At 37.7% G+C, this 69,525-nt stretch overlaps 8 protein-coding genes across 17 annotated transcripts in view; 3 read left to right on the forward strand and 5 right to left on the reverse strand.

The window, feature by feature from the left end:
• Window positions 1-63: 63 nt before the first annotated feature.
• On the reverse strand, window positions 64-4,376 carry LOC103703176 (tubby-like F-box protein 8). Of its 3 annotated transcripts, none has more exons than XM_008785941.4 (6): window positions 4,111-4,376; window positions 2,959-3,039; window positions 2,401-2,855; window positions 2,099-2,186; window positions 1,138-1,267; window positions 64-1,054 (listed from the first exon to the last, which is right to left on the reverse strand). In XM_008785941.4, the coding sequence occupies exons 3-6, from the start codon at window positions 2,746-2,748 to the stop codon at window positions 325-327; spliced, it is 1,296 nt and encodes a 431-aa protein (XP_008784163.2). In that variant the 5' UTR covers window positions 2,749-2,855; window positions 2,959-3,039; window positions 4,111-4,376; the 3' UTR covers window positions 64-324. The 3 variants fall into 3 exon arrangements, with proteins under 3 accessions (XP_008784163.2, XP_008784162.2, XP_038986639.1); XM_008785940.4 differs by having other exon boundaries at window positions 1,138-1,270; XM_039130711.1 differs by having other exon boundaries at window positions 1,138-1,270; window positions 2,401-2,689; window positions 4,111-4,375.
• Window positions 4,377-16,090: 11,714 nt separating this feature from the next.
• Window positions 16,091-19,707, forward strand: LOC103703175 (WAT1-related protein At5g64700-like). Its single transcript, XM_008785939.4, has 7 exons — window positions 16,091-16,328; window positions 16,437-16,499; window positions 16,580-16,696; window positions 18,438-18,690; window positions 18,774-18,932; window positions 19,140-19,291; window positions 19,385-19,707. The coding sequence occupies exons 1-7, from the start codon at window positions 16,156-16,158 to the stop codon at window positions 19,530-19,532; spliced, it is 1,065 nt and encodes a 354-aa protein (XP_008784161.1). The 5' UTR covers window positions 16,091-16,155; the 3' UTR covers window positions 19,533-19,707.
• A 193-nt stretch (window positions 19,708-19,900) lies between these two features.
• LOC103703246 (DNA ligase 1-like) lies at window positions 19,901-25,857 on the reverse strand. The gene is made up of 3 exons (XM_017841820.3): window positions 25,194-25,857; window positions 21,224-22,390; window positions 19,901-20,570 (listed from the first exon to the last, which is right to left on the reverse strand). The coding sequence occupies exons 1-3, from the start codon at window positions 25,416-25,418 to the stop codon at window positions 20,520-20,522; spliced, it is 1,443 nt and encodes a 480-aa protein (XP_017697309.3). The 5' UTR covers window positions 25,419-25,857; the 3' UTR covers window positions 19,901-20,519.
• A 6,421-nt stretch (window positions 25,858-32,278) lies between these two features.
• LOC103703174 lies at window positions 32,279-39,526 on the forward strand. The gene is made up of 7 exons (XM_008785938.3): window positions 32,279-32,565; window positions 33,591-33,620; window positions 35,528-35,626; window positions 35,948-36,095; window positions 37,633-37,939; window positions 38,053-38,107; window positions 39,242-39,526. The coding sequence occupies exons 1-7, from the start codon at window positions 32,440-32,442 to the stop codon at window positions 39,314-39,316; spliced, it is 840 nt and encodes a 279-aa protein (XP_008784160.2). The 5' UTR covers window positions 32,279-32,439; the 3' UTR covers window positions 39,317-39,526.
• Window positions 39,527-40,545: 1,019 nt separating this feature from the next.
• Window positions 40,546-44,081, reverse strand: LOC103703173. 3 transcript variants are annotated; one of them, XM_008785936.4, is made up of 2 exons: window positions 42,715-44,081; window positions 40,546-42,177 (listed from the first exon to the last, which is right to left on the reverse strand). In XM_008785936.4, the coding sequence occupies exon 2, from the start codon at window positions 42,043-42,045 to the stop codon at window positions 40,792-40,794; it is 1,254 nt and encodes a 417-aa protein (XP_008784158.2). In that variant the 5' UTR covers window positions 42,046-42,177; window positions 42,715-44,081; the 3' UTR covers window positions 40,546-40,791. The 3 variants fall into 3 exon arrangements, with proteins under 3 accessions (XP_008784158.2, XP_008784156.2, XP_008784157.2); XM_008785934.4 differs by having other exon boundaries at window positions 40,546-42,264; XM_008785935.4 differs by having other exon boundaries at window positions 40,546-42,267.
• A 40-nt stretch (window positions 44,082-44,121) lies between these two features.
• On the forward strand, window positions 44,122-47,913 carry LOC103703172 (sm-like protein LSM3B). The gene is made up of 3 exons (XM_008785933.3): window positions 44,122-44,390; window positions 46,358-46,453; window positions 47,573-47,913. The coding sequence occupies exons 1-3, from the start codon at window positions 44,274-44,276 to the stop codon at window positions 47,651-47,653; spliced, it is 294 nt and encodes a 97-aa protein (XP_008784155.1). The 5' UTR covers window positions 44,122-44,273; the 3' UTR covers window positions 47,654-47,913.
• A 596-nt stretch (window positions 47,914-48,509) lies between these two features.
• On the reverse strand, window positions 48,510-52,042 carry LOC103703169 (fibrillin protein 5 homolog). Of its 3 annotated transcripts, none has more exons than XM_008785930.4 (7): window positions 51,580-52,042; window positions 51,306-51,424; window positions 50,144-50,266; window positions 49,386-49,484; window positions 49,245-49,289; window positions 49,079-49,152; window positions 48,510-48,906 (listed from the first exon to the last, which is right to left on the reverse strand). In XM_008785930.4, exons 1-7 carry the CDS (start codon window positions 52,013-52,015, stop codon window positions 48,852-48,854), a joined length of 951 nt encoding a protein of 316 aa, XP_008784152.2. In that variant the 5' UTR covers window positions 52,016-52,042; the 3' UTR covers window positions 48,510-48,851. The 3 variants fall into 3 exon arrangements, 2 of the variants coding, with proteins under 2 accessions (XP_008784152.2, XP_008784151.2); XM_008785929.3 differs by having other exon boundaries at window positions 48,510-48,936; window positions 51,580-52,041; XR_005513596.1 differs by having other exon boundaries at window positions 48,510-48,936; window positions 49,095-49,289.
• Window positions 52,043-55,306: 3,264 nt separating this feature from the next.
• The window catches only part of LOC103703170 (exocyst complex component SEC5A-like), a 24,155-nt gene continuing 9,936 nt past the window's right edge, over window positions 55,307-69,525 (reverse strand). The window contains exons 11-21 of one of the 4 annotated variants that reach the window (XM_039130712.1): window positions 68,726-68,881; window positions 67,204-67,330; window positions 66,906-67,116; window positions 65,146-65,261; window positions 64,808-65,048; window positions 60,898-61,006; window positions 58,791-58,868; window positions 58,611-58,667; window positions 57,449-57,598; window positions 57,090-57,305; window positions 55,307-55,776 (exon numbers count right to left, since the gene is read on the reverse strand). In XM_039130712.1, coding sequence (XP_038986640.1) covers window positions 55,561-55,776; window positions 57,090-57,305; window positions 57,449-57,598; window positions 58,611-58,667; window positions 58,791-58,868; window positions 60,898-61,006; window positions 64,808-65,048; window positions 65,146-65,261; window positions 66,906-67,116; window positions 67,204-67,330; window positions 68,726-68,881 — 1,677 coding nt within the window. In that variant the 3' untranslated portion in view covers window positions 55,307-55,560. The remainder of the gene's footprint in view (window positions 55,777-57,089; window positions 57,306-57,448; window positions 57,599-58,610; window positions 58,668-58,790; window positions 58,869-60,897; window positions 61,007-64,807; window positions 65,049-65,145; window positions 65,262-66,905; window positions 67,117-67,203; window positions 67,331-68,725; window positions 68,882-69,525) is intronic. The other 3 variants (XM_008785931.4, XM_039130713.1, XM_008785932.4) reach the window with 3 other exon arrangements.

Genomic DNA, 69,525 nt, shown 5'->3' on the forward strand with positions numbered 1-69,525 from the left:
TTACCAACCGGTCATCACTACCATAGATCATGTGATCTAGCAACAGTCGCAAAGGTACCACCGTTAAAAACTCCAAACAACTGTATTGGTTTAAAGGGAGAAAAGATAGCGATGCAATGAGGAAATAATAAGAACCGCATCCAATGGAATATTTTCATACAGAACCTCGGAAAAGAGAGAGGTGAAGGGGGGAAATAAATGCTGCAACACAGAAGAAGGTTACAGTTGATGCATCAACCAGCTGCTATCGATAGCAAGCAAACAGACACCAAGAATTTCTTCTAACCGTCATATTAGTTTTCCAGCATTCTTCTGACTGCTGCTCTATTCACAAGCCAGCTTGGTGTCGAAGCTACTCAAGCAGATGGCAAAAGCCTGGAAGGCTGACAGCGGATACCGAAAATCCATGGTGAACATGTCCTTCGCAACCTTCCCAAACTGCAGTAAGATCTTATCATGCTCGGGTGGTGCAGGCTGCGACGGTGTTGGAGCTCCAGCGGCGGGCTGCGTCGCAGCGATAAGCTGGAAGTTCTTGACTGATGCAACAGTCACCCGGCCTCGGAAGTTGAGGCACCAGCATTGCAACTGCTCGTGCCATCTCGGGGCCTTGTTCCGAAGGATCAGAGGCCTCTCTTTAGCCTCATCTTCCTCATCACCAATACCCCTGGGTCCTCCGGCGATGTCACAGAAGCGAGAGCTGCTGAAATCCATGGACCGGTCCATGATGGATGACTTAGAGAAGGACATGCTGCCGAAGGAGTCATCCAAAGAGCGGGGGAGCAGATGGTCAGGCTGACCAGGGACGGTCCCTCCGGCATCGAGGGCTGATGCAGGAATAGAATGCATGATACAGTGCATCCGCCTTGGGCCCCGGGTGCCCAGGACATTCAGCTCGTAGGTCACTTGCGCAATGACGTAGCTTCCAGACGGAACTTTAGGAGACACTTTCTTGGAGTAAAATCTCTTGCTTGTTTTCCCAGGTTGGGAGAGGGCTGCTCCGTTGTGTGCGGGTTGCGTGTCGTAGATTAGGAACTTAGTACCAAGAAAATTAGACCTGAGAAGAAAGTCAATCAGGTTTGTAGCTTTTTAAATTAACCCAAAATGAAAAGAGTTTTGAGTCTTCACAGTTGTAATCACCTTAGTTTTCCAATATAAGTGTTGCTTGATCTAGATATATTGTCAGCATCCATAGATATTATGTATTCTGTACAGGTTGTGCGGCGAGTTCTTTTTGCTGATAGGAGGAACTTCCCATTTTCAACAAGTACTGCTACAACAAGGGATCAAAGTGGATACAAATTAAAGGACATATCATAATCATCTCAAAAGCCCAATAAAACAAACCCTACCAACTCGATGACATACACCGGAAACACCTAATGGTGAATCAGGTGCGCCCGATGTCCACAAAAAGAAAGAACCAAAATGGAAAAAAAATACAAAAGCAGGAAAGAGAGAAGAGAAAGAAAGGAAAAATATTGAAAATGCCAGGATAGGTAAGATACTGTACAAATGAGTATTGTTTAATGTGAGAGTACAATAGAAATGTAACTGCAACTGATTTATAAACCACTGAAGCTGGAAAGATGATGGCCCATACAAAAACTATTCAACTTAGAATTGGAGAAACTCCAACACAGGCTGAATCACTACAAAATACGTAGCAGAAAACAACTTCAATGTTGGTGAATATTCTCCAGCGATGGAAGCAACTTATATTAAGAAAAATTCTCAGTTGTACAGGGAAAACAGTCAAGCTCGTTAAACATGTAGGAAAATACTAAATTCTCCATCATAAGGATGGAAGAGGATTTCCTCGCCAACTAGAATTGCAATTCAAAAAGTTCCTCGAAAGAACAGATATTGAAAAAAGCAGCAGAACGATGACAAATATTCAACACATAGCAGAGAGGAGTAAAATCATAATTCTATCGAAAGTTTAGTGTTTCGAGAAAGTTAAGCCCACAGAGTATACAACACTCATTAGGATATACACACATAAACCCAATTTGGCATTTATAAAAACAGTAATTAGACTGAACAAAATCATTAAAAACAACAGCAGCTGTATGGATTGATACAACGGAAACAAGCTCACCAGGGCTAAGGCACAGATAGAGATGATAAGTTAGAGTTGATTTATCCCTCTTGATAAAGCATTGAATAGTGCCATCTCGAGGTCCAGGCTGTAAAAGGCAACACAACTATAAGAAACATTTACATCAAATATCACCAGCAAAACTAATTGCTTGTCATATCTGATACTAGCGACAAAATCTCTCTGACCACTCAAAATCAATAAATAAACAAAATGCAACGAAGAACGTATCATAATGGTAAGAAACAGAATAACAAGGCCATGATTAACAAAATGGAAACAAAGGGAATTAAGGACACAACCTGCTTTAGGGATAGTGGAAAAGTAAGCTTTCCACAAAATTCTGGACTTCTGACAATCTCTTTACACATTTCCCTCCATGACCTGCAAACAGCTGCACAGGCAACTACGTTTTTGCGGGAAGGCCAAGTATTCTCACTCTCCTCCAACCTTTTGATCACATCACGAAGTAGTTCAGGAGGAAGACTAGCCCAGCAGCTGTTCTGGATTACTACAGGTTGGTCATGCACTTCGTGCACAGCACCCTGAGATTTCCCCCTGTGATGACCTGAGAGCCTCACCTCAAAGCCCCTGCGAGATAAGCTGCCAAGGCCATCTCTCAAATCCCGAACAATGCTACTGAACGACATCTATGCCAGCTCAAACTCAAAAGACAATCCTCCAACAGGCATATAATTGGCAGCCCACTATCATGCAAACATCAGATGCCAGAGATTTCGAGTTTGGGATGACAAAACTGCACACAGTAATAATCTCATACCGCAGCTCTCACGCATTTCTTAAGGCACTAAACTGAATCATGTTCTGAAAGAAGAAATAATGGGAAGCAAAACCAGTACCTATCCTCCTAATCTTATTGTCTTGTCACATGTTGAGGAACTTGACAGGACCTCAGATGCACCAATAAGCGATGCAAATCCCTGCAAAACAATATTTATTACTAATAAAAAGCAAGCGTAATGCCAATACATAAAGCAATTAACTCCACAACTCATCCCATGATGAACTTAAAAAGTCCAGAGATGTATAGTTCCTTTATACGTGCCCACGAAGGCAGTCACCAAAGAAAATAACTTTAGCATAACTTTTTCTAGACCCATTTAAATCATATGCTGACACCATTAATTCAGAAGAATTCATTAGATTTGATTAAATGACTCCATAACCATGGGCCTGACGTCAATGCAAAGTATTTTTTGTGTGTCCTTTTTAGGATACACCGCAGGCTTCAATTGCTTATAAATAGAGAACCAGTTTCCAGGTCCAGATTATGAATAATAAGTGCAAAACTAACTTCAGAAACTCAGTAGGCAAAAAGGGAAATCCCTCGCCATGGCAACTAAGTAACTCCTCTAATGGGATTCAGGGAAATGAAGTAGATCTTCGTGACAGAATAGGACACCCACTAAAAGATACGTCCCAGACGTCTCAGAAGCCGAAGACAGATCGAGAATATAGAAAGGAGCTCGTTCGAGAAGAGCAGTCCATAAAAAAGCACTAAAAATGAAATTTTTCTCTAGCGCTTCCACCAAAAGGAAGAAAGAAAAGGACGAGACAAACAAACAAATAAGAGAACTTTCATCCTAAATAACGAAAACAGTGCTTAATAAACAAAAAAAAGTCTTCTTTTGTACTCGAACGATACACGGGACAGCATTCCTTCATAATCTCACGACAACTTGGAAGAAACCTAGATCTTTACGAAGATTCATACAGAGAACCTCCCAAAAACACAAAATGCCTCCAAAGAACTCGAAATTCAAAACCTACCCGCAGAAATATCCAAACTTAAGTAATTTCCGCAAACCCCCATCCTTGATTCTAAAAGAATAACAAAAGAAACACCTAAAATCACAGATCTACCACGATTCCGTGCAAAAAAACCGCCCAAATTCCTCGAGATCCCATGCAAGCCAACAAACAACTCAACCCCCATCAACAAATCACCAAAAAATGCGAGAAAAAAAAAAAATCAAGAATCCGGCGTTGACCTCTCAAATTGAAGCGGAAAAAGCCAATGAGGGCCTCGGAGACACGAGCTTAAAACCCCAGACCACGAAGAGAGCGCAAGAAAGGCATCAAATCCCCAGCATCAATCTCGCCCGCGCTAAGATCTCGGCCCGATCCTTTCCTTCCATGCCGCCGGAGCCACCGCTTTTGTGCCCCTCTCTCCCCCTGACCTCCACCTTTTGCTTTCAAGAAGCCAGCCGGATCTCAAATCCTCATGAAATGCACTTCAGAACGAGTGGAAAGTGGGCGGAAGAAGGAGAGAACTAAAATAAATAGACGACTGTAGCTTTTATTTTATTATTATTTTATCTACCCGCGGTCCGTCCACGCTCGCCGGGCCCCTTTAACTTTCCGTTCCGTTACGTAACGGCTCCTACTAACGCCGTCTCCTTGCTTCGTTCCCGTGTACCTTCGGAACCTTCTAAGCTTGCATATGGTGCTCGTCAAGCTTTAGAAAAGCCCTCTGCACAGCAATCTCTCTATTTCTGAAATTACGTAAAAATAGCTATATTTTCATTATTACAGCCAATTCCTCGCTCAGATGTCATATGATGCATAAAAAAATGGCTCATTTGGTTCATGAAAAAAAAAATTAATTTAAAAACCTGATGTATGGATATATGATGTTTAAAAAAATAATTTTTTATATATTTAATTAATTTACAAAAAATAATATATTTTAAAATAATTTATATTTGATTGAATATCTACTTTGCTGAAAAAATATGTAAAGCTCTGTTATATACTTAGTAAATAAAAAAAATTATTTCATTCTATCCAAAAATTTAAAAGTATTGAAAAAAATTTAATTTCCAACCATAAAAATTAGATTTTCTCACATCTTTTATAGTTTTTTCTTTCATATAAAATATCGAATACTTTCTCATCTCTTTTCTTAAAACTTTAATTAAATATAAATTATTTTTTATTTTTTTATTGATCATATTTTTTCTCCTCCCTTTTTCGTAAACTAAATAAATTGTATATATTATTTTAGAGATATGTTTGAACTAATGTTAAGGTGATAGGCATGTACAGGTAGGTAAAAAAAAATTAACTGGTTGGGTGGCGATTTATATAGCCAATCATTTCTGAGACATCCAATGGAATTTGTGCTCCTCATTTGGGAAAATTTTATCTTATTTATTATCAAAAAACAAAAAAAATACTATTTAATTGAAGTTGGTTGAGGAGTAGCTTGGAATTTGTCCCGTTAGGTTTGAGAACATCTTTTTGAGAATCTTGAGGCATAACTTGACCAACCATCACGAGGTCCCTTGAGGGGGGTGCAGGTTATTAAACAAAAGAATGAATTGTGTCGGAAAATTATGATGACGGCCGCACGCTCCATCATGAAAGCTTAAGGTTGACAAAATGACTAATTACGCCCATATTAATTTGCTATTGTCAGATGTGTCCTACCAGAAATTTTAACACAAGCTACTTTGATTTTTTTTTCCTTCTAAAACAAGTATTTTATAAATTACAAGCACACAGATACATCCAATAAAATCCAAAAATAAATCTTTGAATATTCTAGACAACTTCATTTTCCGAATTCATGAGGTACTCGAAATGGCAGGCCACATAAGTAGCTACCTAATTTACGATCTTATTGGTTTCTCTGAACACATGCTTAGTCTGAAAAGCCACTCCGTTATTCACCATCGTCTAAATATTCTGAAGCAGAACCATCTTGGATCCAACTGATTATGATAGTCGAGTCGCCTATATTGATTTTTTTTTTTTTTGACCAAGAATTGAGTTTGATAAGTCAGAGTGTCCAAATACGACCAAGAGTTTGCTCAATTTGCTTTGCATTAACGCTTTCAAGTGTCCAACCGGCCCTAATATTTCATTGTGAGCGTAAAAAGACAAAATGTGGTTTTCTTGGGATTCAAATGGGAGATTTGGACAAGGTAGGTTGCATGAGCTACTTTCCCATTGTCATGAAGCATTGGATAAATTGGATGGTTGTGGCTCGTTGGATTTGTGATTGAGACCTGGCCTAATTCATGGGTCCCTTCCTTTAGTAGGTTTGAATGGACTCAAAATTGTCTAAAGATTTTTGGACTTGTTGCGTATGCAACATTCTTCAAAGTACTCTAAGGGACTGTGCACTTGGAGACATAAAAACTAATCTTGTTTTGATCTAGGGTCCAATTTGTGAGAACTTGGACCCAACTACTATTCTTCCTTTTTCCTTTTTCTTTTTCTTTGTGTCCCCCCTTCAGTCCCCTTTTTTTTCCAATGGTCCAACCTTCAGAATAATTACTGAGAAAATAATAGAATTGATCAATTAAAGAGGAATCTAAATAGGTTGGCATATTTTGTGCACCATAGATGTTGGAATATTTTGTAATGGACCCCATCTACTTGAAAAGTAACATCAACATGATGGGTAAATTCCTAGTGCGTGACACAAAAAGAGATGGTAAGGAACCATGTTTTAGGACCGATTGGATTTGATGATGGGAATTGGATACCGAATTCCAACACCCGCAAAGTTAGAAGGTGAGAGAAGATTGGTTTTTAATGCTGTAAAGTCTTTTGGGGATCTGTCTGCACTTTCTTAGCATGCTCACTTGGCTGAATCATGCTGCTTTGGATTTTTATTTTTTTTTTCAAAATCTTGATCGCTTGTTGCTTGCTTATTTTCCTCTGAATTATTAGTGCCACTCTTTAGCAATATAAATGCTGCTAATTTGGCTGAAGAATGTAAAAATTACATGACTGCACAAATAAGTAGAGGCACCACAAACATGCAATCTCATTACAAGTTGACGAGTAATTTTTTTCTACAAAACTTCTCATCGATTTTAGGTCGTAAATTTTGTTGTGCCATGCGAAGCCAAAGTTAAATCCAGGTTTCACATATTTGATTAATCGAAACACCTATTATAAAACTTATAACTTCTTGGCAGATATAATTGGATGTTGAAGGCCGCTATAATTCGAAATGATGCTACCAAATAGGCTTTGTTGTTGTTGGAAACTAGTTTGACCCAGACGTCGTGTTGGCGCTGGTCGTTGGAGTTTTCGGCTTGTCTGCTATCTAGATCAGAGAGATCAGATAAGATCGCTATATGCTTCTACGGCGATGCTTTGGTAAAGTTGGATAGTGGAGGAACCGTTTTGGGTGATGCTCCGATGCCGGCTCCGACCTGAAACAATAAAAACAAAGAAGTCCTGAAAGAGATTCTCCAATGCCTAAATCAAACATGACTATCGAAAAATAGAAGAAAACCGAAAGAAACGAAGAGCATATCTCATCCATAAATCTTTTCTGCATTTTTCGATAATAGAATTTGCTCGAATATCGAATTTGCTAGAAAACAGATAACAATATGGTTGAATTATTGCCATCTACCAAGGGAATTCGAGATGCATAAGTCTTCCTGCATGCCTTTTGGATAGGTCATATGGTAACTACTTTTATCTCGGGTTTTACACTCCAGCTTTCTCAGAGCTATAACAATACCTTCTTAGAAACTTAAGATTTTCTCTCTTCTTTTGCTTTATTGGTTATTGTTCAGCAAATTGATGGAGCTCTGCGGTCGACAAAATCGTGACCGGAGCTGGAGAACTTTTGCAGGGGCCATGTATATCTTATTTTCACACAAGAAGCACAGAGTCTACTTCCCATGTCCAGGATTCAATAATTAATGTACAAAATGTAAATAAAAACAAGCAACGATGGCCTTAAGTGCTCCTAGTTGCAGCACTCTTTGCATTGCCCGGGGACATGGAAACCATCGTCCCCAATGACAAAAATGAATGCATGCCCATTGCGGAGAAATCATATCCTCACTGCATGCATGCACCAATATGGCAGTGCACCGTATCGATCACATCATCTCATTTCTATGAGCCATTCATTAAGCCGAATGAGATCCATGAAAATGAGTTGATCAAATTAGTATAATATATAACCATATGATGCACACAGTGTAGAATATATGTACAAAACAAAGGGTTTCAATTTATGATATTAGCATTACACTGCTAAAGTTATGGCACATTCTATATTACCAACTTATCCAATTTACATCTTCAAATTTAAGCTAACTATTATTCTAAAGTGTGGCATGTGTGTTTTACATATGATTTGAAAATTTTGAAATGCCTAGAAAATTGAAGCCGCATATGTTCACATAAGTCAAGTATCTCTTAGCCTACTCACGCTCTCTCTATGGCCAGAATAATAGCATAAATCCTGGGAGTTGGCTCTTTTTATTGAATTTTCATTTATTATTCGGAAGCTTTGAGTCCAGTCTCCCATGCCGACCTTTAGCCTTCGTTTGGGAGTTTTGGGGAGAAAATAAAAGAAAGAAAAACTTTAATGAGGAGGGAAAAGAAAAGAATGGAATTGAATAGACTTTCCTCTCCTCTTGTTTGGAAGTTTTAGGAGAAAAGAGAAAATACTTTCCTTTCTCTTGGTTGGGAGTTTGAAGAGAAAAGAAAAGAAAGCATACTTTTTTTAACACTTTTACTAAAATATCCTTATTATAAAAGGGGCATGCTTATGAGTAGAGGGTAAAATAGGTATTATAAAAAATTTATTAAGTTCCTATTCCTTTCTCTCCAAATCCTCCCACTTATGGGAGGAAAAAAATGAGAGAATTGGAGACCAAAATTTTTCCTCCTATTCCCTTCTTTTCTTTTCCTTTTCCTTCACTAAAAAACTTCCAAACATCAAAATTTTTAACTTTCTCTTCCCTTCCATTTCTTTCACCTCAATTTCAAGTTTTCAAACGGAGCCTTAAAGGTCCTTTTTATATCTTGTACCCAAAATGGTTCTTTTTGTATCCAAAAATCAAAACAATCCTTGTGTTTTGTGGCTTTGCCATTACGTGGGTGTTGACCTAATGATCGTCTTGCACGCACCTTGTGGGGCCAATTGGCAATCTTACCCACTTTTGGATGCATAACCCACGGTTTACGGTTGGAGAGTCGGAGGAAAGCATAGGCCCGAGTTATTGATGGTCACATAAAACCCTAGAAAGAAAAGGATTGTTGAAGACTCGAAGTCTTGACCTAACAATGTAAAACACCAGGAAAGGATGGATTGAACTTTGACCCAAGTTTCCCTGCCAACACGCGGGTCACTAAGACATCTGTAATGATATCGAGGTTTGGTTTCGACGTAAAAACCAAATTGGTTTGTATCTGAACCGAGCAGAATCATCCAAAACTATGTAGTTTCAGATTGTACCGTAGCTAAAAATAAGGAAAAAAATGTTAAAAGCTATCTTGGTACGAGGTATGTATGTACCATATCCGACCGATAATATACCGATACGGTTCTCGGTATCGATTTTGTGATCCTTGCTTTGACCCTAATTTCTGGCATGGAAAAATCGAAGGCCCGTCCTCTCAACAAGCTTCGATATACCTCTAGCATTCTCTGACCGGATACACATACATGGCTTTGCTAGAAGGCTTAACTCTACCTCAACTGACAATACTCAAAACACAATAATAGATACATTTCAGTTGGAAAATGCAATTGGATGCTTGAGATACCATAAGTTAATCGGTTACTGCTTATTGGATACACCCAGGTGCAAAAAGAGGTGAGCATAGCTGTTTTTACCAAAAAAAAAAAAAAAAAGAGGTGAGAGGAGGGAGAGTCCTCTGCAAACCCAGTTGTGTGAAAATTTCCTACAATCAGAATATGCAATAGATTTTTATTGGTCTGCAACTCTAATTTAGGCTTTTTTTTTTTTTTATCAAATTCTTGGTAGATTGCTTTAGTGTGGAACTGTACATGCACAGCCTAGCGTAGGCCTGTGAAGTGTCAATAAGCTGGACCTTGGCGCAGGTTCTTGGCTCAGTTAGAATCCGTGATGGATGGAAATTCCTGCTATATATATATATATATATATATATATATATATATATATATATGCAGCAGAATAGGGTGCAATACACACCAGTCCTTGAGATTCGTGTTTGGGCAACATGTTGCAGAATAGGATGATTGATTATTTTATTTTTTTCTGCGATGCCAACCATTGGATCACACCTTGCACAAACTTTAAAGCACGGGAATCATTCTTTTGTGCGAAAGGTACAACTGAATCTCTCCTCTCATGTCACCGTGGAGGTTGTATACTTGTATCTATGGTCTAATGGTCTATGGCCGGTTCAGGGTTAAGTGGCCAGGTTTGGGCTCAAATCTCCTTCCAGTCCGGCCCAGGGTTGAAACATAAACCCCATACGTTATTGGGTCAGAGGGCTCATAATGGACCCATTCTCGGCCTAGCAAATCCCACTAATACAGCTGCCCGATCCAGGTAATAGCCAAGGATAGGTTCGGGTTGTATCTTCACGCAAAAGAAGTATTCATCTTCATTCACACGGTTTTACTATTGGATTGCGCAATTGCCACTTTGAGATTTTAGCAGATAGATGATGAGAGAGTTCTGAGTGCTTTGAGATCTGTATGAGATACGATCCAATATTTGACCTTACGAAAAGAGACCAATGATTCTTTGGCATGGAAGATTAAACCTGAACCCTCACAGGACAACTTGTTGCTTAATATCACAAATCCCATGATGAGGCAATATTGCTGCCCAAAATATACATGTGTTGAGATGAATAGTTATGGAGGAAACTTGGAGTGGTGATATGCCAATTAGTGTATCTTGGCAAACAGCTTGGAAAAATGAGGGTCATTGGCCCCTTGAAGCTGCTAATGTGATTAATTTCGCACTAAGTTTGATTTTGTTAGAAATGCTTGGGGATGTTTTCTTTTTACTCATAGTACTTGCATTGCATGACTGCATGGCTTTCTATTATTTATTATCTCATTTGTCTTGATGGTGTCAAGTCGACACCTTAAAATATGATACTTTTTTTTTTGAAAAAGAAAGATAATGCTAGCATTTTTGTAACTTTATAGGTTTGATGAGTATAAAATTAGGGCCTAGTTTTGAGTTTTGGCTTTCCATAATGCGAGTTTATAAAAATCAATTTACATTTTTTTAAGAACTAAGGAACTAGAAATTTTCTACCCCAAATAGGTTTCAGGTCTATTAGTTAGATCAAGATCCAACCCAATATGTAGATATACATATCAAATTCAAAATGTGATACCTCCACATTTTCCTTTTTCCTGCAGGATCATAACGCTGGAGTCTTGTTAAAAATTAGTAGATGTAAACTTAGACCGAACTCAATTTGCGGTTTGAGTCTTGATGGTTTGGGTTGGATGTCATTGGGACCGATAGAATTAGATTTAGTATAGTTTTTAAGGTACGATTTTGGATTCAGGTCTTGCCAACAACTTGTGCGCCTGGATTCATACGATCTTTGGTTGGGAATCTTTGTGCATGTCAAACTGATGGGACAGATACCAGACGATCTGAAATTGAGTTAAAGCTGACAATTATCTTAGCTATTTGGAGCGGGTAAAGGCAGAAGAGGACCTGGCAAAGATAAGCGGCGGGCGATGCTGCTTTTGCCCCATCAGAATCTTTAGCTCTTCCGGCTACTTTTGATGCTTGTGGCTATAGACCTCGTTGCCAGACATGTTTCTTTTTCTCTTTTGAAACAAGCCAGCGAGAGATGAAGCACTTGCTTCTGAACAATATACGGCGGATGACATAATAGTTTGAGAGGCAAACCAAGCTGCTGACTGGATCACCTCGTTTGCTGTTCACCATTTTAGAGAGTTTTTCTAGACTTAGCAATCTTCTTTTTTTTTCATTGTGTAGTCTTTTTGCTTCTGATGTAGCTGAATGTGCTTATGTTAGAGCAGTTTGAGCAGGCGATTCACAAAAAAAAAAAAAAAAAAAAAAGCCAACTCTCCCGCCTATATCCACCTTGAACCATTACTGATACACAAAAAAGTTTAGATTTAATTTAGATGATTAAGCTAAAAATTCTATAACATTTATGAGGTAGATCAACATAATCAGCAAAATCGTAAGTTTATAGATTCGACTAGGCCTATATTCATAAATATCCAAAAATAATTTTTAAGTAGGTCTAGCCCATTCTATAATCCTACAATTTTATTGATTGTATTAGTCCAGCTTATAAATCTCATAAAATTTTTAGCCCAATCACCCAAACAAGTTCATACTTGTGTTGTTTCACCATTTGAATCATGCGCATTATGCTCAAAGTAATTCTATTATGGGATAATGCATGTAACATTCTAGCTTTCCGCAATTCCATATCATTCACTAAAGTTGTAGCTGTAGCTGTACTTTCTTTTTTATTTGTTTTGGATAAGTTGTAGTTATGAGAGGAAAATAAACTCCAACAAGGAATTTCCCCAGCAGGGAAACACCCTGTTTGCTTATAATTAATAGGAAAGAAATCGATAATGATTAGCAAAATAGTCTTCTAAACTCTTTCTGGTCGCATTCATGCCATATTGGCTTTTGAATTGTAGAACTTTGTAAATTACGGGTGGATGGCTTCTAGAATGGCGTATGTTTTATGTGCCTTTTAGAGTAGAAGTTATATCCTACACGATTTTCATTTTGGTGCACTGTTATAGAAACAAATGATTGTGGTTGGCTGCGTGTATGCCATAGAGAATATAATTTTTTCTTCGAGAGGGACCAAACCACCGACCCTATTTTTCTCTCTCTTTGTTGAGTAATTGGTTCACACTGCAGCTGGACCCGGGACATGGTGGTCCAAATGTGAATGGTCCATGCATGAAGCTAGCTTTCTCAGATTGGTGATTAGATGACCATGGGGTCCTTAAACTTGTTAATAAGACGTGGCTAATGGATCACTTACATATTTCCTTCTCTCTTAAACCCAGGGAGGAGATCAATCATTTAGATTTTGTTTCTTAGATGGTTCATTTGGTCTAGTTTTGATGAAACAAAATGACACTTCCCTCCACGTTCATGCGAATCCATGCTTGCATATGCATCCATGATGGTAGGTCCACAATTTTCGGGGTAAAGTAGTGGTTCAAAAGTCGCATGACCAAGATACCATTGAGGCAGGGCAAAGTTTTTCTGAAGGAAAGAGGATGTTTGAATAATAATTTAGACTGCTGTATAAATGTTATCCAATCAAAAGTTGCATGCTAAAGTTACACATTGCGGCTGACAGAAATTTTTGAGGGTACCACAAAGTTAATGAAAAGAAATAAGAAGAGCTACCTATGTTTAGATAATAATTTATACAACAGTGGAAACAATAATGTTTCATCAAAAGTTGCAGGTTCGAGATACACATTAAGGCAGGCAGAAATTTTTCAAGGAAGGCAACAGTATAAATACTGATGTTTAATCACAAGTTGCATGCTCAAGATCCATGTTGAGGCAAGGATTTTTTTTTTTTTTTTTTCGAGGGAAAGAGGCGGGGCAAAAGTGATAGTTCTCTTCCAGCATACTAATTAATCTCAATATATACATTTGTTCGTCAAGAAACATCCATAATTAATCTCAATATATATATACATTGAGACAGCTGACATGGTTAAAATATAGGTGTTGGCTCACAATATAGGAAAAATATTGAAAAACTATTCACATATAGACAAACAATAAAGCCAGTTCTTGTATCTCCCTTCACTATCCATGCAAGCTATATGACCCAAATGATACCAAAGCACCATATTTTAGTTTGAGTTCTAAATGGATTCCAACTCTCTGAACCAAGATAGAGACATGCTGGCCAAAAAGAACAACTTTGAGCAGTAAAGCCTTCACACAGAAAACAGATGCAACTTCTGTTAGTGAAGCTTTTGGAACGTCGGAAAGGTGGCCAAACTACTCATTGCCAACGTTAGAGATCGTCATGCCACTGGCCAGTCCAGCGAAAGACTGATTCCCCAAGTGGACCAAGTTATTTAATGCGCCCGCTTTACATCGTCTGACGTCTTAAACAGTAGCTTGGTAGGTGCAGCCATTAAGGAGACCTACATTTCCTCTCTCCGTTGTGACATCTCTAAGATTCTGAACACAGTGGATCATAAAAATGTGGATGAAATATCGAATGCAGTCTAAGGAGCTAGATATATTACTGGTGGAGATGGGACAGGATATTTTTTTTTGGTTTGTTTTATTCTTTTTACTTTGGTGGATAAGTATAACATGCTATATATCCCAGGAGGGGGCTCAAATGGGATCCCAGCTTCCATGTTTGATGCATGCAAGTAAAAGGGCCGCGACCACAAGATGGAGCTACATGGAACTTTTTGATTGACGAATAAAAAACTCCCACGTACCTATATGATTGAACTCCTCAAGAAACTCCAGTTCCACTTTTTGAAAAGAAACATCAGATGTGCAAGACAAGTAGCATGTGATGTTTCTGATCATGATAAGAGAGGTTCACACTGCAAATCTCTAGTGCACAGTTGGAATTGGATTAATTTAAGCCAACTTTCTAAAACCAAAGCTGAAACCAGATCAATTTATTAAAAAAATGGTTTAACCCATTCTGAAAATTAGATTCAATTTATTAGATTGATATTCAATAGATTGGATTGCATGAAATAAGTCTAAATATAAAAATTTTATTTTATATAGCACTGATGTTCGATAGACTGGACTAGATGGACTGAACTAAATATGGGTCGGATCGGGTTGGGTTGGTCTGAATATATATTTATAGATTTTGGGTCGGGTTGGTTTGAATAAATTTTTTGAAAATTCAAACCAAAAATTAAGCCATTTTATTTTGGTTTATAGAACTCATAGGAGCTTTCCTGTTACCATAGGACTGCTCACGGAAGAAAGCAAGCACCACCTGAGTGAGAAAACAGTCTTGACCAGAATAGTACACTAAAAAATAGTCAGGGGATGATAAAAATAGTGAAGCACCTCAAAAGCAAGATTTCAAAGGACAACAAAAATAAGTCAATGAGCACTCCCTTCTTTGTCACTTCCTCCTCCAAATCGTCTCCATTTCATAGGCTATACTCTGAATGCTGCCTGCTTCCTGTCTTTCTCCATGGAGCTGTTTGTAGCCAAGACACAGCCAGTTTGTTTATCTGAAGAGCCACAGATATCTTGAGCATAGTTTCTTGTCACTAATTAACGACCTAGAAGACAATATAGTTGGCACATTTAGAACTACTTGATGGACTAGCTCCATTCAAAAAAAAAAAAAAAAGCAATGATGGACTAATCGTTACACACTCTTCGCTAGCTCAACTAGCTAGAGATGGAGTCCTCTCGATGAGAATGACAAACATACGGTTCCAAGTGTCAATTGCAAGTGCACCCCTGGAAAGAAACTACCATTTCAATGTGATCATTATTGATGAAGCCATAAAGATATAAGGCAAACAAAAATACGCTAGAGACATGATATATTCTTCTCTATTTTTAAAGTTATGGATGATAAAAAAGTACCTAAAATATCTGAAGTGGCACAAGCATTACATTTTTAGTGAAAGCATCATCCATAGGTATTATGAGGATCCGTGTGGGAGATTTTGAATATTTATACATAACTAAGGAACAAAAAAAGTACTTTCCAACTAGTTTTTTTGGACGAGATCTTAGATCATTACAAATGGTATCAGGGACCCAGCTCATAGCCCATGCACATTAGGGAAAATTGTAACACGGGCTCATAGAAGCTAACCATAGGCCGATCGTGGTACTTTTGATTAGATTTGAATTGATTTGAATTCTTAGCCTAACAAGAACATCAGAGATTAAACAAAAAGAGTATGCGAGGATTGAATACTCATACAAGACTAAAGCATAAAAAATACTTTTTGGTGATCTTTTTTGAATAAAATCTTGGGTTGTTATGGATACTTAAGAACCTCATTGGATCAACAAAAGCAAGCCCCAGTTCAATTATTCTCCATACGTATTATTCTCCACTGGACACCTTTGTAAAGCAAATATCCTCCTTTTTAGGTGGCGTAGTACACCTTGTATGGGGACACGCAGATAGCTACTTCTTAGTGCCCTTGCGATAGCACACCATTGCACTCCATTTAAATAAGGGTACCCACACCAATCTCAAGTGCATCTCGCTCCGCCTCCTGATCAGCAGAACTATTGAGGCTATACTTGAGTGTTATGGATGGGAAGAAGCCTTATATGGTTGTGATCTTCATACAATTAATATATACGGGGATGTATGTGATCTCCAAGGCTGCATTGGACGATGGTTTGAGCTCGTACGTGTTCGTCTTCTACCGACAGGTGGCTGCCTCCATGCTGCTGGTGCCGCTTGCTATTATTTTTGGAAGGTACAGATCAATCTCAATAAGCTTCTTTCCTTCTGCTTCCTGCGATGGCTTCTGAAAGATAAGCACCACCTTTCCTTTGTTGCTGATGCCTCGCTAAATAATATTCAGGAAAAGTGCTCCACCAGTATCATTTCTTGTGTTGCTCAAGATCTTCATGCATGCGTTGATGGGGTATGTTTTGGTTCTAAGTTGGTGCTTCTTTCTGTAGATTTTTTAGTATGAGAATATTTAAGTCCTTGGGAGTTTTTCAGGATTACATTGAGTTTGAACATATATAACATCGGGCTGATATACACCTCGGCAACGCTGGCTTCTGCAACGACAAACTCGGTCCCAGTGATCACATTCTTCTTGGCCCTTCTACTCCGGTAGGACTCCATGTCCATGAAGCTCAGTTTTGATGATATCTGATTATAGAAGAAAAAGTATATGATCATATTATTTTCATACATATATAATATTTGGTTAAAAAGTTAAAACAAAGATATTTTCTTGCATTTCAAAAGAGGTTGCTGCTTGAAAACATCAACAGAAGCGGAAGACATGATTAACCTTAATTTCCTTCATCTAGCATTGAACATTTTTGGGGATAAGATGATGGATGCGCAGGTGGCCAAAACTGTCAAATCTTTTTTCTATACATGCACTCTGAGTTGGACCCAATCAGAAGTTGTAACTATGCTTGGCACTATCAGTGGGTCACTGCCTCAGGTAAATGGGAATAGTCACTTGTTGGTAATGATGTCTCGGAACGGGACACTTTGTATTTTATGATTACAACCCGGAACATGGCACAATCTAATAGTTTAATAGGTCGGAGGACACATTGTGAGGACCCATGCCGGTATGCGTTTAGTCTCATATCGACTATTCGCTAGATAAATCTTGAGTAGTTATATAAGATCAATGAATCCAAATAATACCTTCCAGCCAGTCTTTTTGGATGAAATTCTAGATTGTCACAAATGATATCAGAGCGAACCTAGCTCAAAACCTATGTAGACTAGGAGGCACTGTAGTATAGATTTATTGTAGCTAACTATGAGCCGATCGTGATACTTGTGATTAGATTTGAATAGATTTAAGTCCTTAACCTAACGAGGATGTCCGGCTTAAACGAGAGGAGTACTTATATGGAATCAAAAAACACAAATATTACCTTCCAGCTAATCCTTTTTTGGTGACGTCCAGACTTGTTACACATATTAATTGCAAAAAGAAGATTACTTTTTTGCCCAAAAAAGAAAAGATTCCTTGGCTTCCATAAACTTCTTTTGAGTCGGGTATGCTACACAGTTAATTTATCAACAACTGAGTGAGTTAACAGCTGTAGATCAAGTAAATGTGAGAAATGAAGGACATACTAGTTTTAATACAAGACACCTACTACTGGTGGCTCAACTGGTTGGTCAATTGGAAGAGATCCAGGTTTTGTACTAAAAAAGAGGAAACAAATGAAGAATAATATTTCTAACTGAGTATCCATTACAACATGATTCATAATTTCCAATAAACTTTGCCCGACGGTTCGGCTTAAACCATATGAAAAATTGGCCTGCGAACTAGCTAGTTATTTTTCGATTGCAGAAGTTTTTGGTTTTGTCCATGCTGATGCTGGTCTCTTTCCCTACCAGTTCACCCTGTGTTGGTCTCTAACACTCCATACCAACACACCTATGAGAGCTCTGATACGCATAAGCCATGGAAGGCATAAGTATGTTCTCTCGTAGTATCCACCTGTGGCCATTCGAATTCATTGCGCTCATCACTGGTCATCATCTCTAACATCAGATATTCAGATGTGTGCATGAAAAACAAAATTTATATCTTTGTGTGCGAGCATATCTAATGTCTGCTTGCGTGCGCGCGCGCGATATTCAACCATTTGAATAACAATCTCATAGCATTTGACTGTTTGCTTCTACATTTTTGTGAAATGAAATAGTGTAAAAAAATTTCTTCTAATTCCTCTCTACAAAGTTCAGATTTGCTGGTTTAACATGGCCATATGTGTTCTTTAACCGGAAACAAAAGAACCGAAAGGTGTTTCGAGAGAGAGATGCCACTAATTTTTGCTGATCATGATTCTCTAATTACAACACATCGCAGAATGGAAAGAGTCGACATGAAGAGCCTCGTAGGAGTAGCTAAGGCCTTGGGTGTGGCACTTTGCTTGGCTGGAGTCATGACCATGGCCTTCTACACAGGTCCTCATTTAAATCCCTTGATCCACTATCGTCCCTTTGGCCACAAAACAAGCCCCACCAGTGATGCCCCTGCCCATTCGAAGCAGAACTGGATTAAAGGAACCTTCATCATGATCACTTCTAACGTAACTTGGTCTCTTTGGCTTGTTCTCCAGGTACATAAGTAACAAGGTTGCTCTCAATCCTCTCATACTTCACATTAATCACCTTTTCTAATCCAGCTGCTTCTTTTGGACAGAGAATTTTATTAAAAGAGTACCCTTCGAAGCTTCTTCTTACAACTCTCCAATGCTCGTTTAGCTCAGTTCAGTCTTTCATTGTTGCCATGGTATTTGAGAGACACACCTCGAGATGGAAGCTAAGATTAGATACAGGGCTGCTCGCTGTCTTATATTGTGTGAGTATATCAATATCTTTCCAACTAAAGTATGTGAATTTACATGTTGTGATTCATTAGCCATGCATCTTTTTTGCCTTTTTTTCTATGTAAATACAATATTTTACGATATCAAACCATTATCTTGATAAATTCGCTAGTCAAATGAGATCTTCTAACTGATAAGAATAACTATTTCTTCTTATTAATATGAACGCCGGATTGCAGGGATTTGTTGTCACTGGTGTTTCCTTCTACTTGCAAACTTGGTGCATCGAAAAGAAGGGCCCCGTTTTCCTAGCCATGTCCACCCCACTGGCCCTTATTTTCACCATAATTTGTTCATCATTGTTCTTAGGCGAGCTGATTCATTTGGGAAGGTAACTTTGTCTTTATCCAATTGGGTTCTCTTTGAGTGACTTGCATGAGATACATATGGCCTTACATTATGATGACTAGTATTTTGGCTGTAGTGTTCTAGGTGGACTTTTGATGGTAGCAGGCCTCTACAGTGTTTTCTGGGGAAAGAGCAAGGAGGATGTGGTGTGTGAGCCGGTGAATGAAGATGGAAAAGATAGCGTTGAAGAGAGAGGAGCCACATCACCATTTCACTCAGTTTGAACTAACTTTGTATTCCAATACAAGGAATCCTAAATCCATATGCCTGCATTGTATCATGTTTTGTGATTTTATATTATGTAAGCTCCTTTTATGTTCATAGACTTGAAGAAACTTGTGGAGCTATTTCGATGATATGGTAATTTAGAAAAATAGCTATTGATATTTTTTAAGCCCCATATCATCTACCTCATCCATAGAATCAATCACGTTAACTAAAGCTTGTCAAAAAAAAAAAAAGCTAGTAACATCATGAATTAGCATCATGAAGTGCTTTTACCCAGTGATTATGGTGGAATAATTAATACAACGCTCCCAAAACCACATGATAGACTTCAAAGGTATTGAAAGCAAATGTTTTCAGTTCAAACAATACCAGGATAACACTAAAATCTAAAACCAATATGTCAAGTACCTGACGTGCAAATGTCATATGGTCCGTTACTCTTCATACTGCTATGAAATCTAAGATGGAGTAATGGGAAAGTTCAAATTTTTTTGTGCGAGATTTCTGTTTATTGTATTATATGACTGTTACCTTCCAAGCATGAAAACTCTACCTTCCTTTTAGTTCATGGAAATTGCATTGCATGACTGCCACCTTCCTTTAAGAGGGCTTATATTTAACTCTCTAGGTGAGCTTTATAACTCTTCGCTTGTCCTCTCTTTTTCTTTTTCCTTTTTTCTACAGTTGTCCTCATCCAAACATTAATCCTTCACCTTTTTTCCATGGAGACATTAATCCTGCTTTCTACTGGCCTAACACAAACAATTCTTATAAATGAATAAAATGCCCCTGAATTAGATTCGCAGATATCATTGGTAAAAGATAATTTGAAAAGGAAACAAAATTTCTGTCCCTCATAGAATACCAAGGGAAATGGAAGCAAGTGCACCTTTGTAACAAGGGTTTTAGGTTAGGTTTGATGCTGAATGGACCATATCCAGCAACTGCAGATCCCTCGTCGCCGTCCACATTCAGGCTATCTTTCAGCTGTCTTCGATGCCCTCCTTCACCACCTGTCGTGCACCGGTCGAGTCCTGGAGGGCAAGAGAGTTCATCACCCTGGCCATGAAATGGTGAAACTTCTTACCTAGTTGTTTCAACAATACATTGTGGCATTTTAGGTGGAATTCTGATGATTGGAGGCATTTATAGTGTTTTATGGGGAAAGAGCATGGAAACTATGGACTAAAAACCAAATATCGAAGAGGCAACACCTGCAGAAATATGATCCTATGACTTAAGAATGCATGGTCAGAATAAGTCTAAAACAATTCATTAGCACATTTTGAGCAATCATGTAATAACTAGCATGAATAGCATCCGAGTGAATTTCTTTAGAACAAGACGACAGAATAGCATCCAAGAATATTCAAAAATAGATATATCAAGCTACACTGAATCACTAATATTCATCAGAAAGGTGGAAGTGAAAGTGCAAAACAAAATATTCAAAGCAATCAAGATATGGATCAGTCAAACCAAATAACAAATCATCAATTAAATAAATAAAATACAGAAGAAACTGCACAGCCTCAAATAACATTACACAAGCATTCATACCCATAACCTAAACAGAAGAGTGGTTCTTTCTTCCGTTTGATCTATGATCCTCCAAAGTAAAAAGACTCCCTTCTGAAAGATCTCAAGCAAATTCTCGTACAGAGGAAACTGGAAATTATATATCTACCTTCCCCTCTATGACAGATGCCCCTTCCTGTCTGATAGCAGCTGTTGGATTCCCTACTTCTCCCTCAGCAGCCTGGCCTTCTACTTTCGATTGTGAATCTACTTCTTCTCCCTTAACCATCTGGATGACTTCCGCCTCTTGTTTTGAATCCATCGCTTCTCCCTTAGCAGTTTGAACTTCTAATTTTGGTTTTAAATCAACTCCCTCTTCCTCGGTAGTCTGAACTGTTTTCAATTTCGAATCCACTGCCTCTGCTTTTCTAGTCTGGTGTTCTTCTGCTTTTGATTTTGAATCCACTGCCTCTGCCTTTTCAGTCTGGAGTTCTTCTGCTTTTGATTTTGAATCCACTGCCTCTGCCTTTTCAATCTGGAGTTCCTCTGCTTTCGACTTTGAATCCGCTGCCTCTACCTTTTCAGTCTGAAGTTCTTCTGCTTTTGATTTTGAATCTACCATCTCTTCTTTTCCAGCCTGGAGTTCTGCCTTCAATTTTGAATCTACCGCCTCTTTATGGACTTCTGCTTTCGATTTTGAATCAACTGCTTCTGGGTTTGCAGCTTGGATTTCTTCTTCTTTCAATTCTGTATCCACTGCTGCTTCTTTTGCAGTCTTGATTTCTTCTGCTTTCAGTTTTGAATACAATCCTTCTCCCTCATCGTTCTGGACTTCTGCTTTCAATTTTGAATCCATTGCACCTCCCTTAACAGCCTGGACTTCTTCAACATTCAATTTTGAATCCGCTGGCTTGTCATTTCCTTCGAAAGCTGCTATACGAGAAGTAAAAGAAGCTTTTTCTGTAAATTTATTTGGACTTGAGATGTCAGCAACCAGAGTATTGAGTTTAGATTCTTCAGTAGATTGAACAGAGGCTTGTTCTAGGGTGGTACTCGGGTTTGAAACATCAGCAACCACAGTCCTGGGTTTAGATTCTTCCGTAGATTGAACTTCGGTCGTGGGCTGAACTGCTGAAGAATCAGATGTTTTTTCAGTAGCGGGATTAGGATTTGAGATGTCAGTACCTATACTTTCTTTCTTAGAATCTTCCATACACTGTACTTCTGCCTTGGACTGAACTGCTTCTTCCTTTGCTTCCACCAGTTTCGGTGGTGGTGTAACAGCCTCTGTCATGAAAGTCTTCCCAGTGTCAGAGGGTCCACTGCTCTCTTCATTCTGCATCGACAGCAAAGTTTAATCACCATGACTTCCAATTCACTCTGAATTCCTTGAAATATTTAAGTTTAATCATCATCAGACCTACATATATTGTCATAGTCTACATTTTTTTTAAAGAAAAATTGTCTACATTTTTACTCCTTCATATCTGCAACTTGTTGGTCTAAACCTCAATTAATATCTAAGATTAGTGTCTTATTATAAAATTTCGGATTTCATTTTCCCGGCCCAAAGTATAGCACTGGGATGAAATCATTCCATTAAAGCTAAACTACCATGATTGCGCAAGCCAATGTTGAACAGCGAAAGGCATCATGAAAAAAAGAACCTAAGGTTTTGTGTAAGTGCTAGAATTGTATATAAATATTATAAGTTTAATCACCTAAAGCCATGATCACAGGAATTATAATACAACAAAGGTACCTCCATGAGGAACAGAACTTTAAATAACAAGACATATACAAAAGAAGGTGGGGCTGCCCCACAAAGGAGAATGGGCTTTAGCCAGCTGTTGTAACAGCAAAAATGCAACAAAGAAGAGCAGGACCCTGAAAATGCATCAATTCCTAAGAGCATGCACAAGAAAGGCAAAGAGAAGTCATACGAGGAAAAGAAAAAGGCATCATTATGTCCCACAAAGCTAAAGCTGGATACTTCTTTTATAAATCACATAATCAGTACCAAGAAGGGCTCAAATATTTTACTACAACTGGCCATCTGTATGATGCACCATGGTATCATTATGTGTTCAAGTAAATATGTATAGTCTACTATCCTGCCAAACTCTGCATTACCACTAAATGGTGTTTCAGGAAGAAAAGATCTAATAAGAGTGTGTTTGAATGCACTACAAAAATATGATACTTCATAATTTTACTTGTGCATTGAAATTGCAAGTCATGATTTTATAATGCTAGATATTTAATTGTACAATGAAATTTATAATTATCTTAAAATAGTGATATTCTACTTTGAGTATAATATTTCAACATCATGTTTTACTCTCCTCAAGTATTTTACATTTTTTTCATTTTCAACATTATTTTTAACAGCCAAACATATTTTTTTAAAATTATTAACCCATAAAATTCAATAAATTTCAAATATTGGAAAAGGATAGTATAGTGATTTTGAAATTCAACTCATGGCTTTTCATTTCTCAAAAAAAATCATGACTTTTCTTTCCTCCAATTGTGGGAGGCATATGCTTTACCAAAAAGGAAAAAAAAAAAATTGGCAGGCATGATATGATACATGGTGATTGTTATGCAAGCTAGTAAATTTTCAATGTCACGTTGTTTAATCATTTTCTGTTGGCTTGTAGCCAAAGAGTCTTTATTTTTTTCACAGTTTTCAGTTTTTGATGCCCAGAGCAGCATATAATTTTCTCTATTTTTTAATATTGAGTAGCAACTAGGATTCCATGGGTGCCTTCTTAAAGAACACCCAAATTATCTAAGTTACAAAGTGCAAGAGTTTCTACATGCACTTTTTTTACTTGCATAAGTGGCAAAGCATAACTGGAAGAGGTTCCAAAAATCTCAAATAACTTCCAATCACATGCTGCCACATCGGATCGCAGTGGAGAATGTTAAAAAGCAAAAACTGTCATGTTATAAAAGAAATCTAACATGGCACACATCTCAAAGTATACAGCACACACCATGATGCCATCCAATAGTCCAAAGCGTGGTGTACTATTCAAGTATCAGATTAAATCCAGATGCTGAATTCGGTTATGTGCTTATAAATCTTGTCAGATCTGGGCATTCGGTCAACCGCCAAGGTAACTTATTCATATATATTTACGTCACTAAATAGTCATTTGATGTATGTTGTGATGTTTCATATTTTATTCGTTATTTATTTAAAAAAATAAATCTTGTTCTCTTTGATAAAAATGAAAATGAATATGCTTTAATTTATTCTTTATGATATTTTCAGAACTTTATTGTTAGAAATATTAAAAATGTTAATAGCTTCTATCTATTTCTATATTTATATATAAATTTTCTTACGAGCTCTTAAAAATAGATAATTCATAATTATTTGTTATGCACGCTGCAATTAAAGAGTAATAGTAATATTTGATGCAAAAATTTATTAATATTTTTATATTATATATTTTTACTTTAATTTTTTTTTATTTTAACACTTATAATACAAACCCAATTACACCAGTGACCTGGGTCTTTGATTAGTTTGGTCACCATGTAGATTTAATGACTGTCTTAGAACCTTGGTTACCTATATGTTATGTCATGTACAATCTGAATAGTGGATTCTATTCTAGTCTTTAAAATTATATAATTAATTTCAGTTTTTATTATTGAATTCGGCTAAAAATCTGATTTATATCTAAATAATATCCAACTTTTATCCGTGTTTGGATGGAAAATATGGAAATAACTAATATTCAACTTGCATGGATGCATTCAAAACAAATACGGATATGCTTAATATCTAATTCATATCCGTATCCATTTATAACAAATATAAATCCTAATTTTAGTATATCTTCATGTCCGTATTCATATATGCTAAAAAAAAAAATGATACAAACGGATATACCAGTATCCAGTCCATATCCGATTCGTTTTCGGCCGTATCCATTAAATACTCTAAATACATGTCCGAAAAAAGAAAAAGTTAACTTGCCTAAAACAGAAATCTTGCAGTAGTTTAAAATCTAAAAATTCAAGGAAAAAAAGCTTGGTCATTGACGACCATCAGATACAAATCAATCGGTAAAGAAAGGGCAGAAAATATTTTCTAATATAAATAAAAATCGAAAGAGTACCTCTTTAAACAAGAGGCCGAGGGATCTCCTGCGGTTCTCCTCCGGCGGCCCTTTCTCGATCTCCTGGCCGCCACTTGTGGCCGCCTCCGCCGCCTCTTTCCTCTCCTCTACGGATGCTTCTTCGGCCTTGGAACCGGCCGCCGCCGCCGCCGACGGCTCCTCGAGCGGCCGAGGGGCCTCGAACTCCGCCTTGAGGTCCGTGGGCTTGGTCGCGCACCCTCCCATCGCTCTCTCTCTCTCTCTCTCTCTCTCTCTCTCTCTCTCAGAGTAGAATAGAAGGAAAAAGACGGATAAAAAAAAAGTTGGAAAATGGGGAAGGGATCTCGGAGAATGAAAGGAATTTATAAGGGCGCGAGAGAGAGGAGGTTGCGGTCCGACATTCGCTCTGCAGCGCAGGAAAAGAAGAACCCACCACCGGAGGGAAGAATCGGAATGCGCCCAAAACGCTCATCTATTTTTGATTGCACCGGCTTTTGGCGACACCCAAAGACCGCCCTCTCCGATGGTTGGTCCGAGTTCTTTAATTTTTCAAATTAGCGGTTGGTGAAATGGAAGCCGGCACGACTGGAGGACCGGCACGAACAGTGCAAACGAGAGGATCCAAAGTGCCGGACTGTCCCGCTCTGACTTGACAGTGGGTTTGTAGACACAAAAGTGGACTCGCTTTGGGGACTGCCGTTTATATCAGACAGGTTTTTTTTTTCTTGAATAAAAATTCTGATAGCTTTAGGTCAGTATATTTTTTTTGAATTTTTTTTGCATAAACACATTTCTAAAAATTTAAATTTACATAAATATCCTCACAAAACACTTTTTTTTTTTTTTTTTTTACAAATACTCCTAATTTAACCATTCTTCTAACACCATTAAAAACCATATTTATTTTATTTAAAAATAAATTAAAATTTTAAAATTATTTTTTGGTTTTCCATCGCGATCGTCTTATAAATGTTTATTTTTGCACATCACCCATTAAGAATATTTTAGTTATTTTAATTTGAAACTGTTAAGTTTTTAACGATATTAGATGGCATGGATATATATACAAAAATATGGATAAAAAAGAGATAGAATAGCAAAACAAATGTTTGACGAGGGTATACATATAAATATCAATTTTAGAAGACTATTTATGCAATTTATTTTTTTTTGTTGGATGAAATGGGAGGTAGTGTTTCCACCTCTTGTTTTATTGATAATGATGTTATTTACAAGGTGGGTGCGTGACCGTTGAATGCCATTACAAGTAGGATTTTGTTGATGCAGCAGGGTATATGAAACCCTTTGACTCCCCCGTTACAAACCAGTTGCTCAAAACATAGTATGGACACCTGCGATTGGGTAATATGTGTGTACCATTTTTCTTCTCACCGAATGGGTGCTTCTTCTCTCTCCCAGCTCTCATCTGTTCAGTGCTTTGTTATCCTGCATCAATGTGTCTCCATTTCCAAGTTGTTGCAGATTTCTTTTATGTCATTCTTGATGCCTTGGTCAGTAGCTGACATTCAGTCTTGGAGTAGCAATACAATCTTCTGCATGATGACCCTCATCCTCAAATTCATATATCCTTTGGTTTTTTTACCTTCCATAGACACCAGCAGATGTGTAAAAAAATATAAAATATGTAAATAAATCTATCTCATCCTATCAGCTAAAGTTTTTGAGACAAGTGATAATTTCAACACGATAAAATTTCATATATTGGGCTCACCTATTAAAGAAAAGTCCGACCTACATGTAAGAAGAAGTATAAGAAAATATAAAATATATAAATAAATCTATCTTATCCCATCAGTTTAAGCTTTTGGGACAAGTAGTAATTTCAACAAGGTGGTTGAGAAAACACAATCCCATATCAGCAGCCTTTCTTTCCTTTTAATCTGCATTCTCCAACTTATCCACCTTTCATGAATCGTTTATGGCAGAGGGGGGCATGGAGTTTTCCTGTTAAACTTCTACTAAATCGAAGCTGCATACCTGCAGTTTAGAAATAAGTGACCTTGGGATAAATTGAAGTTATCTGCCGCGAATACTGATTGTTTAATGAATAAGAAGGATAACCAGAGATAGTGCATAGTTATCCTTTGGGATAAAAACAACTATGCCTTGTAACAATCACCTGCAAGTTTATTCCTGTTGCTAATGCTTGTATGGTGCACATAAAAAAATTATTCCAGTATCATAGATTAAAGTACGTATTTCGCATAATGCCAGCAGAAAGTGCCGGCAAGTTGGGAGGATTCGTAATGAGTTTGGTAAATGCTATGTAAATGAGGTTGGCCGGCCAAAAGAAATTGTGCCCATTAATGAAAGGTGCATAAAATTTGACAAAGTCCTAGGACTTGGCCACAAGAGTAGTTACAATATGGTTTACTAGTACTGCATATAAATATTAAATCTTATTTTAATATTTGACAGGAATGACATGGATTAATTATATCATAATATTTTACAGGTGAATAAAAGAACTACGTAGTTCATATTGGTTGGAGAGGAAATGTTGTCCAAGTCCAATCTAATAATGCATGGAAAGACTTAAGACTAGCCGTGTATTTTGAGTAGGCTATGATGATAACCAAAGCAACATCCAATATTTTGGATTTTGTGGCAGAAGTAGGTAATTAATATATTAAATAATATTAATGTTGAATGTTATTTAGTTGACATAACATTTTTTCTTTTACAGATGATTAGAATAGGAAAAATTTGACAATGCATCAGCAAAGTATCGAAGGACAAATAGTTCATTTTAGCACAGCTCGGCAGCATTAAGATTACATTATTAGCAAGTAATGAAAAAGTATGCATAAAAAATTTGTTGAATTAGATATTAAATATATTTTTTATATAAAAAATATATTAATTATATATATGAGTATTAAATGTATGGTACGATGTACTGTACCAAACCGGATAGTATGGATCATACCATACCATACTGGTACCAATATATAGTATGCAATGTATAGTGACATTTAATTTGTCGAATTAGTTTTCATACGGATATACCAAAATAATAACAAAATGGCATCGGTATGGAGCTCGACACCAAAATGATGTACCCTGATTACATGTAATTAGTTAGGAAATGGTAGAACTTATTATATGTTTAAAATGAAAAGGAACATTAGATCATATGAGTCATAAATACAACGCTGGCAGCCACTTAGCAGGCCTCGCCGAATAATATGATGCACGATGATGAAGTGCATCAAGATTGGCCCACTAGCATGTCCTGGCTTGCAAAAGGAAATACCAGTGGCTCTTCACCCCTCCTGATCTTGCACCCTGCCTAATAGTTCAACTCAATATTAGTAAAACAGTAGAAAGCAAGGTTGGAGACCGGTACGACATATCATAGTACAAAAAATATAAAGAATATATCAACATAATAAACAAAAAATGCGTAAAATTATTAGGCACCCAGCGAAGATGCCTTGTTGGCTCAGAAAGCTGGTGGTTAATATATAGGTCTCACTGTGATATATTGGTGTACATCACTCAACCATTATAAGTGGGTAACAATTACTGGTTCTACAGAATGCCTAATAGCTATTCTACTCAATAACATGATTTAGAAAAGAAAAAAAAAGTTCAATTCTCGAATCACAATACATTTGTGCCAGCCTAGTAGGATGTCAGCATACATAAAATTCACATTGAATTTCTTAAAAAAAAATTGTGTAGGAACTCAATTTCATATTCAATTATTATGTTATAGCAATTGAAACTTTCACACTTTGAATTTCGCACATTGTAGGAAGTTCTATATCATAGTTTCAGCTCAAAACTGAAGTTACTTTGTAAATCAAAGACATGGTCATATTTGTAATCAAAGGTTAACATATGAAACTAAAGAATTGACATACCAATGAGAATAATACTTTGTACTTTTAGCTCAATGCTGGAAATTTGACTCCAATTTTTAACTCGGATTCACCATGACCATCCATCTAGACAGTCAGTGTGAGTTTTATCAGCAAATATGAACGACGGTTTTAACAGGTGCTATAACATGGTCTGGAACACAGTTAACTGAAAGTAAAATTCAAAATACTATACACATTTGACAGCATCTGTAAAAATTAGAGATCAAAGCATGCAATATGTAGTAAACAGGATTCGTATGAACAAAGAAAGGACGTGTTCCTTTAATTCCACCTGAAAATTACATCCAATTTTAATAACATGAATAACAACTTGCATTGCAAATTAAACAGATGATTTGCTTCAAGAACAACGAAATCATCATATTTTTCAGCTATTCAGTACATTAGGCAGTGAAACATGATCATACTCCTGTAAAGTTTTTGCTTGATGACTCAGGCAAGAATAGACACACAAGTAGTTGCTGCATCATAAAAATTTACGTCTCAATAAGCATTTGAGCATAGAAAGACGATGCGACAGAAAGCAGAGCAAAAAGGAAACATTTGCTTAATTCGCGTGAGGACAGAGCTCACGCGCTGCCAGAGACCAAGCACGGAGCAATTAGAGCTGGGGAAAGAAGCCCTCCCTAATTCTCAGGCACCAAAGGCAAAGGGAAGAGGAGAGAAGGGGGCGAGGAAGCTAACAGGCAATTGGAAGCTCATCCAAATCACGGACAAACCAAACCTCGGACCTCCTACCGGTGACTCCGAGGACATGGAAGCCATGGATAAGGCGGCGGCGAAATCCGCACCCGAGGAAGAGGGAGGAGGACAGAGGACTAATGGAGGTCCGCGAGGGTTGATGGCCTCCATCCGGCTACGTCTTCCTCCGAGAGGAGAACATGAAAATAAAACCATGCACGTAAGCCCAATCTAACAGCCATATGGAAATGCGCCTAAGCTTAAACTAAGGTCCTGTTTGGGGGAGCCGTTGGAAGTAGAGCTGTTGGAAGTAGAGCTGTCTGAAGTAGAGCTGTTATAAAAAGCTGTTTGCTATTTGGTAACTACATTCGTAAAGTGTTGTGGTACTTTGTTTTGTGTTTGGTAAACAAACTGAGAAAGTACTTTTATATGACAAAATTACCATAAAGGACATTGCATAGTATTATACAACATAACATAATAAAACATAACATAAATTAATACATAAAATACGATATAGTATAATATTATTGTAATATAAATAATATTATGTTAATATAGCATAATAGTAATATAATTATTAGAGTAAATTAATATTTGGTAATATAACATAATATTAAATTATTTAACATAACATGTTAATGTATTATGATATAATGTAATATATATTATATTTATAGTATAATACAATAATAAAAGTATAAAATATTATAATTATTAGTATAAATTAATTTCTCATAATATAACATAATATTAAATTATTTAAAATAACATATTAATGTATTATAATGTAATGTAATATAATACAATATTATAGTATAATACAATAATAAAGGTATAAAATATTATAATTATTATTATAAATTAATTTTCCATAATATAACATAATATTAAATTATTTAACATAACATATTAATGTATTATGATATAATATAATATGATATTATATTTACAGTATAATACAAAAATAAAGGTATAAAATATTATAATTATTAGTATAAATTAATTTTTCATAATATAACATAATATTAAATTATTTAACATAACATATTAATGTATTATGATATAATATAATATGATATTATATTTATAGTATAATACAAAAATAAAGGTATAAAATATTATAATTATTAGTATAAAATAATTCCCATAATAATTTCCCATAATTTCTCATAAAATAAATTTCCGCGGTCCAGGGGCTCTTCTTCGTGGTCCACGCTCGAGGAGGACCTCAGTATGGGCCGCGAGGTTGATGATAAAAAAAAAACAATAGATTGATTTTGGAAGGTATGGAAAAGGATTAAAAAATTTTTCTTCTAAAATGTGGTTCAAGAGATGCATACAAAAATTGAAAAGAAAAATACCTTTTCTTATGGAAGGGAGTCTGACGGCTTGGGTTCTTGGCTCCAGTAGATTTTTAGGTTTATACAGGGATAAACTATGTAATTATGTTATTTTAATATGGGCATTTTTGTCAAAAATATAGCTTTCCGAAAAAGCTGAAACAACTTCCTCCCAAAAGCTCCAAATTGAAGCTTCCTCCCAAAAGCTGTTTTCAGCTTCCCGCAAAAGCTGAAACAGCTTTTTGAAAAATTTACCAAACACAGTTTTTCATCTAAAAGTACTTTTGGAGGGACAGAAAGTGCTTTCTGGCCCTCCAAAAGCTCCCCCAAACAGGGCCTAAATCAGTTTAATAATTTCTACCCTAGGTTAGAATTCTCTACTGTCCATATTTTCCACCCCTAAGGACTGTAGCCCTCGATTGCTAGATTATTTGATGGAGTTTGAGAAAAGTTTTTTTTGATGCGCTGGATATGTGTTAGCTCTATATAACATAAATCATGAGTTGAGTTAGATTGTATTGGAATTAATCCAGCCTAACTATCATACTACTAGCCAAATCCTTTTCCACCTAGAATACTTATTTACTAGCTTATTTTGCAAGTTATATTTCTATTTTTCTCCACTAGTTTAGAAAAAAGAATTTCTAACCTTTTTCCACCCCAGAGGACTGTGTAGCCCTTGATTGCTAGATTATTTGATGGAGTTCGAGAGTTATACAACTCTCTACGATGCAAAATACATAGCATAAAGAGATCCTTTTCGTGTTGGAATTAATCCATCCTAACAATCATACCACTAGCCAAACCCTTTTCCACCTACAACACTTATTTACTAACTTATTTTGCAAGTCATATTTCTATTTTCTTTTCTAATAGATTAGAAAAAAGAATTTTTAACCTTTTTCCACCCTAGAGGAATGTGCAGCCTATGATGGCTAGATTATTTAATGGAGCTCGAGAGTTATACAGCTCTATGATGCAAAATACATAGATTGTGCTGAAATTAATTCAACCTAACTATCATACCACTGGCTAATTTCTTTTCCACCGAGAACATTTATTTATTAACTTATTTTGCAAGTTATATTTCTATTTTCTTTTCCACTAGTTTAGGAAAAAACAATTTCGGACCTTTTGAACCCAGGCCGAGCTAAAAGCCCATATACTCGGGCCGACGAGAGCAAGAAGGGCCGAGGATAGAACCCTAGGTCCAGTGAAAGAACCAGAGAACTCGGCTCCAATGGCGGAAGCGAAGGCCTAGAAAATAGAAGCGCCCAAAGCCTCCGTTGTTTGTTCTCTCGCGCGACTTTCTTCGAGATATTCAGGGTGGAGATGCGAGCGGCCCCATGGAAGAGCGTGCTCAGATTTCGGAATCCCCTGTCCCCGACTACCGATTCCGCGCTGTTCCATTCTTCCCCCGTCTCATTCGCCAAATGGAGGAGTAAATCGGACCCTGATGTTCGTTCCCAAAGGCCAACCCTTTTCTATTTATATTCCTTTTTTTTTCCTAAGAATACTTTGCATTTCGTGGGGCTGATGGGTAAAGATTAGCTCAAAAGATTTTTTTTTTTTTTTTGTAAGAAGAAGATAACGGAGGATGGGCTTGATTGGTTCTTGTGTGCATTGATTTTAAATAGCACAAGTCACTTCAAACTATTGTTCTTCCCATTCTTGTTTTTTTTTTTATTAAATTTATTTGATATAGAGGAGGCCTTGGAAGCTCTAGAATTTGCTATTTCTGTTGGTGAGGTTAATTAAAAAATAATTGGTGATGGGTTTGAGTGGCTTGTGTATTGCGTAATGGGCACTGGGTGTCTGATAGGTTGAATTTAAAAGGCATCGGCTACTTTAAGAGTTTTTCTTCTTTCTTTTTTTTCTTATTAATATAAAGGAAAGATGCATTTTTTTTCTTTTTTCTTCTTTTTATTTTTATTTTTTAAAGCTTGTGAAATAAATCAAAACAAGAAAATTCAGTCATAAAATTTAGCTAAACTAATCATGCCTAATTATTCGGTGTCAGCTTTATGACAAAGAATGAAATTTCATAATCGGGCTAAGCCGTAATGGGGAGAATGATCGAGTTGATTGTGAGTTGGACCAGAAAATACAATGGAATCAATTAAATTATTGCTTAAACATAGAGCTGCGCATCCATGCCAATGGTAAAATGCCAAAGTTCCTACTTTCTAGATTTTCACCATTTTGTTACTTTCATTGGTTCACTTTTGATATACATATTTGTTTTCTTTCAGACTTGTTATCTTACGTAGCTATATATACCGAGGAAGCCATGAGATAAAGGGAATAAATAGCTGTTTCTGTTCCTATATTATCAACTCTAAAAACATATCTGTGCTGTTTGTGCGGACATGTATGTGTGCATGTTGTGTAGATAATCTATATATGATTTGTAAGTCATATATAATGCCTTCACATCTTCATCGGTTATTGACATGTAATATTTTGTGATCTTAAACTTTCAGGATGAAGGAACAAACCAAGAACAGTCCAAGGTATAACATGTCTGGATCTTTTATATCTTGTTTAAATTAATTAGATAGCTTTCACTTTTCATAATTATTTTTTTTTGATGACATACCTATATTCTTCTATTTTGGATGAGTGTCTCATGTAAGCATTCAACATTTTTTCCGATGTTTTGTTTTCTTAAAGTTGCCAGGCCTCCAAACACTGGACTTTCCCATATCTTAGTCCTGTAATTGATTGAGAATTAAACCCTCCAATAATATATGCTCTCCCCCCTTTATCCGATGCGCTTTAAGGTTTATAGAAAGTGTTAACTATGGTCAAATATCAAGGAGAAGGTAAAATTCCTTGCGCATTTGTGTGGCTGGACAAATTCTAAATTGGTGTCAGTTGCTGAGGTCAAAGGTGGCCCAAGAAAATTATGGTGGGAACTGCATGATCTGTGAGAATTGAGAAAACTATGAGATAATGACTTTGTAATCCATATTAGAACCACCAAATAAAGTCATAAAAGATGAACTACTATAGAGAGGGAAGGAGATAATACAATCCTGTCATGGTCTCTAAAATTAGGCACCTTCCTTTCTAGAATGGCAGATCTTGATTTGGCTTGATCTGAAGGGCCTACAGCTGAACTTTAATTTTGTTGCATAACGGAACTAGTCAATTAAGGCTGTATCATTCTCACACAATATGGAGATGGAAAAGTTTTTAGTTGGTCATGTTTTTCTTTGAAGTTGAAGGTATGAAATTTGAAGTTGACTCAAAATATTATAACGATTGGAGAAATTCATTCATGCATCCTTTGAAGCTGGAGGGGAATGGAGCATGGAGGTGATCTTAAATCATTCAGAACCAACTAGGAAGGGTGGCTAAACCTGATGAATAGTGGAAGCGGGTGAAGTGCTGGCATTCCAGCCAAATAAAGTATGTTCCCATCCTTGCAAGTTTGAATGTAATGTATACATTCTTCCATGTCATTGTAACAATTGGGAAAAGAGCTTTTCAAAAGAGCAGCAACAATAAGCAAGTAGGAGACGCAACAAACTATTACTACTGCTGCTATAAGCAAGTAGGAGACAGTTTGGGATTTGCTCTGAGAATAGATTCGACACCATGAGTTAGTGGTTGCTGCTCTAAGAGTCCCTGAACGGTCAATAGGATTACTCTGGATCTCTTTGGAACTCAATATGTTCCAAGACACAAGGCATCTTTGCTTAGCCTTATTGCTTACTCTTGTTTGTAGAAGTGGTCAGACATTTGTTGATGGACATTTCAGAGTATGTTTTGCCCATAAGGATTCTTTATCAATAGTCATCTTCAAATTGACAATAAGTATGTTTTGGAGTCTTTTGATTCTCAAAATTATCATATGCTGTTTTGAAATGATTTATGGTCTTGAAACTACTTTCTCCAGAGTTGTTTTTCTTTCCTTCAAGGCGGATAATGGCATATATGTGAAAACGCAGATCTCATGCTATTGTATTGCCTCTTCGACTTTAACTGATTGTCAATTTTCTAATTATTAGTCTGTACACCATTAGATGTAGTGGATTAAGTTCTGCTGTTCTGGTGACAATTAGACTAAATAAGAAATTGGCAAGCTGAAGGAGAAAAACTTTATCGTTCTATAGCCATGCTACGGTCTCTTGAATGATCACATTAGGATATATTTTTAGTGGGGACTACTGTCAAGTAGGAGATGTTTATGCTTTATGCTTACATATCATCATTATTGGGAAGTAAATCTCTAAGATGCGGTCCAAGTATCGATAATGTTCTCAGGGACTTAATCAAAATTAATATGCAAAACTCTTCTTTATGGCCAAGTATCCTCATACATCTCCATTAGCATATTCTGATGTTTCTGAGAGTAATTTCTTCTCCTAGTCCTATATGTTGGTGTAATCTGACAAAACCATGATTTGGACAGACTCGCATCAGATTTTCAGTTCATCAAAAGCGATCTGATGCAAAGGCAGCTCTCAAGAATCTTCTTTTTGATGGTAGACCTTCTCAGCAATATTTTCAGGTAAGCATAGCTGGTAAATTTGTTTTTTCTTTGACAGTTGGCTCATTATGTTAATGATCTCTAGGACCTTGTCCGGAATCGGTAGTCACCTTTTCTAACTTCGATTTGATAACCTGATTGATATTCCATCTGCACATTGTTAAGTGAATTCTAATTAACGGTATAATTAATTGCTTTCCATCATTGTCAGTGATATTTTATTTTGTAAATCATGCCTATCTTTTTCTTCTTCTTTTTCTTATGTCATCACCTTCTTTTAGAAGCAACCATGCAAGCTGTATAATGACATGAATCTACCTGACATCTTGGTTTTATTAATAGGATGAAGATATCAGTTGGTCTACTGATAAAAAAAGCAGCAGAAATGTCAAAGCAAAGGACAGTTCACATGATTTTGATAAACATCAACGGTCAAAGAGTGCTGGGAGACCAAAGCCCCACAGTAAAGGCAAACATAGTGCAAACAAGCGTGAGTTTGGTTTTCCAGATTATTGTACTTTGTTATTAACATAATCCTTTGTATTTTATAGCTGAATTGTTAAGTAAACAATTGGTTCATCTAGTGTTTTCAATGACAAGATTTTAAGAGCTACATTTGTTTGCTATTATTTACTGCTATTAATATTCGTACTGCTGCTGCTGCTGCTAATACAAATTGCCTTATCTTGTATTCTTTTCCTTGATCTCCATAATATGATGGTATTGAGGTATCAAGAAAGTGGATGCTCAAAATTCTTTTCTCTACTGCACTTATCTACTAACTCAATCATATCCTAGCAATGCAGCATGTGGATTAACATCACATGGATGTCATCTTCTCTTATCCCTGCCTCAAGAACTTCCTCAATACCGTAGCTTATATGCTTCTAGAATCATCTCCTGTATCTTAGTGATGCTTTACAAACTCATAGACTCGCATGGTCTTTCATTTTTCTTGACATCTTGAAGTATGCTCATTTCGAGTTTCTTCATAATGTCCCTTTTTTTATAATTGCCTGACAAAGTCCTACAGTCAAAATTTTAGAAGATTCTCTTATTAATTTCGAGGGCTCGAAAACTTAAATCTTATTCATTGAAATTGTAAAGATTCAGAGTTGCATGCTCTTTCATTCTACTTGACATGTTGGAATGAGGTCATTTAAAGTTTTTTTCATAATGTCCCTTTCTGTTTGTAATTGCCTGATGAAGTCCTATAGTCAAAATCTTAAAGATTCTCTTATAAATTTCTAGGGCTCCAAAACCTATATCTTATTCATTGAAACTATAAAGCTTTGGCGGCAATCCTTTGTGTTTCTCCTGTATCCTTGTAAAAATATCTGCTATCCAATTCTCATCCTTCATGCAAGCCCTTTATTTGGCATTCTGTTTTTGTTTTTTTCTACTGGAATGTTATTCTTGATAATTCACACTATTTCCTGACTAGCCCAAGACTTTATTCTCGGATTATACTTGTTTGATTTGGTTGTCCACGATTTAAGGGTGGATGTTCCTGCTACACTCCTCTGTATAAAACTTTTATCCAGTCTGACATCTCTACTGTCAATGTCCAAGTCTTTCACAAAACTTAATATGCTTTTTACTGGAATCCCCTTTGTTCCATTGGAATATCTAGGTGAAGTATTAGGGGCCCATAGTGTTGAAACTTAGTTACTGTAAATCTGTTGCTTTTGAATGTATAAGCGGTTCATAGGTTTTTTGCACAGTTTGCTGAAGAAAATAACTCTGAAGGCATCAATTTTCTTCCAGATGAACACAATTTTAGCACAACACTCATTTGAATTAAGGACACTAGATTGGAAAAAAAATAATCAGTTTGCCATTGCAGCCAACAATAACGTCAATCAAATTACATTCATTTTTAGATACCATATAATATATGCAGTGTATGATACTGCATACTTTATTATTTTGATCCCAAAATTCATGCTTGGGACCAGATTATTTAGTTACTGATTTCGTTGCCTTTATACTCATAACGAGATAACATTTCTTCCTTTTTTTTTCAGGGTGGCGCAATAGGCAGAGCAGTTATGATGAAGATGATTATGAGCATCCTGATACAAAAATTTCAGCTACCTTTGGCGGACAAAGATGTTTTACCTGGTCTTTTACATCAGGGGAAACCCTTCATTTTCAGAATTATGCAACCGGATTTGAGTGGAGAGATAATTCAGAGCGGATCAAAACCAGAAAAAAAGTATGGAGTGAAAGTGATATTGAGGATGAACCAAGTGATATAGGTTCCCAATCCCATAGAGTTATCCTTGGATTGCCACTCACAGGCCCCTTAAAATTAGATGATGTTAAACATGCGTAAGTTATTGTTGTACAGACCTTGTCCTAAATGATGCTACTTGGTTCTCATAGTTACTGCATTCTTATACCATGTTACTCATTTAGACCATGTAATTTATTACTTTTCACAGTTTCCATGCAACTGCTTTAAAGTGGCACCCTGACAAGCATCAAGGCCCTTCCCAGGTTTGTTGTCAACTTTACTAACTCATTATTCATTTGATTTTTTTTTGTGTGTGTGTCTGCCTGTTGAATGGATCTGTTTTTAATATGGGGGAGACCGGCCAAAGATAAACTCCCACTTCCCTGACCATGGCCTAAAGGTTAATTAGCTTGTGTGAAGGGTCCAGCAGGCCTACCCCATAAACTGATAGATCTGATACATATCCCACTTATCGGCTATCCTATAGCCAGTCTGCTTCTATTTTTTTATAACTTAGTCATGACAATTAAATGAGGGCAGGCCTTGGTGCAATTGTAAGGTTTGGTCTATTGTAGCCTAGGTGTTACGGGTTCGAAACACGAAAACAATCTCTCGCTCGCAACGGTAAAAGGCTGTGCGCATCTAAACCTCCTCAAGTCCTGCAGTGGTGGGAACCTTATGTACTGGGACATTCTCTTTTTTTTTGTTAAATCATGACAATTAAATTATTTTGGGTGGGACATTAATCCTTAAATTGCATGCAAAATTTAGCTGGAGTAATGGTGTACATTTTTTTCCTGAAGACAATTTATGCACAAGTAATAACTTTTTTTCTTATTAAATCATATATGTCAGTTGTTTATTGTTCCATTTAGGTCATTTTATTTCAACTTTTATTCTCTAGTTTAGACTATCATGTGTGGTCACAAATTTGTTAATTTTTATGACAAGTTACAAGATCTCGGTGTGTATCATTTTACCTGCTTTTTTTTTCGCTGGATTTTGCCTTTTGCCAGTTGTGGATCGTGAATCACATGAACCTAGTTTGTGAGGATAGGGTTACATAATAATGGGTCAGTGAGCTGTGCGTGTCTGGACACCTGTACCATCACTCTGAACTTTGTATTAGCTGGAAAAAATCATATGGCCTTGTTTGAATTTATCATGTGTTCCACTACACTCTAAATCAATAGTTGTTCTGTATATCTTTTCTGAAGCAAATAGTTGTTATATATCAACCATCTAATTCTTTCCAAGTTTTTGTTCAAATTTCTAGAATGATCTAATCATGTCTCACCCATTACTTTTTGTTAATCATTAGTAAATCTTTTTATCTTGCATTCTGGGTCTTTTATTGGTGAAATCCTGAAAAAGGAACCATGCATGTGTTAATGCAGGCAATTGCTGAGGAAAGGTTCAAGCTCTGTGTTGATGCATACAACTCCCTGTGCAAAGCCTTGAATTCCAGCTAAGGCATTGGTGATAATAGTAATCAGGCATACCTTGTGCTGGAGTTTTTCCATGGAGCTGTGTATGTTCAAGTTCTCATGTAATACTTTCTATATATATATATATATATATATATTAGAGAGAGAGAGAGAGAGAGCTAAGGTGCTCTCGAGAGGACAGTTGAGAAGGTCTTCTCATCTTAAAATCAATGATAGATCATTTAATTTGAAAATCCATATTGTTGAAGATGGCTATAAAAAAATGCTTAGATCATAGCAAAATATGATCCTAAGTCATTTTAACCACTTATTTTTATTACCTAGTTGATGCAGGGATCAGAGATCACCAAACGTTTTTATGGATTTATAGTATGAGCAACAGCGTGAATCTTCGATCTGAATGCTCTATTTTTAATTTTGGAATCAAGAGAATTATATATATCCTCACCTCTCGAGAGAAGCATAGTTTCTCTCTAAAGATTGTATAATGTATTTCGTATGAAGTTTTTGTGGCAGTGAATAAGGGAAGGCACGGAGAATATCATAAGGATGATCTTTTCATTGATATAATTCCAATAAGCTGTTGATAGACTTGTCTTTGTCTACACTATACCAATGATATTTAAAAAATAGCCACTAGTTATCAATATACTTCATGGTTATGCATTATAAAACGTTAAAAATAATTAAGTCTCTCACACAGATCTATTTTAGGTCATATTTGGCAGCCTCTTTGTGGAAACAATGTGATCCAAGTATGTCTAAATAGGTGGTTACGAACTTTAACATAATCATAATATTTAAAAATCCTGTTTGTGAAGTTTTAAGGAGTAATATGGGCAATATATAATTGAACCCTGTTTAATTAATTTCAGCATATAAAGTAATGATAATGCTCCTGCTTCAGCATTTTCTGAACTCACTTCCTTACTAAAGTGTTACTAAAACATCCACTTTCCACGCTCCCAATTGTGGCAACTAAGGCCATGTCTCCGTCACCACACATAGGCATGATACATAAGCTGTGATAGAAACTGTGAAGAGAAGCCAGTAAAAGAAATAACAAAATCGGGGATGTATGCCATTTTTTGGATAGTCTCAACTCTTTCTAGGTCGCACATGTATTTCGGAAGACGAACAGTACAGCAGACTGAGTCTGCTGAGCCCCGACCGTGTTTTGTATTCTGATTACCCGTGGCGTATTTACATCTATGTGTAGTAAGATGCTGGTTTACCAAAAAAAAAAGAGGAAATAACAAATCCAAGATCTCATTCATTTTGCACACAGAACAGCGACCATTCCAACTTTGAAGATAGATGTAGAAACACTTACATGCTCATCTGACAAGGAAATAAAGGTTTAATTGCATGGCCCATGTTTACAAGTTTAATAGAACAACAATACAAAACAAGGACTTCATCTAGGAAGTACTTTAGTTATAGGCTGCTGCAGCTTACCATATCTAAAGCTTGAATTCCACAGTTCTCCAAATCATGCATCATGACTGATATCTCTTCAAATTAAGATCAACCTCTAACTCCCTGCGCTTCAACTCCAATGCCAACCTTTCATTCTCAAGCTTCATCCTTTCATTCTCCATCCTCAGCTTGTTCAGTTCTCTGTCTTTCTTCTTACTGAATCGTTGCCACTCGAAGCTCTGCTTTTCAAGCTCCAGCATCTGAAGTTGAATTTTCCATCTCTGCTCTTCCAGCTGAAGTAATGGAAAATTCTTAGAGTGCTTCTGCCCCCAAGCAACAGCAGACATGTCTTGGGGATGAGGCTGTAACCCTGAAGGGTCTCCAAAACTCACTTCTTCATGGTCCACCAAATGCTTCAACCTTTTCGGTAAGCATGAATCCCCAGCATCGCCATGCAATATTGCAGCATGCTCCTGAGCATCATCTTCCTCATCGTCGGTACCTGCGCTTCGATCATCTTCATCGTTATTTCCATGCACAGCCCTCCTTGTGTCATGCTCATCTCTACTACTGAGAGCCAGCTGCAGAGATCGTCGAAGCGCCAGATCGTGAGGTAGATGCAACCGATTCGCATTGTGATATGAGCACATCTCCTCATAGAATAGTTGCTTTGAACTCAAGATCTTCTTCACTTCATCCTTCAGCTTATCAGATATGTGCTCCATTTGGCCCAACAGGGCTGGATTCTCCACCACCATGCAAGCTGTGCCCCTTCCAAGAATATCTATGAGCCTTTTGTATCTCTTGTTGAGATCATTGAACTTGTCTTCACACTGCTGAGGAGAAACATAGCAGCCCCTCTCTGCCATCACTCTTGATATAGACTTCCACTTCCTCTTTTTCTGCAGTACTGCACATTTTCTCCTCCCGCCATTGTTATATTCCGGCATGGCATCCTCTCCTATGTAGGAAACTGCAGTTATCAGTAGCCTAACCATTCGATCGGTCCACTTCATCCGCTGCCATGGAGGGCCCTTCTTCCGTTTGCCAGCATCATCCTGATCATGGACTCCGTCCTCGGTGAAGCTCGCATCGCCATCATCACTCATGGAGGTTTTGAAATCTTTCATGTGATTGGCATTTAACGGGAAAACTTCGTGCATTATTGGTGAGTGAACCATCAATCTCTGATGTTGGATGCTGCTTGCCTGTTGCGGGTGGCGACGAAGGGACTCTTGTGGGTGGTGTTGATGATGCTTGCGCACAGAACCTTGCAAGTCCAGTACCCCATAAGAAGCAGGCATCATGTTACTGGCTGGTAAACTTTGCTCCATCTATTGTGCTGAACTTTAGACAGAAAACAGCCTCTTCGCACTCGGTATATACCGAGGATGCTGCATATGACCCTCCCCAAACCTCGCAATGGCAGGAGTCTCGCCGCCCTTCTTTTAAGAGCTTAAATTTGCCTGTTTTGTATTGAGAAAAGTTTTCAAATCTAGCATCAATTTTTCCCAGCAATAAACTTTGATGACATGCTTCTTGGTAACTTCTATCTGCTGTCGTGGAACAAAAGATCAGAATGGATCGAATTGTTAAACTTTTTTTTTTTTCTTCCTTTTGCGAGGTCTTAAATTAGACTACTTCATGGGAAGAAAAAAAAAAGGAGCTTTAACTCAGAAGCTCCACCTGGTTTCTCCACAACAATCTCAGAATATTCTCAACAAAACCTACCTGAATCTTAGGTAAATAAAAAAGGCTTAAAGAGAAGTAAGATAGTACGAGAAAATCATAAAAATCCTAAACGTAAGCGAGACAAGAGAGAAAATCGATCAAAATCACCACCAAATCTTCTTCATTTATCTGGAAAACCAATAACCATCAGAAATTTCAAGTTCAGCTTCAGATTTCTCCATAGATAACGAGATCCAAACTCCAAGAAAAACCCAAAATGAAAGCCAAGGTAATCAAATATGACTTCACAAACAGATGATTATCGGACTTACCTGGATAGAAATGCCTGCATGAGAAGCCCAGTCGAAGTTATTTGGACGAGAAAGTCTGAGTTTTTCTTTACCTTTTTTTTTTTTGTTTGTTTAAGGCGAGGTTGCCGGGGAGTTTTAGAATCACCAAGGAGACCACCTGCCGGCCTTGGTGACGCACTGAAAGGAGGTTGGTTTTGATACATTGCATGGGGGAGTGTTGGGTGCAACATTTTTGGGACCACATGACCCCACAGCCAGTGCAAAGAAGTCCTCACGGAACAAGAACTGGTTCCCATGCATTGAACGCAACCCAGGGTTGGTGCGCTTTGAACAAGGTGGTTTTCAGTCAATATAAAAAAAAGGAAAAGGGATCGTTTTGTTTTCCAACAGTACTTCTAGTAAATTTATCGTAACATATTTAATCCTAGCTACTGTGTAAGAGTTTTCTACTTGGCCAAACTCTTGGTAGAGTAGTCAATAACAGCTAATCAATCACACGCCAATGTGATTGTCGGATTGTGTGAGGTGGTCGGATTCTAGGGAGGCATTTGGAAATAGTAAATAGAAATGTGAGAAGCAAACTACTCCAACGCCCTCATGTGAGATGGTGCAAATTATAGAACAGGCATTTGAAAAAAGAAAGTTGGAAATTTTACAAGTAAATTGAACTCCAATCAGTACTGAAAACTTCTATTGGAGTCCAATCATCAGTGAGGTTTTCTAGGCTTCCTTTTTCTCTCGAAATTTATTGTTTTCTATTTATTGATATGTAACTCAATATTAAGCTTTTCAGTCTTTTGAAGACTTCCGTCGGTTTCCTTTTTTCTATAGTCTTCTTGATAGTAACGTAGCTGGTTGTGCTTATGTGAAAACAGTTTGAGCAGCTGATCCACTGAAAGAAAAAAGAAAGAAAAGAAAAGACTCCTGACGGGCTTTGTCACGAGTCACAACCCACTACCATTTAGGTGGATTGCTGATCAAACTAGCATACAAAACTCTTTAGTTACATAAAGTGAACTTCAAATGAAAAACAGGAATGAACAATTAATTATGCCTAATATATCCAACTCCACGGCCATCGATCTTCGAAATTTAGATCAAATCGGGGTGAAGGGCATCACCATGCTGGAGAGAAATATCATCCAGAATTGCTTGTCCAGCCAACCAATCTAATACTTGATTACCTTCGCAACAAATATGAGTTGCCACAAAAGTATTCTGAGATTCTCCGTCATGCCCTAATATCGAGCTCCACCTCCATGAACAGCGAAATTAAGGCCAAGCCAGGCTCAAAATAAAGCTCTCTTTACAATATGTTCTTTTGCCAGTAATGAATATTTGATGTATAAAACTAGAATAAATACTGAAACGGTGCTCTCCCAATTGCCCAAAAAAGCCCACTTCGATCGAGTTGTGATTTATAACCGTTTGTAGAAAGAAAAAGAAAAATCCGCATCCAAATAGAACTGGGAGAAGCCGTGTGTACCTTCGTTACGATTAAAAGTTTAAAACCCCCTCTTCCACCTCCAAGGTACGCAGCGAGCCGAGCGAGAGGAAGAGAGAGAGAGAGAGAGAGAGAGATGGCGAGCGAAGAAGAGAGCGCGGTGAAGGAGCCGCTGGACCTCATCAGGCTCAGCCTCGACGAGCGCATCTACGTCAAGCTCCGCTCCGATCGAGAGCTTCGTGGAAAACTTCACGTAATCTCATTCTTACCTCTCTTACCAGATCTCTTTCCCCCAAAATCTGTTCGTTTTTCGCTGCCAAAACCCCAGAATCAGCTGTCCGTATAATTCGTAAAATCCTTTTCCTTTGATCGTTTGTGTCTCCACGATCTCGGGCATGTTTCGTCCGTGGATTCTTGATCTTGCCCGAGTATTTCCGGGGGAAAAATTTTCTTTTGTTCCATTTTTCTTGATTAATGGGATAAGAAATAGGGTGTTCTAGGGTTTGAACCCGTTGGCTCGATTAGTTGATAGAATCGATCGGAGATATAGACCATACTGCTGGAAACAAAGAAGAAAACTTTTTTAACGTTAGTGATTTGGAACCTAGTAAGGGTAAAACCAGTTTCATGGGCCAATAATGTAGCAGAATCATGGGAACAAATAGTATTCGTATAAAAGGAAAACCTTGTGGTTAGTACGGGTAGGCTGTTCGGGTTTGTTGAAACCGAACCAAACCTAAGATTGAAAGTTGGACGGAAAACCCTTCGGGGGTGAAAGCCAATGCACTATAATCATGAGGAATTAGGGACATCAGGGTGGATAAACGCTCACCACGGTTTGAATTCCGCACCAGATATGGAGCATGAGTGCAGTGAGGACACCTCAATTTCTTGCTATAATGGAGAAGCAAAAACAGTTACAGGGAGTCCACAAAAGAAACTCAGTGAGCTTAGTGTATCTCTTCAACTCTAATCTCCTTTAACCCTGTACTTTATACACGTTTAGTCCATTATATGTCGAGGAAGTAACCAGCAGAGGGAATCTACCAGGTGCTCCAGACAATAGTAGCTATAATGATTACAAGAATGCAGAAGTCTTACAGTGACTACCTTTTTTATTAGAAAAATAATTGGCAGTAAGTTTCTTCTTTTCTTTAAGTTTTACCTTTCTTTAGAATTATATTTATACACATGTGTATTACCAAACCACGCCACTATTACCAAGGCTCTAGATATACATCTTTTGAGAATATGCCTCAATGATGTATGGTTAATAGTGGCTCTGATGAATGGTTTCGCTAGAGTGGGTGATAATGATATCACCATTTTAGGAAATGAGTTCCATGAGAGAAGCAAGAAAGTCAATCTACTTCGAATATACAACATGGATTCTAGCGATGCAATGAATTTGGACCCTCATGCTGGTCCAAATGAATCAATCTTCTCATTGGTTGCATTGATGTGGTCCCTCTACGCCTAGAACACCAGAATATCGAACCATGAAAGTATATTGGTTGGTGATTGCAAGGCACCAATTGTACATGTTTATATAATTATATCCATTTATTTCTCAAAAAAGCGAAGTAAATGTTAAACACATGATAGTCAAACCTGCTGTTTTAATAGAAAAGAAAGTAGCTTTAAGGGATTTTTTTCTTTTAATATGCTGAAGTGATAATTGCATTACCTAACCACTTGTCTTCAAATTCCACCCTTGCTAAATTGCTCTTGCTTTTGTGCTCAGCTGTGCTTTTTTTTCTCCCTCTACATCCTGTTTAAAACGTGAAAATATTGTGATTTTCATGTTGATGTCAGATGATGTATGAAGATGTTGTTATACCATGGTATCTATGTGCAACAAATCCTACATATTTGCAGTGAAGTTCCATCCAGATACAATTTGCCTTATTGTGGCATCTTCAAGGAAACATCACTGACATTTAAAATCTCTCCTCATTTTAAATATGTTACTTAAATTATATATCCACTGCATTTATTTTCATAGCTTGCTCAATCCGCAATTTCTTCGTTGCATGGACTGCCAGCACTTCTAAAGAAATTTGAAGGAGTATCTTGGCATGTTAGAATTATTCAAAAGGCTGCCTTTGCTTTGGTCATATTCAAACGTCCATTTGCTTGTTGACTATCTAGATTGTGACCTAATATCTGTTTCATCTTAAGTTAGCACTGTGTAGACACTGATTTTTCCTCTGCTTTCAGGCATATGATCAGCACTTGAATATGATACTTGGGGATGTTGAAGAAATAATTACTACTGTAGAGATTGATGATGAAACTTATGAAGAGATTGTCAGGGTAAGCAAAATCAATTTTTGTACTTTTTGGCTTTGTGAAGCTGACTTTGTCGCGAGAGATAAGTAACTATTCATAGTAGTGTATTGGAATAGTCATTGGTATTGATCTTTGTAAAGCTTGCTCGGATCCTTGTTTTTTGGTTTTATTGGTGTTTTCTACAATTCTTATTATTGTTGTCCTTCTTTTCAATGAACTTTGTCGATCAACTAAATGTCATGGGCGATCAAGTTTATGAGATGTTCCAGCCATTTTCAGATTTGTTTAAACCAATCGGTTTGATGATGGTCCTGACAAGGTTGGTCCAAATTAGTGCTTTAAGAGTTGATTTCTAGGTCCTTCATGATGTTCTATAGGTTGATGTATGTGATTGTATAGAAAGATTTGCACTACATGTTTATGAAACATTCTGTTTTCATATTTGTTTAAATTGAATCTGGTTAGAAACTAATCCTAACAAAATCGATCCAAATTAATGATTAAGTTGTAAGTTTTTAGGCCCTTCATGATCTGCTTTAGATTGATGTATGTGGTTGTATGGAAATACCTGGACTACATATCATAGAAGAGGTCAGTATTCAGTGGAGAAGGAAATAGCTATTGAAACACCCTCAACCTTGGTAACTTCTTGTTTGGAACAAATGCTGGAGTCAGACACCAAGATTATTCGGCACTTAACGAAGAAATCTGTCTATTTTCTTAGAATTACAAAAGCATTGAGACTTTCAAGCAATGTGGCTAGCAATATCAGCTGAATTGTGAAGCAATCATCTTGATACGTCCTGTAGTTTTGCTGGATGAGAAAGGTGACTTCTCTGTTCAGAAGGAAGCTATAGCTATTATTCTGTGATCTTGGCCAACAAGTACTCAAGCCTTTGTACAATGTGAATGGTTATATAGTTTAAATAATTTTAGCCATTATATGCTAGCCTTTCAGTGAGCAAAATAAAAAATGTTTTAATTTTACCTATTTGTTGAAGCTCTTGATAATCTACCAGATTTTGACATCAACAGTTAATTTTAGTTCCTGTTTTCTTGGTGATTATTTACAAAGTTACTGATCATTGCTTCTGTTGAAGTAAATCCATGATTTCTGATTTTTCTTATCAACCGTTCTTTCAGACCACCAGGCGCACTGTGCCCTTTCTTTTCGTTAGAGGAGATGGAGTCATACTGGTTTCTCCACCTCTGAGGACAGCATGATCAAGCTGTAGAATTAGGTCAATGGTGAGAGGTCACTGGTGGACTTTGTGTCTCCAATATTGACTGCTGTGTTACTGTCCTTTTCCCTTTTGGATGACAACCAACTGCAAGTTCTCGAAATTGTAATCATCTATATGTTAGGTTGGAAACAGATATGAATATCTGTATTATCTGTGATAAGCATGTTTAATTTTAAGCATCCTTGTTACGACTGTTGATTGGTTGAATGAATTAAATTATATTATCAGGTTGGGTTGTTACTGTTTTCTAAGTCTTTTTTAATGTGGCCATATCTTCATCCATAAATCTCTCCTGCCATAAGAGGTCTTGTATGCCTTGTGTCTAAGGGACTTTTGTTTCCTGTGTTTTTTGATAGGGTGTGCCCTTCTGATGTTGTGTTATTTAAGAGTGCCAAAGAATTATTCGATCAGATCTTTAGGCCTCAAGTTCTAGAATAATTGAAAACACTTAGGCTTGAACCAGGAGCAGCACCTCTTCATTGTCACTTTGCTGCGGGTTCGTCTGGGAGGCTTTAGGCGCCTCATCAGATTGAGGGCCTGTTTGGCTGCCTATCAATTGAGGCTACTGAAGAACTGGATATGTGATATTGAAATTAGAATAACTGCTTTTCAGTTGAGCTCAACTGTCACAATAATGAGTAATTTCAACTATCAATAGCGTATGTAACTCAAGTAGTCATAGATTTGCCCCTAATTCATAAGCACTGTAATAATTTATTATTGTGAGATGCAGACCTTCATCTTTCTCAAAACAAACACTGGATAAGTTGGCTTGTGGTCAAATGTGGTATTTGTTGCAGTGCTACCATTACACTGTCATGCATGCAATCAACATATGTTCAACTGCAGGCAAATAAATATCTAGGAATTCGAATGGAAGGTTCATTTTGCAGTACACAATTCCATGCCCTGGAGAAACATCTTTCCCTTTGATTCTTCTCTTTTTTTTATGCCCCTCAATGATAAGCAACAGTTAACAAATAAACATTTAGGAATTCAGAATGAGTTTAATTTCAAAGTACGCCATATCATGCCCAAGATCTACATCTTTCTATTATATTCTTCACTTGTAAATATTCCTCTAAAATGTAAGCTCACATTAAACATTGTTGATCCAAGAACTGCTTTGGTAATGTTATATCATGGATGAAGTGCAGCTGAGCTCAATGTTCACGAGCTCAGACTCTTGCCTGCTCGGTCCTCTCCAAGATGAAAATGTTGCCCTTGTCATCCCTCCCAATCCGCAAGGTGTCGTCAACATATCTAATGATGTTTAGAGAAGACAAAAAAGCGCAAAAGGATATCCATATCAAAAGGACAACTATTTTTTTTTCCTCCTTAACAGAAGATGATCTAATATAGGCATATTGTTGGATTTTTAGATTTAAGATTGTAAAGAGGATACGTTATTTCAAGCCAACCTTCTGGATTGAAAATGGCAAGGAGAAGATCGTAATTCTTCTGAAAAATACTCATCAACTGTGGTATCCCCACGTCAGCATCAGTCAGGAGGATAAAGCTTTTAGTCATCTGAAAAGAGTTCTCTGTGGTGTGGTTGCAGATGGTTTTACCTGATCCGGAGTAATGCTTGAGTTCTCAAGTTTAATGTCAACTCTCTGTGACAGAACAGATGCAACAATGAACTTGAGAAGTAATTTCATGATCACGAACTCCTTGTAAGTCTAGAGTTTGAAAGATGGGAGTTGTCTCACAGTTTTGGACACAATCTTGTAGGATGCCTCAATTGTCAGCTGCCCTGTCAGCAACTTGAATGCCCTCACATTAAACTCAATCACATTGACTGCCTTTTCCTGTGAGTATTGAGAATCTGAAGTTAAATTTTCCATTTACTTGAAGCAATAACAGAAGATTATGGCTTTTTTGCTTACATTATTATAACATTAGACACAATACATCCTCTACCAATTTTGGAACATTGCCATTAGCTCTGCTTTACGTGCCATTGCATAAGCACTTGTGCTGTTTTGCAATGTGATATAAGTATATAACAATTTAGTATTGAATAAAATAATACATCAATGTTTAAGCACTTATTTGCACCTAGTCATTACTATACCCAACCGATTAGGAGGATATCAAGGGTGGGTTTGTCTTTGTCCATGTAATGAAGTGGTGCGACATACTTAAAACTGCAAAAAATATTTTTTTTATAACAAAATTTCAATGTATTAAAAGATTTTTTTTTGAGGTAAAATTTCCATTAAAGATTTTTCTATTTTATAAGTAAATGCCCCAAAATTTTTAGATGAGTTCTTCCCAGATAAAGGAGGCAACCAGCACAAATATATACGGTGCAACACAATGGACAGCCTCTCCCGAGATACTATTGTGATAACTTCAGTCAGGCCAACATGCGGAGCCCGAATATTTATGCATGCATGATAGGCTTTCTTTTACTTGTTGGATTAATGTGATGAGCTTACAAATTCTACAGAAGAATGGATCTCACCTTTGCAACATCAATTATCTGCATGAAGTCACCAAGAGTGATGAAGTCACGCAATCCGAGCTTTGTTCTCTTAGCCCCCAGTATTGTAATTGTGCTGTAAACAAGCTTCCAGCATCCATCCACCTAGTTTTCTCCCAAGTATTAGCATGTATTACCGGAGCAATCATAAATATGATTAAATTGATTAAACTTCAAACAAGAAATTGGTCCCCAAGTTGATACATGAGGTCAACAATTTGCTCGCTCAGTATGAAAAGGAATTCCATTGTTCAGTTCCCAATTACCATCTACTTGTTTGTCAGGTAAGGTCCCTGCAAGTACACTTGCTCAATCTGCATTTAATTTCTTTGGAAAATATCCAAGATCTCATCGAACTGCCTTTAACAGAAAGTTTATGCATAAAATTTTCAATCCAGCTAAGCAATCAAGACTCCACTGTCTGAGAAGCAGTAGGTAAACTTCATACATATTAGTATATTTTTCAGGTATCAAAATGGTTGCTTTTATGGAAGTAGCTGTCTGCTTTTTGTTAGCTCAGCAGCTCAGTTGTTTGGGGAACTGCAGGATTATTTGAGAACACAAACTTATCTAAACTTGATGCTTGTAGAAGAGGCTAATTTTGATTAGTACTTGCTTGTGAAAATTACAGGAGATTGAGATGAAGAATTATTTGTAAAGTGTTAATTTGTTCATTAGATGCCTTTGAAACTAACTTGAATCACAATAAACTTCATGATGCTACTTGAATCAAAATTCTGGGAGCGGATGTATTATGGATAGTGCAGAGAAACAGGAGGTTGACAATAATATCAAGAGGTGATTTTGTCAGAGAAACCTAGGAATTCTGTGTTGGTATTAGCGCATGAAGCAAAGATGATGAGCCCTTTGAAAAAGAGAGGCACTCAAATCAGTGTTGGAAAGCAAGGCGAAAGATTAATGAAGACAATGAGGAGCAACCAAAATAAAGCCCTAACTTGAAATGAGTGATGAAGAAAGATATATAAAACTGACCATAAAAATATTGTTGGTTTTGGTTCTAACATTTCTGATTGGACAAATAAGATTACATCTAACATTTCGAGCTATACAAAAAGAAAATAAAAGATTTGGATGACTTCACTTAGTTACCTGTGTCACAAACATGAAGATGACATTGGAATACCTTATCTAACAGATTATCAGTTGGCTGAGGGGTGGGGTTTTGGGACTCCAGTAGCTCCACCAGGCCTTCGATCTCCAATTTCTTTGCAGATGGGACTCCAAAAATCCCTCTGTTAACACCTTAAATTCATGACGAACCATTATCACCATTGCCATCACACATCTTGCTTCAACAAAGAGATACATACTCGCTTGTGGTTCTATCATGGAATATATATATATAGACAGCAGAGCAACATGAAACAAAACCAAAGACTTGTAGTAATTCACATTACCTTCTAATTTCTGGTAGAGTGCCGATCTGATCTCTTCAGCTGTCTTGTAATCTCCTTGGAGTTGTTTGTCTACCCCTTGGTTGCCAGTGGCATCATCCGGTAGTCCAGCAGTCGGTGCTGTTGTTGCTGAAGCAAAGGCTGACTTCGGTCTCTTCCCCGATGGGTAGTCTCTGCCCTTGGGGCTCTTGATTCCCAGTTGGGTGGATCGGTTCGCCTCGAAGTGCCTCATCGTTGCAGCATTGCGGCAAGAAAATGGTGGCCAGATGAACAAAGCAGCCATTGTTCTCCAACCATAAGAAAACTTCGGTTGACCGAAGAAGATGACACCAGGGGCTTCAGCACCGTGCGGTAAACCTACGGAATGTTGAGCTCCAAAAGACTGGGTCCACCGGCCGAAGAGGTTTACGGTCCAAAAACCCAGCCTCCACAGGTACATGGAGCAGCTCTGTCCAATGTGTGGCCACCTTCTCGAGAAGATAACGGACGCCGACACCACCTCTTGAGGGACAACTGGGCCTGGACTGGAGGCCTGCATTTCAAGGATAAAAAACTTATGGTAAGTGGTATAAAAACTTATGGTAAGTTGGACTCAACTATTGCAGCAATCCACGACCTCACCCCCACAAATATATATATATAATATATATATATATATATATATATATATATATATATATATATATATATATATATATATATATATATATATATATATATATATATATATATAATTAGATTTATTGATTCTGTATAAATATTCAAGATCTATCCAACGAATAACCAATATAAAACTAAATATACACTCATACGAATCCTCATATACTCTCTCCGTTTAAATTTTGACGTGTTCGTCAAACTAAGAATTCAAATCCATTCAAACCTAATCACAAGTACCATGCTTAGTTCATGGTCAACTCCAATGGATCAATGCTGCAGTATCTCCTAATCCACATAGATTATGGACTTAGTCCACTCTACTACCATTTGTAACAACCCACCTCACCAAAAAAAAATAGCTAGAAGGTATTATTTGGGTTTCTTGATTCTATATAAGTATCCAAGACCTACCCACGAATAATCGATGTGGGACTAAACACATGCCCGCACACATGGTCTGCTGAATCGGTCGGAACCGACCGGTTCAGCCTGTACTGTACCGGTGCTAGTACAGCCACAGAATTTGGTTCCGACCCCAAAGAGAGAAAGGTCGAAAAGAAAAACAGGAGAAGAGGGGAAAAAAAAAAACAGAGAGAGGCCCACGCACAAGGGTGCGAGCACGAGTGGGGAAACGCGTCCCCCACTCGCGCCTGCGCGCATTCCATGCGTAAGGAATCGCTCGCGTGCGGTTTCCCGCATGGGCTCTCCACGCGAGGTAGCGAGCCCACGCGAGGGGCTTTTAATGCCACAGAGTGGCATTTATTGCCACTCTATGGCCGAACACGTCAACACATGTTTTTTTTTTAAGTGGAACCGGTACCGAACCGACGTACCGGTGAAGACCGACCGGTACGTCGGTTCGGTCGATTCCACGTACTTTGCCCGTATGGGTCCTCACATACTCTCTCCATTTAAGCTCTAACATTCTCGTTAGACTAAGGGTTCAAATCTATTCAAATTTAATCATAAGTACCACGATTGGTCCGTGGTCAGCTCTAATAGATCCATGCTACAGTATCCCTCAGTCTACATAAGTTATGGGCTTGGTTCGCTCTAACATCATTTATAACAACTTAGGATCTCACCTAAAATGGCTAGCCCTAAGATATTATTTGGATTTCTTGAATATGTAAAAACACCCAAGATCTATCCAACGAATAAACGATGTGGGACTAAACACATACATGCACGGGTCCTCACAACTATAGTATTCAATAAATGGTGCAAAGTAAATGGCAAAGGAATTCTAAAGTTGAACAATGACAGCAAGCTCATATGCCGCATGATGTTGAAACCAACCTACCTTGAGCCAAAGAGAGGCCGTGGACGTGCACCACCTAAGATTAATAATAGCTACCGGGCTCAACTTTTTAATTATGCAAACAAACAGCGTTTAATAATCCTGGATACGTCTAGCATCACCCAACAGCTCACCCGTGTTTCTGTCATTCCAATCAACAATTGTTGCAGTTAACAAACACAATCCGAAGATACAATCCGAAGCCTGAAAGAAGGATCCATCGCGACGTCAACCGTTGGATGACGAAACAGCTGTTTTGTAATCTATGGAGGCGAACGAAAGATTCGGAGCGCTCTGAGATCTGTGCAAAAAGCGATCCAACGGTCAATCATTTCTAGGTACGATCCGAACCTTCTTTTCAGACGGTAGCTCAACCGGTAGATAAATTATATTCCTTAAAAAGGACCCTTCATCAAGTTACCCGGAATTTATCCAAAGTCGGCAAATATTATGCGGAACCCGTGACGTAGGGACTGGTAAATAGTTAATTAACCTTTTATGGAACTTTTCATAATTTTTTCATGCAGATTTCAGACTTTTTTACACGGAACCCGGAGACTAATTAGATCCACTTAGGGAACGTTGCACTAAAATTTTTCTCGGGGCCTATTTATAGCCGGCTGGTTACTGCCGCTCCATGTGAAATTTCTGATTCAGTGTTCCATGAATAATTGGACTTCTTTCGAGGACGCATTTAACCATTAACGCACGAACGTTGCCGACATCATGGAGACCTGCTAACTTTGTACAAAACGATAAATAATTGAATATTCTTGAATATACGAGTATCATGCACTGCGATTCATCCATTATCGTGCAGATGAACGTCCACAACTAGTGTGTCCACGAACCGTCTCTGAAAAAATAGTAGCCTGTTAAAGTAGTTCTCAACTTTTAATCTGCCTCATTTCATCCGCGTTTGCATAAGCTTGAGAATTAGGCTACTCAAATTACAACTATTGCCGCGTTAAATGCATATTTTGTGTTGTTTTCCCTAATTATGCCTGTAAATCAATAAGATCTCCAATCCCATCAGAAATGCCTCAGAGACGTCCACCTTTTGTGCAGCACTATCGTTCAGACTAGAACAGAGATCCTAAATGCCTCAGAGACGTCCACCTTTTGTGCAGCACCATCGTTTAGACTAGAACAGAGATCCTCTGAAAACTAAGAGTCCGCCGTGTTATTCATCTTCTTTTCCTACTATTCCTCCCTTCAGACTAGGAGAGAGACATCGATGACACTCCCAACCTGTAGACCAGGGGGTAGTTCCACCCCCTTAAAACTCCTCCATCTTAAAGAACAAGGGGCTGCTTATAACATTGAACCCAACATTTTCACACTTGTATTTGGGACGAAATCTCGAAGAATAACACCACTCAAGATTCAAATACTTGAGCTCCTGATATTTGTAACTGAAGGGGTATCACTACCATCAGTTGGCCTAGAATTTTGCATAAGCCGCAGGTTAAGACAAATATAATGGTTGAACATGAGACAAATGAAATACTTGACGCATATCAAGCATCTATGACCTCTCCAGCTTACTCTGAAGTGAAAAGGTTAATCTTATAATTATCCTCCAGGTACAGCACATTCTTTGGCAGCATAATGCTGCATGAAGTATCCCTTTTCTTCCCCTAATCTTGATGACATACATCTCATCAGTCTCTGTATCAATCAAACCCTGCATATGCACCACTACTGAGACAAACAGTCTCTTTATCCGGTGCTCTCTGATATGCATGGGCCCGCCATTGTTTTTGTAACTTCATCCAAAAGTACTAGCATTCATCGTAATCCAAATTCAAATCAATGTAATTCTACATTTGCAAAAATATACAAGTAGAAGGCTCACCAGAGCACCACCTCTCAACCAATGAGAAAATTCTCCAAACACCCAAGAATGGCCCAATAATTTACCCAATGTACAGGAAAAGAAAACCAACAGTAATAATGACATTTTGAAAATGCAAAAACTGGGAGGACAAAAACAACAGATGGCATATTTTCTTCCCATCAACTCATCTGCGTCTACGAGAGACTGCTGGAGAATTTACTGTTTGCTGCCTCCTGTATCTTGGAGAAGCAGCCGGTCCTTGGAAGGAAGGGTAAGTAGGTTTTGTGGATCCTGGGGCAGAACTAGGCCGCAGCGAAGATTCCAGGAAGCATGCTATGTTTAAGCGAGTCCTCTCTAGTTCACCTTCGAGAAGTTCGGTACTATACTGCTGTGCAAGTGCCTGAAAAACATTATTAAGTATTTATAGTTTTATACCAAGATAAATGGAAAGTTTAAAGTACCATGACATCCATAATCAGCACTGTGGAGGATGGTGAAATCTGTTGCACCAAGAGAAGTTCAAATGATTTCTAAATGCATATTCCAACCACAATAATAATAATAATACAAATGTTACTTGCAAAGAATGTTGTATGGAATTATGACAGCAAGAGCACACAAGTACTACAAAATTCTGTATTTATCACCGATCGTACCTAAGCAGATTCAGTAGTCTCGCTGCTACTGAAACAGTGTACCTTGGATCTGACATAATACATCAGAAGAAACTGCTTCCATAATGAAATCCAAATGAGGATAATGCCCATCACAAAACCATGAGATACAATACAACAGAAGAAACTACTTCCATAGCAAAAACCAAATGAAGATGACACTCCTCACCAAGGTATGCCAAATCAGTGGGAAACCGGATCGGTTCAGCCCTAAATTTCAAAATCCCTCCCAAACCACCCCAAACCGGATAGTTCGGAGTGGAACCAGTGGGGATCGCTTGGTTCGCACCCCCCCCCCCCCCCCTCTCCTCTTTAAAAGGCTTGGATCATGATCTATTGAACCAGTGTGAACTGCCCGGTTCGTTCACCCCGTACCGAACCAGTAGCTGACCGGCGTGGGTTTCAGTACCTGTTCAATGGACCTTGACCCTCACAAAACAATCTCAAGGGCAATGTCACTCTCACTGATCTTTCTTTTTTTTTTTAAGAATACGACAGAGTCATCACTTGAAAAGCAGAGCATTATGCGGCCTCTTGATTTTTATGTTTGGATTTAACTACCAAGGATAATACTAGCATGCAAAGCTTGGGTATTACCAATTTAGGGACAGCAGCCTTGGCATGTAAGGCACAACTACATTTTCAGGCACCATTTTTGTTGAAAAGATGTTCTCGGTGCTTAGATCAAGAATGCCTGCTATGAACATTATTAAACATAGCACCTGCAGACATAACAAAACCCCTCACAAATACCCTATGGTTACAAAGAGTAGTTAAGTTTTGGGCTTCCAGAGTAGTCTTGAAAACAGTAGCAGCTTTCTTTTTTTTAACAGAGTTACAATTAGTTTCTTTCCTATATCTTATGATTAATAATTTTCTTGAAATTAGCCCTCAAACAAAGATCTAAAAAATCAACTCTCATAGTTGTCCAGAAGGGGTACATCAGTAAGATTTCACATCAGGCATCATATCTATAATGAGAACAACATTAAACCTAAAAACTTTTTAAGTTCATTAAGAGAGTAAAGAATAATCTTACAATTAAATCATCTGGGGGCACTGTAGGTCCTTGATGCCGATCATCGGACATGGCATCTTCACTCCCACGAGTTGCACGGCGGTGGTGTCCTGGATTCTCAGAAGACTCATTTGCACTCTCACAAGCCTTTTCTAGTAATAAGCCTTGTAAAGACTTCAATGCTTCATGTGCATCCAGCGAGAAATATGTGTGCAAAACAGTTTCAAAATAATCAAGCTGCAGGTAAAGATGATCATTAAAAAAGAGTTCCAGACCCTCTTAGTACTCAGGTGGCTACACACCCGCAACAGTTCCAAAAGCATAAAATATTGATACAATTAACCTAACAAGTAAACGGTGACAAAGAGAAACATATTCACCTCAAGCATGAGCTGACAGAAGCCATTTGTGTCCAATGATTTAAGATCTTTAGTTTTGTTTTCATGGAAAAGGCTGAGATATGTATCAATTAAGCCCTCCACCAAAATTCCCAAAGTCTTGTCCAACAATGGCCTAGCACCAGAAAATACCTGCAATAAGCAATATCATGATTATACTGGTCCAACCGACAGAAAACAAGACCCATCAACTAATTTTGATATGGATGGAAGCCTTGCTCATCCAGCATAAAAGAAACCCAAATCTCAGGACATCAGGCTGTTACATTTTTATAAGTTCAGAAACAACTAAAATTCATGTATTATTATCCAATATTAATAACAGACCTTATTCATCAAGACATTATGCTACCATCGACAAAATTCTGAAAGAGATGCTGCAACTTACATAAATATAATTAAGCAAGACATTGCAATCTCATTATTTGCCTACACATACATACAAATGCATGAAGACATCAGAGTTCTTCATTTAGCAGTTGACTGGGATGAAACTGTTTTGAGTCAGATCTTATAACCCCTTAACATAGTATCCAGGTTCCTTGAAAACTTAATAGTGGAAGTTATAAAATTCCTGCACTTCTTATAAAGTTTGTGACCTTGGAAATTCATTGTCGACAGGACAGAAACCAGTAAAGGAAGCAAAACAAGAAAGCAGATAACATTTACTGGTCCAGAAATAAGAGATGATCTTTGGGAAGAGAACGCAATGAACATCACTTTTAAGGAATTAGAAATTTTTTGATAGCTACTCCATATTCACCGTTATCTGGCATTGTTGTTAACTCCTTGTATTGAAACTTAGGATGTTTCTTGCATGCATCCTAATTGTTTTTCTGTGAAATAAACTCAAGTTGGTCTCTCAAACACATATTCCCTTTATAAGGAACAGCTAACTGGCAACTATAAGCACCAAAAAAAGAAAAGCCAGGCAACAAAGACATGTAAATTTAGGCCCAGAGCAATGGTATACTTCAACAAAGTAAACCTCTGCATTTGACAGAATCAGCATTTTACACATCCATTAAGTTTTTTTCCACTTTCTAATCACAGGAATTCTATCCTTTATTTTATTTCTTAACAGAAAAAAATAATGAAAATATATGGAGAGTATATCCTGCATGATAGACACATTATGCAACACCTCTGCATGCACAGACACAAGGATGTGTAGTAACTCGATCGTTGCATCTCGAATACCCTGCCAGAGAGACAACTTATAAGAACCCTGAAGGAAAACAAGCTTTCCTTTATAGTAGATATTCATTTCAAAAGATAAAAGATATGAATAAACTAGCCATCATATTTTCCACATTTTTTTTACCTTCACATTAGGTGCTGCTCCCCATTGAACCCCAGAATCCAACAGATAATTTAAAGCAGCAGTTCTAACCAAGTTTGACTGATTGATACACAGAAAAACATTGAATTAGGCAGTTGTGTAAAGCTAAACAACATAAACCTAAGATATATTTGGCAACTACACATAAATACACATACACACATATACATATACGTAGGTTAGGTGTGAGAGAGAGAGAGATAGAAAGAGGGAGGGAGGGAGGGAGCATATAAAATAGCCCTGTGCACTAAAGGCAATAGTAAGGCACAAGAAACAAGTTCTGAGATTTCTGGGTACTCAAAAAATATTATTCCAGATTTCCTTCTAACAAAGGCAGGACAGGTAGATGGATAAATAGAAAGTGCATAACTTTTGAAGAACTTCATGCAGTTTTGTATGATAGATCCAAGGTAATGCAAATGATCACTTTGTAGTATCTCTTGATTATCAATCTTAATTTGGCATCACATCTTCATTTCCATTCTCGCTTAATTTACATTCCACATACTCTATCCTTGTTCTACAAATATTTAAGCCCTCATCCTCTAATATGTTCCTTCATAAGTTCAATTTAGTATTTAATCTAGTTCTCTTTTCATTAATTAACACAATATCATCTGCAAATAACACTTATCATGGTCCACCTTTCTGAATATTAGGGGTAAGTTCATCCACAATTAGTGTAAAAAAAGATGGGCTTCACACTGATCTTTGATGCAAGCCTATAATAACCAAAAATATACTTGTTGTATTTCATCAACTTCTAATACTTGTCAATGCCCCAGCATACATGTCGTCAATTATTTCAATATGCCATTTATGTACAATTATTCCTACTTAAAGCCCACCAAATTACTTTTCTTGGTATCCTACCATAAGCTTTTTCCAAGTCAATGAAGACCATTAATAGACTTTTCCTTTTTCTCCAAATTTTCTATCAACTGAGTGAGTAAAAAAAATAGCCTCCTTTGTTGATCTTTCAAGCATTAAGCCAAATTGGTTGTCTAAAATAGTTGTTATTTTCCATAATCTTTGTTCAATTACCCTTTCCCATAATTTCATAGAATGACCCACAAGCTTAATTTCCTGATAATTAGAATAATTTTGTACATCACATTTATTCTTATAGATAGGTACTACAATTCCTCTCCTTCAATCATCGGGTATTTTCTTGGTTTTAAATATTTAAATAAGTTAGCAAGCCAATTTAAGCCAATATCTCCCATGATTTTCTATACCTCAATAAGTATTCCATCTGGCTTTAATGTCCTACATTTTTGCATTCTTTTCAGTTTTCAAAGCTATCTTGATTTCGTTTTTATGAATCATACTAACAGAACCATTACTCCTCCCTAATTTTACTTCAATGAAGATTGCTTTAGTAAAACCTGCATTTAACAATTTTTCGAAATAATATCTACATCTTTCTTTAATTTCCTTGTCTTTCACTAATATTCTATTGCCCTCATTTTAATGCATCTAACTTGATTAACATCCTCAAATTTCCTCTTAACTTTAGCTGTTTTAGATTTCATGCTCATCTTCTTTTGTACCTAATCTATCATATAAATTATCATATGCTACATATGTAGCTTCACTAGCATTTTTGCATTTTTAGCCTCCTTATATCTTATAAAAATCTCGTTATTATTTATTTTTTTGCCATCGTTTAAAGCAAGTCCATTTAATTTAATTACCTCTTGCACGTCATTATTCTAACCCCAAATTTCTTTATTTGTATATCTTTTCCCTTTCAACTCTCCTGGAACGCCTTTAGCTACCCTCTTAGTACAATTAACCATTTTGTCCCACATTTTAGTTGATTATGATATCTACTTTACAATACAAATCTTAAACAAACTATTCTAATGTATTATCGCACAAGATTTAAGTCCATTAATTAAATTAGGCACTGCAGATGCCAAAAGATCTTATCATAAGATTTTCCAACATCAAAAGAGGCCCTTAGAGAATTCTCTCGAAAATAAACGAATGCATCTTTATGTCATCACCATGGTACGTGACAAACAAGGCAAAGAATAAACAAGCCAAACAAAAACTTCAAAAGAGGATGGATGTCGCACTATACCTTTGCAAATGTATACTGTTCAAGGATCTTCTCTTCAAGCGCTGAAAAAGATGTTACTAGGTCTCTTATATCAGCATATTGTTCATCCTTATCCCTAAATAAGGGCAAACTGTCAGAATGGCCAGAAAAAGTATATAAAACAATAAGTCCATGATAACCCACAGATTTGCTGACAGAGTAATAACCAGTGTATGTACTTTAACTAAGGTTAACTAGATTCGACATTCTGGCCTATGATATTGTTCATGCTCCACAACATGGCCATAAAATAAGCAAATTATTGTAATATGATTCATTGTAAGTTTCAACGGATTGGAGTGTGCAACTTTCTTTTATTTGCTCTCCCTCTATGTATGAACTAAGTGCTTGCATACATACATACATACATAAAGGCACATGATAGCTCAGGTATTATCTTATTTCTTGACCCTCTGACACCATATCAAACCCTTCTCCTGACTGCATCTGTCTTACTTTTTAATTGTACAAAGCAAACCATCTCAATTGGTTTATGGTAGTAGGGACAAATAAATCATGAAGTTGTAACTCATTCTTTATTTCATTTTTCTATTGATCCCAATGCCACTTTGACATATTGACAGTGGGATCAGTCTTCTAATCCCCTCTAAAGCCCAAATTCGTTACGGCAACCATGGAGGCCTTAGGCTGAAGGAATCTAGGCCCCTTAGTGGGTTTGTAATGTTCTAAATGAGAGAGCTAAACAGAGGAATGAAGAAAAAGAGAGGAGAAGAAATAAAGGGAAAAAAGAGAGGAGAAGAAAATATAATCATGTACAAAATTTTGAAGGAAGAGTAGCATATCATGGACAAGGACAACGAGCAGTGTAAGGTTCCATTCTCGCTCATAACACCTAAAAAAAATACCATACCTTGGTGAGCTAGGAGATATCTAGAGACTTCCTTGATAGTGAAGATTTAGGAGTTAGCAGGATTTTTGATATATTTGCAATTTTAGAATGATTATAAAACCTATCTTTTTCATAGTTTTCTAAGTCATATGATCAACTTGAATTTGTATCTAAGCCTGTGTTTCACTTGGAAGTAAAGCAGGAATAGACCTTATTCCTACCAAGCAGTCTTGCAAACTTAGGAGAATTATTAATCCATCAAATCTGCTTATATTCCTAGAATAACTATTCCCACGGGGTCAGGTTAGCATTACTCTTGGAGTAACATTATCTATTACCCTTCCCTCTATATTACATGATAAAGGATACCCTCGGCTCTAAAGTTATTCCAAGCCAGGGAATAAGAACATCAAGCAAAATAAAAACATAAATGTCTATTCCGAAAGAAGTAACCATCTTAATTCGACTTTTCTTATTCTCAAACCAAGCACAGCCTAAAAGAACCACCTTAGGTACAGGTAAGGTTAAGAAAGTTTGGGAGCCATTAGGACTGTCTCTTAAAGGTAATTTTGACTGGGAATCCGAAATTTCAGCAATCTAGTCTTCATTCTATCTTTTCTTAGGAAAGGATTTTACAGTCTTTGGACTTGCAGTGGATTACAAATAGAGTTTGAGTGGAGTCCATGAAAAGAATATTTCTTCCTGTATTGGTCGAGCTATTTGGAATTATAATTCAAGAGCTAAATTATTCTCAAAAAATAATGCAAAGCTACATTTCTCTCTCTTCAGAGAAGCATCTCTTTGATAAGACACTGTTAATGTTTTCCCCTGTTGCCTTCATAGCCACTACTCTAAAAGCTGGTGACTAGATGATTCTCATGAGCAATCAAGATAAACCCTCCAACAACAAATCCTCTCCATTGCAACATTAAGTGTTGGATTTCACCTTTCTACAAAACTTTAACCTAAAACAGTGGAGACTTCATGTTGTTGAAGAGCATGGATGGCGGTGTCATCCCAAACCGCCCAGTTCGGAATGTACCAAGTTGTTTTGGGAGCGGACCTGCACGGTTTTGCCCCTTAGTTTGAGAAACCGGCGATGGTGGGAGAGAGGCAGAAGGAAAGAGAGGAAGAGAGAGGGAGAGGGAGAGGGAGGAAGTGGGAGGGAGAGGGCTTTCGAGCCCCCTCTCCTCCAACCACAACGAAACTAGGGCTACCAACTTCACTTTAAAAAAGGGGGAGGGAGAGAGTAGGGGGAGGGAGGGGGGGAGAGGGTAGGGGGAGGGCTTTCGAGCCCCCTCTCCTCGGCCGAAAGAGATGGGACTCGAAAGCCCTCTCCATCTCCCTCCCTCCCCCTCCCTCTCCCTCCCCCTCCCCTCTCCCCCACTCCCCCCCCTCTCTCCCCCTCTCTCTATCTTTTCCTCCCTTCCGTTACGCCACGATAGGAGAAGAGGGGGCTCGAAAGCCCTCTCTCGGCACCTCTCTCCCCCCTCCATCTCCCTCTCTCTCTCCCTCCCACCAATCCCCTTCATTCTCTCCCTCTCTCTTTTCCTCTCTTTCGTTCCCTCTCCCTCTCCATCTCCCCTTTGTCAGTGCACCACGAGCAAGGTGCACCGTACCGGTACCGGTATGCGTACCGGTCGCCTACCGGACCGGTTTAAACCGATACCTAACCGGCCAGCTCTTCCCCGCGAAAGCGGGTGCGCCCGGCCGGAGTCGGAGAAGAAGAATAGGAGAGAGTGAGCGGGGGACGGGGGGAGGGAGGAGAGGCCTCCGCCGCCCATGGAGGGCCGCAAGGGGGCGGCAGAGGCTGGGGAGGGGAGCCGAGGTGGGGAGAGGTACACCGTACCGGTACCGGTAGGCATACCTAACCGACCAGCTCTTTTCCGCGGAAGCGGATGCACCTAGCCGGAGCCGGAAAAGAAGAGAAGGAGAGAACGAGCAGGGACAGAGGGAGGAGAGGCCTCCGCCGCCCACGAAGGGCCACAGGGGGGCGGCGGAGCCCCCAGTGGCGCGACGGAGGACGCAGCCGCGGAAAAAAAATTAGGATTTTTATGTAAAGTCGGCAAATCCGCCGCGGAAAAAAATTTAGAATTTTTAAGTGAAGTCAGCTAGCGATTTGCCGACTTCACTTAAAAATTTCCAAATTAAAAAACCGAGAAAGAAACAGGGGACGCGGCCACAGCCTCCGCCGCGCCCCCGCGGGCTCCCCTGCCCCCCCCCCCCCCCCCCCGCGGCACCGGCGGAGGCCTCTCCTTCTCCCTCCCTTCTCCACTCGCTCTCTCCTTCTCTTCTTCCTCTCCGGCTCCAGCTGGGTTCGGCATCTACGGGCCCTATACCGGTTTCCACGGCTCCGTCGTACCAGTCAAGGCCCGAACCGATACAGTACGTGTTGAACCAACCGATACGAGCTGGTTCAACATACTATGACCGCGAGTTGGCACAACACGGTACCGTACCGAGCAATCAGTATGGATCCCAGTATAGATCCCACTAACCTTGTTTAAGAGTTAAACTAACTATTTTCTATTCAACTTTAAATTGCTGAAAACTAATGAAACCATCTCACCGACAAAGGAGCACAGGAAAGTTGAAATCATGGTTCCTTTTTCTCAACTTGGAAACCACAACTGAGATTTTCTTGCATGAAAGTGCCCTAGATATAGGTGAAGACTAAAAGTGAGAAAAGAAGGGGTGACTAAGGAAAACTCCAATGGTAGTTTTGAGAAATATATGCCAGCTTACTCCCTAATGAGAAATGGAAGATGCTTCTATTTCAAGGGTTTGACCCTGGACAGTGCAAATATATACCATCTTGTCCCTAGTAAGAAAGCTTCTCCAGATTTTCACTGCTCTGAGCTTAAATTCTAGATTATTAGGAACATTCATGGTTGATCCATCAAATGTAGAAGGTACTTTCCACCCCAAATTTTTGATTTAAGCTATGGAAAGATTCTCATAAGAAATTTCTAGGGAGAAAAAACAAAACAGTCATAAGGATCTCAAATGATTAGGAGAAAGGGATTAACTGTAAAAGCACACCTGTATTGCAGCCATATGTGCTTGTACTTGTCATACAAGCTATGTGACAGCTCATCTTTGCAATAGCCAATGTTACTAAGAACTATTAACAGCTTTCTGTGGGAATCAGCAGCAGCATCACCACCGACACGAATACTAGATGACTCTCCGTCAAGACCATCTACATATCCATTCTGCAAGTGATTGCTTTCTTTGTTTGATTTACTCTGAGATATTTCACCACCAATTCGTTCAATATAACCTGAGTCACTTGCACAAATTGAACATGATACTCATGATGATAATTGATTATGTAAAATACCAAGTTATTTAATTACTGCATTCAATATTAAGCATACCTGCAAAATCCAGGAAACAATTGAGAAATGCAAGTCTAACTGATTCTTGAATTTCTTGAACATGTTCTAAAATGTCATCTGACTTAGTTGCTTCACTCCTCAGATTCTGAATCATACTGAACAGGTAGAAAGTAGAAACAATATCAATCCAAAGGCACTAAATACTGTAACTTATATTCTTAAAGGAATGCTGCTCTGCCTTTGTTTAGATGAACCATAGATCAAGGGTCTTCTTTTCCAAGAAGTGGCACTATCAAGGTTCGCCGTCTCGGTACCAGACCCTGTACCAGTGCCACACTAGCACAATGTCGGTACGGTATGGTGCAGAGATTTTTTTTTTTGCGTACCAAGTGTCGGTACGCCATCGGTACCGAACCAGTATAATACGCTATGCCCTGCACCGCCCGGTTTAAGCCGGTACGGCATACCTTGGGCACTACAATTTCAAAATCAAAATTGTAACAAAATAAATATGTTAAACTTTCAAAAATAACCTAGAAAAGTTGAGTGGAAAAATCAAATGTACCAGACAGTATAAAGAAGAAAATCCTTTTCATAGTTACAATATAGATTACTATGAAATGATAAAAAATTCTAGATGATTATTTTTTTTTACTAAACAATCATTAACTCATGCAATTAATACCTAATTTTAAGTCATGATAAAAAAGACTAATTTGCATAAATTTATCACAAGAACTCATCATTACTTAGAAGGCAGACAAACAAGACAAGGACAAGAAAGCAAAGTTAGCAGCAGCCAAAATAAGCAGAAAAGACCAATGAATTGTCAGTCAGGAATTACGGTGCTGGATATCACAGTGATATCACAGTGCCTCATTGACGATGTTCATAAGCAACCAGCTGCAGCAGGATATATACATACATACATGGTGGTGGATATCACAGTGATATTGTGGTTATGGTTTTTCCAGCAACATTAGTGCCTCACCGTTGATGTTTATAAGCAACCAGCTGCAGGATACACACACACACACACATAGATAGATAAATATGGACATACACACACACACATCTGCCATCCATACCCGGTAAGGTAAAACATCAATGGTGCATGTGTGAATGCACCAAACAGAGTCATTCTCATCAATCAAAATAAATACAGGAGGTACTTGCAAAAAAAAAAAAATCAGAACAAATGTCACAAACCAAACTCAAACTCAGTCCAAAACATAGAAAGAACAAGGAAAGGAGCACCGGTTTCTGAAAAGAGTTGCATATGCATTCAAGAGCTTCTAAAAAGATCAAAGAAGTTAACCAGTTCTGAATCCTATATGATCTTCAATGTTCATGATTTAATACTCAAAAAAAGAAGACTATACCCAGGTAGGAAATAGTATAGATGAAGGGAGATAATGAAATACAATCCCAAGTATGCACAAAGTAAATATCTCTTGCATGAGATGAGCTATCTGAAGTGTTCATTCACTGAAAAGCTCAAACTTATGAAGCATTGGATTCAGTCCACCTCCTCTAGAAACATGCTCTATTCTACCTGTAGTGCTATCATTTGCAGATCATACATGAGCAGTCAACTGATGGGTTTCTACCTCAATAAACTAAGAGAAATCTACATAGCAGGTAATTAAGAGGAAGGCTATGTGAAAGTCTCTGAAGAAATAAGGCGCAAGAGACACATGAATACAAATAACAGGAAACACACAAACATAAGTATAGATTTACACAGTGATGAAAAAAATTCATATACAATTGGCAGAATCCAAGAAGCATGAGCTTACACATCAATCTGGTCCATAGCTGATGTTGTCATTGCTCGAAATGCCAAGGGCAAGTAAGAAATTGCATATGGAGACTTATTTCTTTCCAGAGTAGATAAAGGAACCCATGTTTCATCTTTGACTATCTCCTTGGTTGTTGCCCGCATCCATGAGCAGAGCCTTAGTATATAAATCTTTGTGATTTCAAAATGAAAGGTGCGCAAAGTTTTAACTGGTAGAATCATAGAAATACTCAAAGATTATATCCTGTTTTACATTATTACTAACATACAGCTTTTTCAAGAGGAATAGTAAATACCAGCAGTTGGAGGAGCAGACTCTTTCCCCTCAAAAGCCTGACATGTTTTAGCTATTTCCCTTATAGCATCAGCCATGAATGGGCGAAGAATGTTTGATTCTTCAAAATCACGAAATGTATTGTGGACCTGTCATCAAAACAGGAACTTATCTACCTGTCTGTACCTACCAACAACAGGAATAAAAATGAACTGTATAATAATTGCACTCCAAAGATAAAGCAAATTCCAGTAGATATCCAGAGTACATAACAATCATGTCAGGAAGACAGTACACTCATAAGTGGTGATTGGGACAGGAAAAGTGCATGGATAATTCGAAAGGCGGATACAAAGCCTATACATAATAATAAGAAATAAGGCATATCAATATCTATGCAGCCATAATGCAAGTTACAGCCACAATTTGCATGGAAACATCTCCTCGAAGCACCACAATCTACATAAAATCATTGAAACTAACGTTGCCAGGGCACAGCCAAATGTCCGAATTTTGACATCCAAATGCAAATTTAGATTTCAAAAAGCTTGTGAAATAAGACACGACATTTTAGAAAAATATTAACTAAACAGTTGTATTCTTCATGTATCTTAATATTCAAATCCAAACCAATATGGCCTTTGATCCCGTATATTGAATTCAAATATGGCATTACAAGTAATTGCATTTTGGAGTTATTCGGATCCAATAAACCGCCTCCACTTTATAAACAATATCTATACTTTATAGCTTTTTAAGCATGCCAATTTTTGATACATACCAATCCCATGTACCACAACACTTTTTATTTATGCTACTGAAACTAGACATACAGGCTAACCCTTTCCAAGCCATTCCAAGCCGCCTTCTAACGCAGTGACATATAAGAACTCAAAACCCCCTATAACTACTCTCATGTATAACCAAATTACAACTCAGGAGTATGCTTTCATCAATATTTCACAAGCATCTTATAATCCTTTGTTCTCCATTCTTTTGTCAACACCACAAATATACTTGCTTTTGATGCTACATGGCTGGTTCAACGTAGAAGGCAAGATTATCTTAGATAAAGTTTGGTGGATGAAATAAGAATTGTCCCAAAGCAAGGTGCACCATCTTGGTACCAGGCCCCATACCGCCACCGCACTATTACTGTGTCGGGATGGTACGGGGCCGGCTCGCTATACCGACCTTCGTACCATGTACCGGTACCAAACCGATATGGTACGCCCCATCCCATACCACTCGATTCGGTACAATACAGCGAACCTTGCCCCAAAGTGTATTCCTACACAAATCTTAATGAGTGAGCCACCAAATATTACGAATCATTCTAGGATGGCTCGAAGATAAATGAATGCATGATGGCTAGGGCTATGTAATCAATTTGAGAAGTGATAGCATCATTAAGTTTTTTTTCCCCCAAGACTAACCATGAACAACTTATATGAAAGAATAAAAAAGGGAACAAATTTGGAAAGGTAAGTCGAGAAAAGGTTTGTTAACTAATTGACAACAAAAAATGTGAGAAATTACTATACCTTGAGCTCAAATGCAGATATAGTATCATGAACCATGGCAGCAACCTCTTCAAGAGAATGGCTTGAGTATTTCACCTCACCAACTTTATCCTCGCTCCTATTAGCAGCAGGTTTAGCATTTGTCTCTGAATCAAGAACTGTATTGCCAGCAGTGACCTTGAGAAAAAAAAGCAAAGTTAGCATATCCGAGAGTACTAAACAAGACTTAACTAGAAAGAAAACAAATTCAGTATTTTCCTTTATGGACATAAATGAAACTCTATCTATATACAGCTTTTCACATCCTTCACTACAATTCTATGAACCTCTTTTAATGTGTGACCACCTCTAGTTCTTGATATGCCTACATACTGAACTAATTCTGCAAGTGACAATTGAAGAACAAACTTGTAAATCATAATATCCAAACCAACTAATACAGTAAAGAAATTAACATCAGAAGTCCTATTAGCCTCCCACAAATATTAGCACTGTTCTATTCTGCAAGTCTGTTACTTAACTATAACAACAAGGTGGCACATGAACAACAATAACTAAACCAGGCTATCCATGTCAGCATAGGCTGGGGCACTAAAAGTCATATCAAAATGTTATGTCGCACCAGGAGGAACCTCTGTACATATTGATGATGTGAAGCATCTACTTTATTATCATTCATACATAACATGATGGAGATCAACAGTGAGAACATAGATCTTTTCTTAAATCAAAACATCATGCTCTTCACTATACCCTTCAATAAATAGTATTTATATGATAGATTTGAAATATCCTGCACATTTTACTTTTATATTTCCATT

The sequence above is a fragment of the Phoenix dactylifera genome, chromosome 10, assembly GCF_009389715.1.
Source record: "Phoenix dactylifera cultivar Barhee BC4 chromosome 10, palm_55x_up_171113_PBpolish2nd_filt_p, whole genome shotgun sequence".
NCBI classification, from domain to species: domain Eukaryota; kingdom Viridiplantae; phylum Streptophyta; class Magnoliopsida; order Arecales; family Arecaceae; genus Phoenix; species Phoenix dactylifera.

Excerpts from the sequence above, each read along its gene's own strand:
- LOC103703172 (XM_008785933.3), top strand. The coding sequence starts at position 44,274 with ATGGCGAGCGAAGAAGAGAGCGCGGTGAAGGAGCCGCTGGACCTCATC. Across the intron at positions 44,391-46,357 it reads AGCTTCGTGGAAAACTTCAC|GCATATGATCAGCACTTGAA; the intron begins GTAATCTCATTC and ends CTCTGCTTTCAG. Across the intron at positions 46,454-47,572 it reads CTTATGAAGAGATTGTCAGG|ACCACCAGGCGCACTGTGCC; the intron begins GTAAGCAAAATC and ends CCGTTCTTTCAG.
- LOC103703174 (XM_008785938.3), top strand. The coding sequence starts at position 32,440 with ATGCGAGCGGCCCCATGGAAGAGCGTGCTCAGATTTCGGAATCCCCTG. Across the intron at positions 35,627-35,947 it reads CTTCTCAGCAATATTTTCAG|GATGAAGATATCAGTTGGTC; the intron begins GTAAGCATAGCT and ends TTTTATTAATAG. Across the intron at positions 38,108-39,241 it reads AGCATCAAGGCCCTTCCCAG|GCAATTGCTGAGGAAAGGTT; the intron begins GTTTGTTGTCAA and ends GTGTTAATGCAG.
- LOC103703175 (XM_008785939.4), top strand. The coding sequence starts at position 16,156 with ATGGATGGGAAGAAGCCTTATATGGTTGTGATCTTCATACAATTAATA. Across the intron at positions 16,697-18,437 it reads TTCTTGGCCCTTCTACTCCG|AATGGAAAGAGTCGACATGA; the intron begins GTAGGACTCCAT and ends AACACATCGCAG. Across the intron at positions 18,691-18,773 it reads CTCTTTGGCTTGTTCTCCAG|AGAATTTTATTAAAAGAGTA; the intron begins GTACATAAGTAA and ends TCTTTTGGACAG.
- LOC103703169 (XM_008785929.3), bottom strand. The coding sequence starts at position 52,015 with ATGTACCTGTGGAGGCTGGGTTTTTGGACCGTAAACCTCTTCGGCCGG. Across the intron at positions 50,267-51,305 it reads CTGATAATCTGTTAGATAAG|GTGGATGGATGCTGGAAGCT; the intron begins GTATTCCAATGT and ends GGAGAAAACTAG. Across the intron at positions 48,937-49,078 it reads GAAGGTTGGCTTGAAATAAC|ATATGTTGACGACACCTTGC; the intron begins GTATCCTCTTTA and ends AAACATCATTAG.
- LOC103703246 (XM_017841820.3), bottom strand. The coding sequence starts at position 25,418 with ATGGGAGGGTGCGCGACCAAGCCCACGGACCTCAAGGCGGAGTTCGAG. Across the intron at positions 22,391-25,193 it reads TCGGCCTCTTGTTTAAAGAG|AATGAAGAGAGCAGTGGACC; the intron begins GTACTCTTTCGA and ends CTGTCGATGCAG. Across the intron at positions 20,571-21,223 it reads CATCTGTCATAGAGGGGAAG|GACTCGACCGGTGCACGACA; the intron begins GTAGATATATAA and ends CTTGCCCTCCAG.
- LOC103703173 (XM_008785936.4), bottom strand. The coding sequence starts at position 42,045 with ATGGAGCAAAGTTTACCAGCCAGTAACATGATGCCTGCTTCTTATGGG.
- LOC103703176 (XM_008785940.4), bottom strand. The coding sequence starts at position 2,748 with ATGTCGTTCAGTAGCATTGTTCGGGATTTGAGAGATGGCCTTGGCAGC. Across the intron at positions 2,187-2,400 it reads TTCCACTATCCCTAAAGCAG|CCTGGACCTCGAGATGGCAC; the intron begins GTTGTGTCCTTA and ends TGCCTTTTACAG. Across the intron at positions 1,271-2,098 it reads CTATCTGTGCCTTAGCCCTG|CAGTACTTGTTGAAAATGGG; the intron begins GTGAGCTTGTTT and ends CCCTTGTTGTAG.